We start from the raw sequence: 62,012 nt of genomic DNA, 5'->3' as shown, positions 1-62,012 counted from the left end.
TTGAGACCAGCCTGGTCTACAAGAGCTCGTTCCAGGACAGCCTCCAAAACCACAGAGAAACCCTGTCTTGAAAAAAAAGAATGGATGAAGGAGAAGAATGCTAGGTTGATGAGGTAGACAAGATTGAAGAAGAGAACATCCCCAAACTAAAGAAAAACGTTGAGAGAAGAAACACTCAGAGTACTAATAGATCAGAAAAGAAACTTCACACAGCAAAACACTAAGACACTAAACATGCATGCTGAACAAAAAGAAAACATAAAGGGCTGCAATAGAAAAAAGCACAAATCACATAGAAAGGAAAACCCATCAGGGTGACAGCCAATTTCTCAGTGGAAACACTGAAAGCCACACAAACCCAGAGAAATGCACTCCAAGATTTAAAAAGTCACAATTGCCAACCAAGTCTACTGTACCCACAAAACTTTCTGCCACAATTGAAGGAGAAATAAGAAATAGAAATTGCTAAAAATAATCTCCTCAAAAAGTTACATGTTCCTAGCATTTCAGGGACTATAAATCAACTTTGAGGGAGCTGGAGAGATGACCCAGTGATTAAGAGTAGTGGCTGCTGGTGTACAAGATCCAGGCTCATTTCTCAGGCCACATGACGTCTCACAACCAACCATCTGTAACACCAGTTCCAGGGAATCCAACTCCCTCTCTGGCTGTTGTGGACACTGCATGCACATGGTGTACAGACACACATGCTGGCGCATGAAAATAAAAGTTTCATATACACAGGAAACAAAATTTTAAAAAATACCAAGACAACTTTGAGATGTCATCTTACCCCAGTCAGAATGGCAAAAATCAACAAAATAACTGACACAAATTCTGGATAGAATGTGGGGAAGAGGGAACCCTCATTTATTGTTGATAGAATTGCAAACTGTTCCAGCCACTCTGAAAATCAGTGTGAAATTTTCTCAAAAAGCTAAAAATAAACATATCATATGGCTGAGCTCCACCACTCCTTGGCATGTGCCCAAAGGACTTAAAATCTTACTTGTTTACCCACCTGCATTGTTGCTCTGGCCACAATAGCTAAGAAACGGAAACAACCTAAATATCCTTCAACTGATGAATGGATAATGAAAACATGGCACATGTACACTATGAAATGTTACTCAGCTATAAAGAAAAATGCAATCATGAACGTTGTAATTAAGTGAATGGAACTAGAAAAGATTATATTGAATGAGATATCCCAGTTCCAGAGAGATAAATATTGCATGCTTTCTCTCACATGTGGCTCCTAGCTACAAATCTTCAGATATGAGTATATATCTGTGGTAACTGCAAAAGCCAGGGAAGTGAAAAGGGACCATGGTTATGAGGAAAAGCCATAGAGAGGAGACAGACGAGCAGGGCACAAGTACAAGTGATTTTAATGGAGAAACAGAAAAAGCAGGAGGGTTAGCTGGGGGTGGGGAGGAGAGGTAGTACAGAAGGAACAGGAAGGAGTTGAAAAATAACAGCAAGGATGTCTGAAAAAGTCATAAGGAATGATATTATTGTCTATTACCCTACATTTATAAATAATGCATATAAATCTATACATGTACAGATATAGTTTAAATGGTGTTTTCCCACCTGGGCCAGCAATATTCTGCTTAAGAGCCATCCATAGACCGTCTAACAAAAATCCGAATATTAGGCATGAGAAGCCCCTTCATGAGCTGTGGGTCAGGGGAGTCCAAGAGACCACAAAACATTGCAGGCTATTGATGTTGCCCTTGGTTGGCTCACAGAGGTTGGAGGTAAGTCCCTACAGCTGAAGGTACTATGGACTTTGGATATGGGACTCAGAGGATCTGGGATGGACCTGACCTGAAAGTCTCCTCCAGAAGGTACCATGCAAGCTTCCGAGGGAGGGAAGCGACCAATAGTCCTACCACGCTACAACGCCTATGAGCCACAACAAGGATCAGTGTGGCACTATAACCCTACAGGTGCAATAGTGGCACTCGTACCTTGGCAACCAATAGTTCTCTAATTTGATTTAAAACTCACTCAATAGGAGGGAAATCATGCCTAGTACTGGAAACCTAGCCAACTGCTTGGAGCTAGTGAAGTCGTGGGTCTTGGAGGAGAACCTACAACTGCCACTTTACTAAATGAACAATTTCTAACTGCATTCTAAGTATTTTCCTAATACCACAGATAAGTGTAGCCCTCGCCTCTCACAAAGAAGCTTCTCCACAACAGGTGGAGAACATTAAGGAAAACCACAACTGATCAAAACAGAGAACAAGCTATTGCGTAGTGCCCCAGGTGACTCATCTACAACAGAACTCGTGCACCGCAGGCTCAGGAGACATCACAGAAGAGAGAGTAGAAAGACGGTGGGATCCAGAGAATCAGGCTGTCTGCTGTGAGAGTGTGACTCCTAGAATTGTCAAGGAAAATACACCCAGGAAATCTCAATAACACACCAGCGGAACAAGGCATGAACAGGAACAGCACCAATGGATGTGCTGACAAGGGAGCACAGAGATCTCATAGGGCCCCAACTCTATACAAAGAACTGTAGGCAACTAAGGGATTTTGAGAGTTGGAGAAATAGATTTCCCCAGGGAAGGGACCCCTAATTGGTTACCAAATATCAAGTGACCAGTCCTAAAAACATATACATACAAGTAACAAAATGTAGACTGCACAGGTTGTATATATATATATTTAAGAACACACACACACACACATACACACACACGATAGATTTTTAGTAAGAAGCAATGTAAACAAACCCACAGCAAGAAATGAGATTGAAGTGCAGATTTTTGTGAGACAGGGTCTCATGCAGCCCTGGATGGCCTAGACATCATTTTATAGACTGGGCCATAGAGGACTCACAGAGATCCACCTGCCTCTGCTTCTCAAGTGCTGGGAGCAAAGGCGTGCACCACCACACACACACAGCCACCGAGGTAGTAATTTAAAATCTCTCCACAAAGAAAATCCCAGAACTGAACAATTTCACTGCTGAACCTCCCAAGCTTTTAAGGAAGACCCAACACCAATGCTCGGAGGACGATTTTATAAAGCAAAAAGGGAAAGAGCACTATATATAGTTCATCCCTCAAACCAGTACCATCCTGGTGCCCAGCAAGGGTGAGGACACAACAAAAGGGAGAACTGTAAATACAAAGTTTCTTAGAAAAATAACTTTCAAACTGAATCCAAGAATACATCACAAAAATCACACATCACAAATATGTCAGTGTCAGCCCAAGAACGCAAGCTTGGCTCAGCATATGTGAATCAGAGGTGTAACATGCGATATAAATACCTCAGGAGTAGAAATCACAAGATCTTGTCTGTAGATACAAAAAAAATGGCATTTGACAAAGTTCAACCTGCCTTCATGATAAAGGTCCTGAAGAAACCAGGAATGGAAGGAATATATCTCAATATAATATCACACACCCACAGAAACAGTTGGCCTGAACAAGGAGGAGCTCTTGGACCCCAGATTGATGGCTGTGTGGAAAGCATGGGAATGACCCAGACCCCCCTGAATGTGGGTGTCAGTAAGGAGGCCTAGGTAATCTATGGGGCCTTGGGTAGTATTTATCCCTGGCATACAAATGGACTTTGGCTGCCCATCCCACAATGAGGGATGCTCTCTCAGCCTGGACTCTTGGGGGAGGGCCTAGGCCCTGCCCTGGATGACATGACAGACTCTGGAGATCCACCATGGAGGGCCTCACCCTCCCTGGGGATCAGAGTGGAGATTGGGTGGGGGGCTGGGGGACCTGGTGAGGAGGGCAAAGGAGGAGGGGAGGGAGAGGGAACTGGGATTGACATGTGAAACAAGATTGTTTCTAACCTAAATAAAAAAAATTGTTTAAAAAATATAATATCACACATCTAAGAAACCTGTAGCCAGCATTATACTAAATGAAGAAAAAAAAAATGAAGAAAGCATTTCCTGTAAAATCTAGGGGTCAGAGTACCCACTGTTTATGCTCTGGTTAAAATATTGCATACATTCTTAGCTAGAGAAATTAGACAAGAGAACCAGAAGGAATCTGGTGGTATGAGTGAGAAGGACCCCCATAGGCTCATATATTTGAATGCTCGTTGCCAGGTGGTGGAACTGTTTAGGGGATTAGGAGGTGTGGCCTTGTTAGACCAGGTGTGTCAGTGCCAATGGGCTTAGAGGTTTCAAAAGCCATGCCGGCCCAGCCTCACTTTCTGGCTGGACTGTTGCCTCAATATGTAAGTCCTTACTGGTTGGTCCAGCAACATGTTCCCCACCTTGGAAGTCATGGATTCCCCCTCTGAAACTGTAAGCAAGCCCCCCAATTAAGTGCTGTCTTTTATAAGCTTGTTTTGGTCTTGGTGTCTCTTCACAGCAATGGAAAAGCAACAAAGACAGGATACAAATGGGAAAGAAGACTTCCTACTATCCCTATTCACAGATGACATGGTATTAAAGGACTCTACAGACTGCCTCAGAACAGTCTCCACTGGAGCTGATAAATTCTCTCAGTGCAGAATACAAAATCAACATACAAAATACAAAACTCAACAGCTTTTCTACATAGCAGTGTATAGGCTTTTCTACTGCTGTGATAAAACACCACAAACTAGGCAACTTATAGAAGGAAATGTTTATTTGGGCTTGTGGTTCCAGAGGGTTAGGAATCCATACCATCACTGTGGTAAAGCCCAGCAGCAGGCAGGCATGGCAGCTTGAACAGAAAGTCAAGAATTTACATCTTAAATCACAAACAGTAAAGAGAGAGTGCAAGCCAGGAATGGCGTGTGGCTTTGAGGTTTCAAAGTGATACATTCCCTCTAGCAAGGTCACACTTCCGAAAACTACCCAAGCAGTACCACAAACTGGAAACCAAGTATTCAGATGTCTGAGTCTATGGGGGACACTCTCTTCCAAACCACCACACACAGTAAAAATCTTGTCAAGAAATAAGGAAAAAGGGGGGCTGGAGAGATGGCTCAGAGGTTAAGAGCACTGACTGCTCTTCCAGAGGTCCCGAGTTCAATTCCCAGCAACCACATGGTGGCTGACAACCATCTACAATTCAATCTGGTGTATATGTAATAAATAAATAAATAATTAATTAAAAAAAATAAGGAAAAAGTTCTATTCAAAATTCATTTTGTGCTCACTATATCACACTATAGCTTCCATGACAAGAATTTTTTCTTTCTCCTTTTCTCTTAAATTGTATTTTGTTCTGTTTTGGGGTGTCTTAGATAGGGTTTTTATTGCTGTGAAGAGATAGCATGACCATGGCAACTCATATAATGAAACATTTAATTGGGGTGGCTCGATTACAATTTCAGGCGATCAGTCCATTGTCATCATGATGGGGAGCACGGCAGTGTGCAGGCAGTAGTAGCTCAGAGTCCTACATCTTGTAGGCAACAGGAAGTCATCTGAGATACTGGGTGGTATCCCGAACATAGGAAGCCTCAAAGCCCGCTTCCACAGTGACACACTTCCTCCACCATGGTCACACCCACTCCAACAAAACTACACTTCCTAATGGTGTACACCCTATGAGATTATGAGGGGCCAATCACATTCAAACTACCACGGGCAGGGAGGTTGCAAGGGCAGAGGGTGAACACAGGGAGATAGATGAGTGGGATCAAGATCCATGATGTGAAAGACACAAAGAATAAAAAATTCCTTTTAAGGAGGGTGTGGTTGCTCACGTCTTTAATCTCAGCACTCAGAATGCAGAAGCAAGTGGATCACTGTGAGTTTTAGGCCAGCCTAGTCTGCATAATGAGTTCTAGTACAGTCAGGGATGTGTAGAGAGACCCCGTCTCAAAAAAAAAATTAAACAAAATACTAGAAACAAAGCTAACCAAGAAGGCAAAAGACCCTCACAATAAAAGCTTGAAAACACTGAGGAGGTCTGGGGAGGCAGTTGTGTTGGGTGAGCTGCCTGTCACTCCAGCAGCGAGCACTGAGTCATCTCCCCGCTTTCCACTTTACCTTTCTGAGAAGACCTCTCCGTGACCTGGAACTCATGATTAAGCTAAGCTTCTTGGCCAGTACATTGCACAGATCTTCTTGTTACCACTTTCCCAGGCTAGGATTTGAAGTACATATCATCATGACCAAATTTTTAATGTTTTTAACCTGGGTTCTGGGACTCAAACTCAGGCTGTCAGATGTTGCAGAGGAACCTTGGGTGAGTGTCCAGGGATCCAGCTGTTTCTGTCATTTATCACATTTTTTTGAGGTCGTTTGCTTGCACTTCCTGCTCACTCAAGTAATATTCCTTCTCAGGTCTTTGACGGGGTTGAAGACTGGACAGTTGTAGTTACAGTTCTCCTGAATCTTGGCAAGAGCCATATTAGGTACAAAACTTGGGACTCTTCAGGAGAGGACAGATATTGGAGCAATCTCTATAAATTTGTCATTTATGGACTGAACATTTAGAATGTATGTCTTACTTAATAATTGTTCTTGTTGTGTGTAGTTTCCTTTCTCTGTACCTTTCCTTTCTATCTGAACAATACTTGATAATTCTTATGATATATAGTTTTATCGTGTTAGGTTTAGAACCTTTTCTGTAAACAAAAAGGGGAAAATGTTATGGAATTTCTATTACCAGTGTGCTAGCCAATAATGAGGAACATTTTTTTGGTCCAAGGGGCAGAGTTTTTGGTCCAGATGTGGTGGCTGGTGGCTCGGGTGATATTCCCATTTGTTTTGTGATATTTGTGCATGGATTTTGCCTGGTAATTAACAGTAAAGGAATGTTTTGACCACCCTTTCTCAAGGCTCACACCAATTCTTTTTTTTTGTGGGGGGAGTTTCTGAGATAAGAGTCTCACTAAAAACGTAGAGTTGCCTAGGTAGGGAGGTAAGGAGGATCTGGGATGAGTAGGGAGAGGAGAAAACTGTGATCAGAGTATATTTTATAAAAATAATTTTTTCAATTAAAAAAAATAAAGAAGGTTGTTGAAGGAGGTGTGTCATAGGGGTGGCCTTTGAAATTTCAAAAGCCCATGCCATTCCCACTTAGTCCTATCTCACTGCCTCCACTTTGCAGATCGAGATGTAAACTCTCTTCTGTTCTTGCCACCACCATGCCCTTGCTCCACCAGCATGGGCTCTAATCCTCTGAAACTGCAAGCTCCAAATTAACTAACTTTCTCTTTTCTTATTTTTTTCTTTTGTTTTTTTGAGATAGGGTTTCTCTGTATATCCCTGGCTGTCCTGGAACTCACTTTGTAGACCAGGCTGGCCTTGAACTCTCAGAGATTTGCCTGCCTCTGCTTCCTGAGTGCTGGGATAAAGGCGTGTGCCACCACACCTGGTTTAATACTTTCTTTATAAATTGCCTTGGTCGTAGTAGTTTATCACAGCATTAGAAAAGTAACCAAGAAGAAGTTGGTACCAGGAATGGGGTGTTCCTGTGATAGGCCTGACCATGCCTGCTTTCCAAGGAATCTGGAAGACTTTTGGGAACATCGGATTAGGAAAATGTTTGAATACTATAAACAGGGTTAAGTATAGAACATCCTAATAGAAGCTTGAACAACAGTAATGCCCAACTCAAAAGAGATTTCAGAATCGAACAAGGTTAGTAACTGGGCAGAGGCCATTCTTGTGATATTTTGGCAAAGAATGTGACTGACTTCTGCCCTTGACCCAAGAATCTGCCTCAACCTAAATTTAAAAATAATGCACTAATTTCTTTGGGGAAGGAGATTACAAAACAGTCTAATATTCAAACCCAGGACAAAAGGCTAAGGTGTCTATTAACATATCAAAGCAGACTCTGGCCACCAAGTTCTCCCAACATTCCTCAGTCCCTACCTGTTGCAGGGTCCTCCTGGCTGGCACACCCCACCCTCCCTACCCTGACCACTCCAGCCTAGGTGCTAGACTGCCCTTTCTCCAGCTGCTTTCCCTCATATAATCCAGCTCTTTTGGTTACAACTGTTTTGGCCCTTCTGCTTTTTTGGCCTCTTGGTCCCTGCTGCCCCTCTTGGTTGGTGGCTCCTCTCTTGCTGTCTGTCTCCCTCTCCTCACATGGCCCAGAGCAGTCTGGCTGCGTTCACTCTGGTCTCTCCCAGGCGTCTCCGCATTTGCCTGTTTTCTCCCTCATATCTATAATAAAAGCCTCAACCCCTCAGGAACAGTCATGTGCTTCTATTTCTTTTTTCACTCAGTTATTAGTAATCACTCTTATGCAGGTCTACAAGGAAGAAAAAGTAGGCCAAGAAGAAATACAAAATATACAGTTTGGAGCAAAAAAGAGCACCAAAATATTTAATGTTGGAAGCAAAGCTTTTGTGCTCAGAGATGAGGATGTTAAAGAAAGGTCTGCTTCTAAAGGAAGCAAAGGGAAGTGTGTCCTCAGGGTAAGACCCCATCTAACTAAGCTTTCAAAGGCCTGAGGAATTTTCTACTCCTAAAAAGCAACAACAGTCCGGGCGTTGGTGGCGCATGCCTTTAATCCCAGCACTTGGGAGGCAGAGGCAGGCGGATCTCTGTGAGTTCGAGGCCAGCCTGATCTACAGAGCGAGTTCCAGGACAGCCTCCGAAACAATGCAGAGAAACCCTGTCTCGAAAAACCAAAAAAAAAAAAAAAAAAAGCAACAACAAAGAAAAGCTTGTGCCAGTGTGGTTCAAGGGGGCCATTCCAAGCAGGCTACAGAATTCGGTAGTGTCACCCACATAGTTCTGACTCTACAGTCGAGAAGGGTATATGTGTAAAGGAGTCATGGAACCTTCCTCCACAGTTAAGGAGAGCCACTGAGGTCAGGCGTGTGAAAGGGAGTCTGTTCTAGGAGCCCCTGAGGTGCCATTGTGTGAAGCTGTGAAAGTTAAGCCTGGATTGCACTGGAGATCCCACAAATGTTGGAGATGTCCGAGCTATGGGATGCCTGCCAAGGGGAGCTGCAGACAGGGCATGGCACCAGCTCAAGATGGAAGGAGGTATGTTAGCGTGTTAGCAGCAAAGCTGAAGGGTGGAGCCATCTGAGGCCTCTGACATCAGACATGGAACTACAGCTTTGCTTTGGTCCTACAGTTCTTCCCTCTGCCCCCATTCCTCTTTCAGAATGGTAATGTATGTTCTCTGACAGTGTGTTGGAAATACATACTTTGGTTTTTTATTTTGAGTTTACAGGGTGTTGCACTAAGAGATTGTCTTGAATCTCTGGGAGAGACTTTGAACTTTGGACTTTTACACAGTTATGACTGTAAGAGACTACGGGGACGTTTTAAGTTGGACTACATGAATTTTGTATTATGATATGGCCACAAGCCTATGGGGGCCAAGGAGCAGAATGGAGTGGTTTGAATGAAAACAGCCCATAGGCTTATATGTTTGAATACTTTTTATGAGCTTTGAGGTTTCAAAAGCCCACACCATTCCCAGTTAGCTCTCTGCCTGCCTCCAGCTTGCAGATCAAGATACAAGCTTGTGACTGTTTCTGCCACCATGCCTCTGCTCCACCATCACGGACTCTAGCCCCCTGAAATTATAAGCCTCACATTGAATGCCTTCTTTATATGCCATGGTGTTTTATCCCAGCAATTGAAACACAACTAAGACTACCAATAAAGCTAAGAGCAAACACTGGTGTTGCAGTTGTGAGAAACTGGAACAGGATACTATGGGAAGTTAGAAAGTACCAATATCATAAACATTTCCCCTCTCTCTCCTCTTTTGGCAGTGCTGGAGTTGAGCCCAGAGGCTAACTCATGCTGGCCAGCGGCTTTATCACTGAGCTAGATCCTCAGCTTTGATTTATTTTTTAGATTATATTTATGTATTTTGGAGGGCCATAGTGTAGATGGAGGGTTGTCTCTCTGCCGAGGTGTAGCTTCTGGGATCAGCTTCAGGTGGCAAGGCTTGGCAGAAAGAGCCCTAACTAGCTGAGCCATCTCCCCAAATCCACCTTTTTATTTTTTGTTAAGTCTTGTTATTATTCAGCTCCACATGGCTTCATGTTGGAACGCAAGCCCCTCCTCCGGCCATCACCATCCGAGTGCTGGAATTACAGATGTACACTGTCATACCGATTGATTTACTTAAGTGTCTTGACTAATTCTAGTGTGAACAGACTGGTACAGAGTTGGAGCTTGCTATCAATAGTCAGTCTGGTAAACGTGTCATTTGAAGTCAAAGTTAACTAAAACTCAGTCGACTCTCTTGGATGTAAAATGTTTTCTTTTCAAACAAAAAATTCACCTGGTCATACAAGATTCTAAAAAGCTGCGGTCTGTAAACCAATCGGCTACTTACCTCCTGGGCCCGAAGGACCTGTGCTTGCTCAATCTTTCTGATGACTGATTTTACTGACAATGGGATTTCCAGTTTAGAATCCTCTGAATTATCGTGACCTCTTTTAGACTTTCTTTTCATGATGGCACGATCCTTGAATTCATTATCTGAATCCGTCTCACTGTTCATACCACTTAGCCTTTTGGCAAACATTTTGAAAATTTATATTCCTTCTATTTTCCACAGAATATAGGCAAATGCTAATAAAATATCCACTGGGAAGCTGCAAGCCTACTTCAAGAGGTTGTGGCTTACCCTACTTGAACCAAGTAAAGGCCTTCTAATGTTCAAGTCCTGATGATGCTATTAATAGACCTATTGTGACACTATCATTGACTAGAACATTTAGGAATGCTTGCTCTATGTAAAGAACTAGGCATTCTATGTGCTGTGATACTAGAAGGGGGGAGGGGAATGAAAGCCTAGATAGCAGGAACACTAAAAGGAATAAAAGACATAGTCCTGTCTTGATGAACTGAGAGTCTAGGTGTTAGAACCTAAGATCCAGTGTTCCCAATGAAACCATTGACTCTTCTGTCTTCCTAGGGCTCTGCTACAACATTTTTAAGCCTGTAACAGAATAGCTACAAGCTCCTCATCTGGCTTTTAGCTTTTCTAGCATTTGATAACATAGAAGGTATTTAGAAGAGTATCACAGTTTCCCTTACTGTTGTTTTATTTTTTCAAAAGAGTCTGACAAAGGCTTTGGAGTTTCATATTTGACTCACAGAATTGAAGGGAACATTAGAGGTTTCTACCTGAGAAGAGGTATACCTCTTTGGGCAGCTCCGACTGTAGGGGAGATGCTGGGATTACAGGTGTGCACGACCATACTTGGCCAAATGACTTTAAATAAAGGAAAAAGCATTAGATATAAAGTTGAGTTCCCTTTGTTCTTCCCAGATGTCTGTCTCTTCCTCTGTCCTACTTCAGAGGTAACAGCAATTACGAATGTGGTGTACCCATACCTAGTCTATCTTTTCAGAGTTTTACTGTGTGTTTATCTAGTCATAAACTTCATAGTATCATTTGAGAGGTCCTATATATATATATTTTTTTTTTTTTGGTTTTTCGAGACAGGGTTTCTCTGTGGCTTTGGAGGCTGTCCTGGAACTCGCTCTGTAGACCAGGCTGGCCTCGAACTCACAGAGATCCGCCTGCCTCTGCCTCCCGAGTGCTGGGATTAAGGTCCTATATATTTTTAAAATTTACAGATGCATAATTTAAGCTCTCTCCAAAAATTCCCATGTTGAGTCCTTGTTGGAAACATTGTAAAATTCTCCTCTGTTGAGTCCTTGTAAATTTTGAATTGAAAACAATTTAGGTGTTTTATTCATAGGGAAAGAGAAGCCTGAATCAGGATGTAGTTGCTTTTCTTTTCTCTTTCCTTCCATCCCTTCTGTACAGTGCTGATCAGTGAATGTAGGACCTTGTGCATGCCACACAAGCTCTCCACCACTGAGCTGCACACCCAGTCCACTCTCTTTTCTTTTTTTTATGTTGTTTTTTTGTTTTTTGAGACACAGTTTCTGTGTGGCTTTGGAGGCTGTCCTGGAACTCGCTCTTGTAGACCAGGCTGGTCTCGAACTCACAGAGATCCGCCTGCCTCTGCCTCCGGAGTGCTGGGATTAAAGGCGTGCGCCACCACCTCCACTCTTTCTTATTTTCATTTTTTTAGACAGTTCTTGTTAAATTCCCAGATTGGGCTTGAATTAACTGAGTAGCGTAGGCTAGACTTGAATTTAAATTTTATCAATTATATTTGAGTGTGTGTGTGTGTGTGTGTGTGTGTGTGTGTGTGTGTGTGTGTAGCTTGGGGGTGTCCGTTTTCTCCTATCATGTGGTTCCTGGGGACTCTTATCATGTTGCCATGCCTGGTACTAAGTGCCTTTACCTGCTGAGCCATCTCACTGGCCAAGGTCCTCAACTTTTGACCTTCCTACCTCAGATCCCAGGTAGCTAGAATGACAGGCCTGATCTTCCAGGCCCACAGTCGTTCTCTTGTATTTTATTTTTTACTTTTATTCATTTTTGGTTTTTCGAGACAGGGTTTCTCTGTATTGCTTTGGAGCCTGTCCTGGAACTTGCTCTGTAGACCAGGCTGGTCTCGAACTCAGAGAGATCTGCCTGCCTCTGCCTCCGGAGTGCTGAGATTAAAGGCGTGTGCCACCAATGCCCGGCAGTTGTTCTCTTTTAAAGGTAATAAACATACAGACCAAATGAAATGTTTTCTCTTTAAGATGACATTGTCAACTAGGCATGGTGGCTCATAGCTGTAATTCCAGTACTCAGGTCAGGTGCTGAGGCAGGAGGATTGCTGAGAATTCAGGGTCAATTTACAGAATGAGATCCTATTTTTAAAAAATTGTGGGCTGGGCATTGGTGGTGCACGCCTTTAATCCCAGCACTCCGGAGGCAGAGGCAGGCGGATCTCTTTGAGTTCCAGGCCAGCCTGGTCTACAAGAGCTAGTTCCAGGACAGCCTTCAAAGCCACAGAGAAACCCTGTCTCGAAAAACCAAAAAAAAAAATAAAAAAAATTGTGACTTCCTATTCTGTTTCCAAGCAACTTCCTAACTGGTCTTGTACCACACTGAGTCACTGAAGCACAAGTGTGGCCAGTATGCACTAGCTGCCTATTCTGACTTTTGTTTTCCTCACATTTAGTACAGACTTCATTAGATTGCCCAGAGAAGCCCACTGGAGTGGTCATTTCCTGAGGCCCGGAGGACTGTGACTGTTAAATCAATCTCACCCTGATGCCACCTACAGTCATCATTACTCCTCTCTTTCCCGATTAATCATAACTCAGGGCTATTTAAATTCCTACTTTGTTGTTGTCAAGTTATGAACGCCTCAAAACCCTTTAATTTTGAAAAAAGAAAAGCACAACTTTTCTTTCATTACTTGTTTACCATAGGAGGCACCCACAAAGTGCTCCCCCCATGTCGACTCAACTGATCTAACGCTGTCTCTCTCTCTCACTCTTGCATTTTTTTTTCATGTAGCATGGCATTCATCAGCAACTGGAAATGACGTCTTTCAAAGGTGAGTTTTAAAATCCTTTCCTTCCAATCGAAAAGTGTTTGTTGAGATACGTAAACCAAGAAGACTACATCATAGGTTTTTCTTGTGAAGAAACTAAAAAGAAAAAAAAAAGAAGCTAAGGTAGACTGTACGGTGCTAATAAAAGACATGGAGAAGAGAGTTGCTGAAGCAGTCTGCGGGAAAACCTTAAGGAGAGAGATGGTTGGCTGACAAGTAGGGAAGATACTGAGTCATGGCTTTGGAGGTAAATGCTAAAGTTTCTATCCTAGTGGGAAAGAGTTTAAGGACTGAGATTAAAAAAAAAATGTGTGAAATGTAAATATCACCAATTTACTGGTGAACAGAGTTTGGTGTTGATGTAAGAGAGTGAGGAGCTTCTCGTGAGGCAAACCAAAGGAGATTATATGGATTAAGAATAGAAAGCCAGCTGAGTGTTGGTGGCACATGCCTTTAATCCCAGCACTCGGGAGGCAGAGGCAGGCGGATCTCTGTGAGTTCGAGACCAGCCTGGTCAACAGAGCCAGTTCCAGGACAGGCTCCAAAGCTACAGAGAAACCCTGTCTCCAAAAACAAAACAAAACAAAAATTGCGGGGATGGGGTAAGAGGGTTGTTAGAAAATGAAAACTTTAAGGTGTTTTATTAATTATTAGTATTAATTTTTGTTTTTTGAGAAAAGGTTTCCCTAGTAGCACTGTTGTCCTGAAACTTGCTTTGTAGACCCCAATGACCTTCAGACAAGTGCCATCATTGCCTGGCTTTAAGTTTGTTGTTGTTGTTTTTTCCTTCAATACAGGGTTTCTCTATGGCTTTGGAGGCTGTCCTGGAATTCGCTTTGTAGACCAGGTTGGCCTCAAACTCACAGAGATCTGCCACCCTCTGCCTCCCAAGTGCTGGCCATTAAAGGTGTATGCCACCACTGCCCAGCTTTTTTTTTTTTTAATCACTGAACTGAGAAAAATTGGAAAATATTAAGGCAATTAAGTTTTTCCTCCCTTCAGACGTTTCACTGTACAGTGTGACACTGTATCTAGAAGACATTGTTTCAAAAGATGAATGTAGCTATGCTTGGTGGCACAAGCCTTTAATCTCAGCACTGAGGAGGCAAAGGCAAACCGATCTCTTTGAGTTCGAGGCCAGTTTGGTCACTGGATCTACAAGGAGAGTCCTTGTCTCAAAAACAACAACAACAACAAAAACAAAAAACAAAACAAAAACAAAAGCCAAAGAAGTTTGAGGTGGGTGTGGTGCACATGCCTTTGAATCCAGCAATCCAGAGTCAGAGGCAGAGTCAGGTAGATCTCTGTGGGTGTGATGTGGTCTGCATATCTAGTTCCGGGATAGGCAGGGCTACACAGTGAGACTGTCTCAAAAAAAAAAAAAAAAAAGAAAGAAAGAAAAAGAAAAAGAAAAAAGTTTGAAATTAAAGCAAAGGAGACTAATAAGGAAAAACAACTCTAGCAAAATAACAAAGCAACAACAACTAGCCAGTCGTTGGTGGCGGCACACTCCTTTAATCTCCACACTCGGGAGGCAGAGACAGGAGGATCTCTGTGAGTTCGAGGCCAGCCTGGTCTCTGAGCGAGTGCCAGGACAACCTCCAAAACAATACAGAGAAACCCTGCCTCAAAAAACAAAACAAAAAAGACAAAACAAAAAAACCATACATTTAAAAAGCTTCATAGAATTTTATTCGAATAGAAAAACAATAAAAAAAGAGATCTAAACTAATTAGTAGCACATTAAGCATAGAGCATCATTATGTTAATAAAGCCCTGATTCCAAGGGGCCTGGGGCTAAATTCTATTAAAGTTGTTTCTAAAGGAATCTAATCTGCTACAGGGCTCTTCCAACAAAAATGGTGATAGTAACAATTTTATTCATAGGGTCTCATGTAAAATGCTTAGTACAGTGCAAAAAACACGCAGTGTGCGTATTTTAAAGTAGTTGTACTAGTATCTTTGCTACTACCGCAGCCTCTCCCCCATTTCTACAGTTTTTTTGTTTGTTTGTTTTCTGGGAGTCAGCCGTTGTCAGCAGGGGCAGTCCCACTACCGCCTTTTCATCAAACCTAGATTCTCAACTCCGACAACGGCGCCATCATGAGGCGTGAGGTCCTATGTTTTTGTTAAAAGGTAAACATGGGTCAGTGAGAGTTTTACACAACCCGCTGCACCCAACGGTGCGGCCCGCAGAGTGTCTAGGCTCACGCCGCACGAACGAGACACTTTCGGTTACACGGCTGGAGGAGGTCGAGCTAGAGCCAAGCACGCACGGGCGAGGGAGGGGGGGGCGGCTCCTCGCCCGGAAGCAGTTTTCTCCAGAACCGGAAACAGTTGTTGCTTCAAGGGAGGCGGGACTGGGCGGGTCAGGGCGCAGCGGCTGACGGCGGGGGTGGAGCCGGGTCCACTGCCGGGTGGAGGGACAAGGCGAGTGTCCTTATCCTACCGATTGGGGCCCGGGCCTGTGAGCCAGTTGGGAGTCGCGGCAGCGTGAACGATCGGGCCGAGAGGAAGCAGACATGTTGCTCTTCGTGGAGGTGAGTGGCTGCGGCCGTCCGGTCTGGCTCTGAGAAGAGCTCCAGGGTCGGGGGCGCGGGCCGGTCCCACCGCCATGTGACTTTCCAGGCCGTACACGCCGCGGAACCCGCCGAGAGGCTGACACAGCACCTGGGCCGTGCAGGCCTGCAGCCCCGCCGTGCGCCCCGCACACTTGAGGAGGTCGGCCGCGGGGGTCGCGGCCCGCGGCGGCGGTGGCGGGGAAGGGACGGCGGCGTGGCGGGGGGCTCGGCTGAGGTGGCGTGAGGAGCCGAGGGAGAGCCGAGTGTCCCATATGGAGCTCCTGGAGGAGGCGAACGGGCGGGGGCGGGGGGCGGAGTCTGCGGAGAAAGGGTGATCAGGTGGGCGCGCTCCGGGGTGAAGGAGGCCTCGCGGGGCCGCCTGGGACGGGGCGAGCAACATGTGGGACCGCGGGAGAGCGTGAGACGCGCGTGTCTTGGGTTTCGTTTTGTTAATCTGGGGAGGGGCGCGCTTTTGGAAAGAGAATAGGAAGACTCCGGTCCCCCGACCCTCAAGCTTGACCAAAACTGTGTTCGGTATGGGTCACTGGCTCTGGAACGTTCTGGGGCTGAAGGCGAGTCGGTGGGAACGGCGAAGCCCTCCAGGGGTCGGAAGCCCTCTTGAAAGGCACCGCTCTGACCTTTTGTAAAAGTTACTCGGGCTGCGGCTGCGTGGTGCGGGTTGATTTCGCGAACCTGTTTTTAAAAAGAAAAAAGCTGTTTACTAGCAAAATTACAAGAAGGAGCGAAACTTAAGGGAAAAGCCGGATTTTTGTGGTGGTGTTGGATCAGTGGGAATGTTTTGTTTTCGCTGGGCCGTCTACGGGTCCACCTATCTGAGATTTCAAGGTGGTGATTACCTACCTGCCTGAAATAATGAAGTGTAATTTCTCTCATTTCTGTACGGTTGTGCTCAGTGAGCATCAGCTGACTGCCTGGCAAATGCTTTGAGTAGATTCCAGATCATATTGTTCTTACATTGTGAAAACGTCAATCCAGCAAAGAGCAACTTTGCAACTTGGCATTTGTTAGCTATGCCCATAAAAAGAATCTTTTCATGAGGGAAGGAATCAAGGTTGTTTAATGGACTTGGAAGCTGGGGCCAATTTATAGGAGGGAGGTGTTCTGAGGTGGTGGGTGAATCTCATTCCCAGTAGTCTGGCATAAAAGTAAGTGATTACTTTTATTGTGTATATTCATTTTACTTGGTACTATGTTACATAAGGACATTTTTACCCAGAAGTGTATATTGTACATCAAGCAAATTGCTACATATCCCCTAAATGCTCCCTTCTTTTCTCCTATACTATTCTGCCTTTTACATTCCCTTGAAGTTTATGTAGCCGATAAGTTTGGGGTCCTTAGACATTACAGACAATTAATTAGCATATGCCCAAGGTTATTAATATGTTTTAATTTGGATATTTGAAGCTGACCACTAAAAGTTTTGAAATTAGTGAACTCGCTTTTCTATTTTTTTCTTTGAAATTTAAAAAAAAACTTGTTTTCCTTTAATTGAATAAGAAATCGGGTATTATTGTAAGCAGGGTTGGTTTGTTTTAGGAGTTACTGTGCTGCACACATATTGCAAGAGGTTTTGTGTGTGTGTGTGTGTGTGTGTGTGTGTGTGTGTGTGTGTGTGTGTGTGTGTGTGTGTGTGTGTGTGGTTTTTCGAGACAGGGTTTCTTTGTGTAGCCCTTGGAGCCTATCCTGGCACTCGCTGTTTAGACCAGACTGGCCTGGAACTCACAGAGATCCGCCTGCCTCCGCCTCCCGAGTGCTGGGATTAAAGGCGTGCGCCACCAAAGCCCGGCTGTGTTAAGAGGAGAGAAATCAAGAAACAGAGCAAACTAGACAAAAGATTGTGAAGTTCATTTTGTCTGTATAGTTGTTTGCAATATAAATTTAGTTTCAACTTGATTTGACTTAATTAAAATGTGAACTTTATTAGTAGGTACGTTATTTAGTGTTTTTGCTAGGCCCTGACCTATCTCTAAAACAACATTGCAATGTTTTTACAGTTGAGGGAACAAGTTGAGAGGTTAAAGAACTTAAGTAAAGACTAAGCAATAGAAAGAATTTAGATTCAAGTCACCCTTATGTTAAGCCAGCCATAATTTCCCAGTTTGTAGTACCTGCCTCTGCCTCCCAAAGTGCTGAGACTAAAAGTGTGCACCTTTACACACACTCAGCTAATGAATATTGAGGCTGGGTTATTACTGTTTTTCACCAAACAACTATGTAAAGTTAATACCCCATTAGTCATTTCTTTTACCCAGTTTTTCTTTTTTTTCTCATGCAGTTTATTGAAAATTGATGTCCTGAAATATTCAGGACTTAATGTGGTATTAAAATCAGTCAGAAGCCGGGTGGTGGTGGCGGCGGCGGCGGCGGCGGCGGCGGCGGCGCCAGCGCACGCCTTTAATCCCAGCACTCAGAGGCAGAGGCTGGTGGATCTCTGAGTTCGAGACCAAGCCTAGTCTACTGAGCGAGTTCCAGGACAGGCTCCAAAACAATACAGAGAAACCTTGTCTCAAAAACAAAACAAAATAAAAACCAGTCAGAAACAAGACATTGGTCATTTGGATTTTTTTCCCCGAGACAGGGTTTCTCTATTGCTTTGGAGGTTGTCATGGAACTAGCTCTTGTATACCAGGCTGGCCTGGAACTCACAGAGATCTGCCTGCCTCTGCCTCCCAAGTGCTGGGATTAAAGGTGTGTGCCACCACCGCCCTACTAGTATTGATTCTTACAATCTCGTGATATAGAAATTCTAACTGAACTGCAGATGGAAAAGAATTGAAAATTCTAAGTCTCAAAGGAGGCAAAGGGGTCTCTACTGTCTCAAAGAGAAACCATGTTTCCCTATTTTATTACAATTTTGCAGATAATTTGAAGCATTTTTAATACTCATTACTCCTTGATATGCTAAAAAATTTATTTAGTGTTAATAAAACTTACTTGTTGGCTGAGTGGTGATGGCCCATGACTTTAATCACAACATTTGGGAGACAGAAGCAGGTGGATCTCAGGACAGCCAGGGCTACACGGAGAAACCCTGTCGAAAAACAAACAACTCTTATTTGTCTACTATATTAACGGTTTAAGATGTTTTGATAACTACTATTCAGTATACACATACATACATTGTGTGTGTGTGTGTGTGTGTGTGTGTGTGTGTGTGTGTGTGTGTGTGTGTGTGTGTGTGTGTATTTGGTATTTTTGAGGCAGGGTTTCTCTGTGGATAGCCCTGGCTGTTCTGGAACTGCTCTGAGTGCTGGCATTAAAGTAGTGCCTCACCGCCGCCCAGCTGTTGCTGCTTTTTTTTTTTTTAATAATTTGGATCAACAGTAAATTGGTCAGTGGTGGCACAAGCTTCTAATTCCAGCACTCAGGAGGCAAAAGCAGGCGGAGCTCTGAGCTTGAGGCCAGCCTGGTCTACAGATAGAATTCCTGGACCCTGGACAGCCAGGGCTACACAGGGAAACCTTGTTTCTGAATTGTAGGAAGTTTGCTTTACTCACCTAACTCCCCCACCCTGATACTGATGATCGAGCCCAGAGTCCTGTGAGTGTTAGGTAAGCACTCCACCACTTGCTATCCCAGTCCTTGGCTTTTTTTTTTTTTAAACAGGCAAATGTTTTAAAGGTTTTTCTTCATTATGCAGTTGCTGGACTTGTTCGCCTCTGCCTCCCCAGCGCTGGGATTAAAAGCATGTATCACCACTCCTTGGGACCCTAGGCATTTTAATGGCCACTGAAATTGGATTTCACTCTATTTGAGTTTTTCCCTGATAATATTTACCACTTAAGGGAGCAGTGTGGTTTTTTGTTTTGTTTTGTTTTTTTAATACCTTGGGTTGCTTGAATTCTATGTTTTTAGAAATTACTTTGGTAAATTTAAAATTTGTTTTGTGGCCTGAGCTGGGGACTACCATGTACTAGGATTACAGGCATGAACCTCTGCATTCAACTTAAAGTTTTTTTAAACGTATAGTGCAGGGTTTTCTTGTTTTGAGTGTGTTTTTGGGGATGTTGCTTGAGTACCACAAAGGCCAGCACAAATTTTCCACTTTTTTCAAGACCGGGTTCCTCTGTGTAACAGCCTTGGCTGTCCTGGAACTCTCTGTAGACTAGGCTGACCTTGAACTCACAGAGATGCACCTGCCTCTGCCTCCCAGGTGCTGGTATTAAAGACGTGCACTCCCACCACAGTTGCAAGACCGCTTTTCTGGAGTAGGTTTTCTCCTTCCACTATATGGGCCCCAGAGCTCAAACTCAGCTTGTCAGGCTTTACCCATTAAGCCATTTTACTGGTCCTTCATTGGTGTTTTTTAAGGACATTCACATTATAATGTAGCACCACCACATATACCTTCAAAATTTTTTCATCAGATCTTGTAAAATTGAAACTTGGTGAGTTGGCTCATTGATTAAAAGTACTTGCTGTCCTTCCAGGGGATCCAGGTTTAGTTCCCAGTACCCACGTCTGGCAGCTCACATCTCCAGCTCTGCTGGCCTCTGAGAGTACAGAGACATACATAAATAAAAATAAATCTTCTTAAAAAAAAAACAAAACTCTGGAGCCGGGCGTTGGTGGCACACGCCTTTAATCCCAGCACTCCGGAGGCAGAGGCAGGCGGATCTCTGTGAGTTCGAGGCCAGCCTGGTTTACAGAGCGAGTTCCAGGACAGCCTCCAAAGCCACAGAGAAACCCTGTCTCGAAAAACCAAAACAAAAAACAAAACAAAACAAAAAACTCTGAAGCCATTAAAAAAATTTCTTGCTGGTCAGTGGTGGGGCACACCTTTAATCCCAGTGCTGGGGAGGCAGAAGCAGGGGGATCTCTGTGAGTTTGAGGCCATCCTGGTCTACAGAGTGAGTTCTATGACAGGCTCCAAAGCTACACAGAGAAATCCTGTAAACCCTGTCTTGAAAAACCAAAAAATAAAAACAATAATTCTCATTCCCCTTTTGCCTCAGATTTTACAAAATTTGAAAAGAAAATTTGAACATAACCTTTTTCTAACTAACATTTAATGCTTTTTTAGATTATTAACATTATATATGCTGTGATGGGGAACACCTTTAATCACAGCAGGCAGATCTGTATGGGTTTGAGGCCAGCATGTTCTATAGTGAGTACCAGGACAGCCAGGCCTACACAGAGAGACCCTTTTTCAAAACTAAGGTAAAATAAGGTATGGAAACCAGGTGGGGTGGAGCACGCCTTTAATCCCAGCACTCAGGAGGCAGAGGTAGGCAGATCTCTGTGAATTCGAGGCCAGTCTGGTCTACAGAGCGAGTTCCAGGACAGTCTCCAAAACAAAACAGAGAAACCCTGTCTCGAAAAACAAAACAAAAGGTATGGAATGACTTTTATGCTAATTAAAGGTGATATTATGTGTTTTACCACAAATTCGGTTTTTTCATTAGTTGTTAGATATCATTGAAGAAAATAAGTATGTATTTTTGTTTTATATTTTTTACCTCGCTCCCCTAGTACTCATTTTTATATACTGTGTGTGTGCACGTGTGCATGCTATAAAAGCCAAGATGAATTTTAGATGTTTTCCTTAATTGGTTTTCACTTGTTCTTTTGAGATAGTTTTCTCACTGAACCTGTAGCTCACCAATTTGATTATGCCTGCTCCTGGTATCTGCTCCTGATATCTTCCCCAGAACTGGCCCCTCACCCATAGCATTTATTTGTGTTTGTTTATACATGTATTCACATTTCCTTTTTTGTGTCATGACACACTTGTAGAGGTCAGAGGACAGCTTGCAGGAGTCATTCCTATTCCATCATGTGTTTTGGGGATCCATCAAAGGTCTTTGGGTTCAGTGGCAAGCAGCTTTACCTGCCAAGTCATCTCACCAGCACCCCCCCTTTTTTTTTTTTTTTTTTTCTTTTTTGCCTTTTGAGACAGGGTCTCATTCACTATGCACTTTTGATGGCCTGGAACTTGTTGGTGTAGACTAGGGTGGCTTCGAATTCACAGATCCTTCTGTCTCTGCTTCCAGAGTGTTGGGATTAGTAGCATGAACTACCATGTTGTCCCATTTTGTTTGTTTATTTACTTTTGGAGGCAGGAACTCTATGTAGCCCTGGCTGTCCTAGACCTTGCTCTGTAGACCAGGCTGGTCTTGAACTCAGAAATCCATTTGTCTCAGTCTCCCAAGTGGTCACATTTTGTTTTTTGTTTTTTGTTTTTAAAGTAGGTACTAGAGATAAATCTGAAGTCTTCATATGTGTGTTGAAAAGCACTCCACTGACTGAGCTGTCTTCACGTTTCCCAAATTACTTTTTTTTATTAAAAGAATGATATGGAGGAAGATGATGTATGAACAAATTGTTAATATATTCAGTCTTAATTTTTTGTAGCATAGGCCATTAAACCTGAGCCTCTACATGTTGAGCAGGCATTGAAGCATTAAGCATGACCAGCCTCTTTAAGTTATGAAAAACCAAGAAAAGTTATGTGTAAATGAATAGCTATGGTTTTTCAACAGTTAGTATTTATTAGAGACAGAAAATTTTAAAATCAATACAAATATTGCTGTATAGAATGGCCTGAAAATTGGAATGAGATGGCTCAGTGGTTAACTGTGCTGGTTACTTTTCCAAAGGATTCGGGTATGATTCATAACACTTAGACAGTACAACCATCTGTAACTCTCGTCTCGGGATCCAGGGCCCTTTTCTGGCCTGTGTGCACTACATGCACATAGTGCACAGATTATGTACAGGCAAAGCACTTGTGTGAATAAAATAGGCTAATTGAATTTTTGATTTTTTCAAGACAGTTTTTTTGTTTGCTTGTTTCTGTATAATAATCCTACTGTCCTAGATGTAGCTTTGTAGACCAGGCTGGCCTCAAACTCACAGAGATCCACCTGCTTCTGCCTCCCAAATGCTGGGGTTAAAGGTATCTTCACCACCACCCATCATTAATTGAAATTTTAAAGCATCCCCTGGTGCTTCAGTTTATAGTTTGTAAAAAGCAAGTTACTGAAAATATTGATAAGTCATTTTAGGTTTATTAGGGCTATCTGCTCCCTCCATGTCTTCCCAGATAATGAAAGTAATCTTTGATACTAGATAAATATTGTAAGTCTGTTTTGGTTTTCTGCCATGGAGCTTAACGTTAGGTTTTGCTGCAAATGGAGTCTAAGTCTGTGTTGCAGAGGGATATGAGATTGAGGCTGTTGAGAAACTCATTAATCCAGGTTTTTTTGTTTTGTTTTGTTTTACGAGACAGGGTTTCTCTGTGTAGCTTTGGAGCCTATCCTGGCATTCGCTCTGTACATCAGGCTGACCTCAAACTCACAGAAGTCCACCTGCCTCTGTCTGCCTCCTGTGTGCTGGAAATAAAGGTGTGCACCACCTATGCTGGGCCAATCCAAGTATTGTTATAAAAAGGACTTCTAACTTTAAATATCCTTAGTTGAAAATGGAAAATGACTCTTTGGCTCTGATGTTTATTATCCTTGTAATTTGTGATCTTCTTAATTTTTGTTTTCTGCAAAAATATGAAGCAGGCCGGGTGTTGGTGGCACACGCCTTTAATCCCAGCACTTGGGAGGCAGAGGCAGGTGGATCTCTGTGAGTTTGAGGCCAGCCTGGTCTACAAGAGCTAGTTCCAAGACAGCCTCCAAAGCCACAGAGAAACCCTGTCTTCGAAAAACAAAACAAAACAAAACAAAAATATGAAGCAGATTCCCAGTCTTGAAAACAAGTGTTTTGTGTTGTGCACTATTGCTTTTTATAAAGATTTGGGAATCCTTGCTTCAGATGTTAGAAACAGGTGACAAACAACTTCAATAAAACCTCTGGGTCTCAAGTTCCTACCTGTTCTTTTGAGATGGTTATGTTTATGATGTTTCTGTATTGTCATATAATATATTCTGGTAACATGTTACATATATAGCTGTATTGTGGAGTGAGTTGTTGATATTTAAATACATGAGTAAATTGTTGATACCAAAAACACTGAAATCTATAGGGTTTAAAGTAGTTACCTATAATTATGTATTTGAGGCAGGGTCTCATTGTAGCTCAGGTTGACCTCTAACTTGCTAAAAGCAGAGGTTAGCCTTGAACTCCTGATTGTACTTTCCAATTGCTAGCTTGTACCACTACTCTGTGTGTGTGTGTGTGTGTGTGTGTGTGTGTGTGTGTGTGTGTGTGTGTGTGTGTGTGTGTCTGTCTGTCTGTCTGTCTGTCTGTCTGTCGCCCAGGCCAGCCTTGAACTCATTCTGTAGCCCAGGCTATCAACTATCCTTATGCCTCATGGTATCCTGGGAACAAAAGTGTTTTGTCTATCTCTGTGTGTACCATGTGCCTCCATAGGAAACCAGAAGAGGATGTCACATCCTCTAGAACAGGTTTTACTGATGGTTATAACGCAAAGCCTGACATGTGTAGGGGGTGAATATATGCCATGGTGCATAGATGGAGGCCAGAAGACAATTGTCATAAGTTCTCTTCTTGCACAGTATGAGTCCTAGCATTGAACTCAGGTCCATGGGGTTGGCACCTTTACCTGTTGAGCCATATGTCTTGCCTGGCCCCATGTGTATGGGTCTTGGTAAATATTTTTCTAGTCTTCCCCCCCCCCTTCAGCCTTTTGTTGATGTTTATGTTATTCTGTAATTTGTCTTGTGATGGGGGAGGTGGTTGAGATAGGTTTTTTTTTAAAGATTTACTTATTATTACATATACAATGTTCTGCTTACATGACAGAAGAGGACACCAGATTGAATTGTAGATGGCTGTGAGCCACCATGTGGTTTCTGGGAATTGAACCCAGGACCTCTGGAAGAACAGGCAGTGCTCTTAACCTCTGAGCCATCTCTCCTGCCCTGAGATAGGGTTTCTTAGGGTAACCCTGGCTGTCCTGGAACTCACTCTGTAGACCAGGCTGGCCTCGAACTCAGAGATCTGCCTGTTATCAAAGGAGTACTCCACCAATTAGAAGTTAATTTCCTGTGTAGTTGACAGACTTTAACTTCATCTTGAAGTTATTTTGGTAGAGTAAATAGTGTTTATGTGGTATATGTCTGAAGGTACATTTCCACCTGAAACCAGTGTTCTGGGCTGACAAGATTGCTCAGTGAGTAAAGGCACTTGCTCCCAAGCCTGACAAAGGAAAGAAACAATCCCTGTAGATTGTCCTCTGATTCCCACATGCACATCATGGGACATGCATATTCACACATAAGCATACATACAGTAAATAAGTTGGTTGTTTGAGCAGCCCTGCGTGGCATGGAATTCCCTGTCTAGATCAGACTAATCCCAACTCAGAGATCTGCCTTTGCTTCCCAAATGCTTTGACTAAAGGCATGTTTCATCACACCATGCTAATAGATATTTCCAATATGCTTTATTAAAAAAGGATGTGAAATGTTTATACTGTTAGATACTTTTCAATGATTAGTTAATTACCTGTTTATAAAAAAGAGAGTTTTACTATGTAGCCCTGGATGGTCTGGAACTCACAGAAAAAAAAGTGATACAAGGTGTTTCACTTAGCCCAAGATGGCCTCAAGCTTGCTTTGTAGGGGAAACTTGTCTTGTGCTTTTTTGGTTCCATCTTCTAAGCTGGTATTACAGGTAAACCTCCATGCCCAAACTAAAAAAAAAAAAAAAAAGCGATTCTGCTAGGGGTGGTAGTGCTTATTATAACTCTTTAATCTCATCACTTGGGGCAGAAACAGGTGGATCTCTGTGAGTTCCAACATTGGCTTTGTCTACATACTGAGCTCCAGGTCAGCCACGCTATATAATGAGACCCTGTCTATAAAATTAAAATTCTTACTTCATTTATAATTAAGGTTCACTTAAGAAAATTTTTCCCAGGACTATTCATTATCCTAGATTTGAGTATGAGTTCTGAATTGAGATATAATTCTAGAGAAGCATTAAGTTTGTCTGGCATGTAGGAAGGCCGGCACTATAAACAGGCCATGGTACATGCTCAAAATACCAGCACTTGAGCACAGGAGGATCAAAACTTAAAAAATAAATGTATTAGTATTTGTGTGTGCGGTGTTTAGGTGTGTGTTCCCCGTGTGCAGTGGTGCGTGTGTGGAGGTCAAAGGGCAACTGTGTTAGTTTTTCTCTTTCTACTTTTATGCAGGATCAGGGATCAAACTCAAGTTGTCAGGCATAGCAAGTCATTTACCTCCTAAGAACTTTTGCCTGTTCTCATAACTTTTTTTTTCAATAGTTGAAAGAAAGCAGTTAGGGGTTATAAGCTGGGCAGTAGTGGTACAACACATCCCAGTGCTCAGGAGGCAGGTGGCTCTGTGAGTTTAAGGCCAGCCTGACCTACATAGTGAGTTCCAAGACAGCCAGAGCTACACAGAGAAACCCTATCTCAAAAAACAAATAAACAAAAAAGAAATGACAACCAATGGAGTGTAATGAAATAATATTGTTTTTCATTGAAGATCATTGAAAGGAACTCCAATAAAAGATTTGTTCATTAGAAGAGTATGGGAGAAATTCATGGCATAATTCAGGAAAAACAGCCAGGCCTCCTAGAAACACGCATACATACATACATACATACATACATACATACACACACACACACACAAACACACACAGAGTAAGTAAATAGATAATTTTTAAATTAGAAGGGGGCTGAGATAGTTAAGTAGTTAAGATGCTTAGTTTTTTTTTTTTTTTTTTGAGGTCCTGGTTTTTGTTCCCAGCACCCATATGTGGGACCTCACAGCCTCCTAACTCTAGTTCCAGGGGATCCAATCCTGCACCAAGTAGATCATTGTTTTTTTACTTAGGATAGAATTTCCATTGAGTGAATTATTCAGGCTTAGACATCTGACAGTACTTAGTAATACATTTTAGATATGTGAATACTTTTAATAACTTCATGTTATTCTCAAGCAGGTTGGGAAAAATAGTATTTCTTAATTTATTTAAAAAGTTTTGGAGCGCCGGGCGTTGGTGGCGCACGCCTTTAATCCCAGCACTTGGGAGGCAGAGGCAGGTGGGTCTCTGTGAGTTCGAGGCCAGCCTGGTCTACAAAGTGAGTTCCAGGACAGCCTCCAAAGCTACAGAGAAACCCTGTCTCGAAAAACCAAAAAAATAAATAAATAAATAAATAAAATAAAAGGTTTTGGTTTGTTATTTTGAGAGTGTCTCATGGTAGCCCAGCCTGACCTCAGATTTGTTATGTAGTTGATGACAGCCTTGAACTTCTGACTGTCTTGCCTTTACCTCCCAAGTGCGGGATTATAGGCTTGTGCCTTCACCTGCTAAGGCAGTATTAAGTGTTTAAAAGGGACTGGGCATGGTAATACATGCCTTTAATACCAAACTCAGGTATACATGCAAGCAACTCTTTCAGAGTACCAGGCCAGCCTGGGCTACACATTGAGACTCTATCTCCATAAGAAAAGTATTTTGTAGAGGTGCATAATTTTATTACATGGATATCTATATTTCACATGGAAATCGCTGGTCTCAAACTCACAGAGATCTGCCTGCCTCTGCTTCCCTAGTGCTGAGGTTAAAAGAGTGCGATACCAACATCTAGCAAGATAGAAATCTGAAATTCTTATTTCAGATCAGTTGCTTTTTCTGGGGGGGGGGGTGTTTCGAGACAGGGTTTCTCTGTGGCTTTGGAGGCTGTCCTGGAACTCGCTCTTTAGACCAGGCTGGTCTCGAACTCACAGAGATCCGCCTGCCTCTGCCTCCTGAGTGCTGGGATTAAAGGCGTGCACCACCAACGCCCGGCTCAGATCAGTTGCTTTTAAAGTTGTATATTTTCACATAGATCAGAAACTGTAATACTTGACTGGGTGTGGTAGTACAGACAGACTGATGACAACTTGAGCTGTGTAGTTGAGAGCCTTGGGAGTGGGAAGAACAACATAGGCCTAATACTTATGTACTATTTCTCTGTTGGTATTATTAAAATTTTTTTCAAATCTAAGTAATAGAAAAGCTGTTGATCTAAATTTACAAAAATCTTTTGATTGTTTAGCAGGTAACATCTAAAGGTACTGGTTTAAATCCTAATGCCAAAGTATGGCAAGAAATTCCTTCTGGAAATCCGGATGGCACCCCTGTAACTGAAAGTTCATGGCATGAAACTGCAACCACGTCTGGATCTCATCCTGATGGTAAGACTTACGTATTTATTGGAAAAGTTACATCTTGGTTAAATTTATGGTTAAATCAGCTCAAACACCTTTGAGATAGCCTTTATTTGATGTATTGATTAACATTTTGTTGCTGAACAAAATACATAAGAAAAGTCAACTTTAAGGAAGAAAAATTTACTTTGGCTCATGAGGTTTCAGTTTATAGTAACTTGGTCCCATCACTTTGGGCATTTTTGGGAGGCAGAATATCATGACTGGGAGTCTCCTGGTAGAGCAGAGTTGCTGGTGTCATGGGCCCTGCAAACAGAACCTGAGAGGAAAGAGCCGGGGAGCTACTGCCACAAAACTCTTCCCTTCAGTTAGGTTCCACCTTTTAAGGTGCCATCATTTTCAAAGAGTTTGTAAGGTTTTGAACTCCTCAGCCAATTAGTACATTGATGGAGTGAGTCACAGTTTAGTAGTCATGTGTATCTAAAAGCTCACCTACACAGTGTTACGCTGAGGGCCAAGCCTTTATCTTGAGCACTTGGAGCCATTTTTCAGATTCAAACAAAGATTTGATGAAATGTTTTTGTGAATGCTTAGCATATAGTTTGTATATGATTCTTTTTTTATACATTACATGAGTAGCCACTAATTTCAAGTATGTGTATTTTGGGGGCAGCATCTACCCCACTTACAGTATGGCATTTATAGTTTCTTACAAGGTTTGTTTGGGTCTGTCATCATCTGATGTATTAACTCACTGGCCTTGGGCAGTTAACCTGGTGTGCTTATTTCCTTCATCTGAAGAATAAAAATGATGAAGTGGTAACTGATCACTTCAGTTATCACTGAATAATGTTTCCAAGAAAGTAAGCAAAAGAAATATATGAGCAGTTGAATACATAAAATACTAGCTTATCCATAGCGGTCAAAACTTGTCTCCCTTCAGAAATAGCTCTTAACTCAAGTCATGATGACATTTTCTCAATGCCCTTTCTTAAAAACAGGTAATACAGAACTTGCAGAAGATATGTGCAAGGAATATGAAGTAATGTATTCTTCAGCTTGTGAGACCACAAGGAATACTTCAGACATCGAAGAGTCAGCTGATGGAATGATTTTAGGACCTGAAGATCTAAGTTACCAAATATACGATGTTTCTGGTAATTTCTGTTTTTTAGTTGCTAGAATGAAACTTGAGTATCCTTAGCTCTCCTCCCATTGTTTTGATAAACATGATACTGATCAGCTTGTTTTCTTTTTTGAAAAGAAGCTTATGGCAAAGAACTATTAGGTGATTATTAAAAATACTGTTGGCTGAGCTGGGCATTGGTGGCACACCCCTTTAATCCCAGCTCACTACAGTCTACAACTCCTGTTCTGGAGAATCCAGTGCTTTCTTCTGGCCTCTGCAGGCACCAGGCATGTACATGGTGGCTCACAGGCAAAATTAGCCAATTAATTAATTAATTGTTTGGGATGAATTAAGAAAAAAAATGAAGTGATGACTCCTTTGAACCTATATAGTCACATTATAGATAACAGTTGGCTACTTTGAATATAAACTTGGTAAATGACATGGTGTAACTAGTTTTTTTAAACGTACTTCCTGTAAATGATATTGGAAGTTAAGTAAATTGGTTGTTCATTTAGCTAGTGTTTGGATAGGTGAGTTCTGTATAGAAGAGTGCATATATACAGGGGTATTGGTGCTTTGCCACACTGAGTTCTGTTCCCAGAACCCACATACAGGTAGATAGAAATAACCAACCCTACAAAGATGACCTGTTTGTCACATTCATGCCAACACCTACATACTTCTCTCTCCCTCCCTCCCTGTCTCCCCCTCCCTTTATCGATCAAGCACACATACAATAACAAACTTTTTCTTTAACATTGTGTGTGTGTGTGTGTGTGTGTGTGTGTGTGTGTGTGTGTGTGTGTGTGTGTGTGTATGTTCTAGATATGTGTGCCTGTGGCGGCTATAGGGTTGTATATCCCTGGAGCTTGAGTTATACATGGTTGTGAGGCACCCAACTTGGGAATCTGTGCTAAGAACCAAATATGGTTCTGCAAAAGTAGTTCAGCACTCTTTAAGTGCTGAGTTACCTGCCGCCAACAATAATAATTGTTTTTAAGACAAGATTACACAGGGACTGGAGAGAGATAACTTATTGGTTAATATCACTCTTCCAGGGGACCTGGGTTTGATTCCCAGCACCCACATGCATGCTCACCAACCATCTGTAACTCCAATTCTAGGGGATCTGGTGTCTTCTTCTGACTTCCAGTTACATCAGGCATGAATGTGATACACCATACATGTAGACAAAACATTCAAATACATAAAATAATAATGTTAAAAAATGTTTAAAGATTGCATATACTAACTAGGTGTTGATGGAACAAGCCTTTAATCCCAGGACTGGAAAGCAGAGGCAGGAAGATCTCTGTGAGTTCAAAGCCAGCCTTCTACAGAGAGAGTTTCAGGACAGCAAGAACTGTTACATAGAGAAGGGGGGAGCAGGGAGGAAAAAATACACACACATATAGTATAGTATATAGACTTAGAATGGAAAGCCTTCATTATTGATGAAGTTAATTTGTTACTGTATATTTAAGTTCAACAACTAGTACTAGGGCTGAGTTAGGTGCTCCGTGAATGAAGGAGGACCTTTGTCTTGATTCCCAGAACCCATGTGCAAGCTAGGCATAGAAGTCTGAGTCTATCCCCAGTCCTAGTTAGCAGAGACAGGCAGAGACAGATCCTGGGAACTTCCTAGCCAGCTACCATAGCATGTTCTGTGAGAGATCGTGTTTCAAACTAAGGTGGAGAATGATAGAGGATACCAAACAGCAACCTCTGGCCTCTATGCCCAAAACAAACGGAAAAGTGTGCACATGACACTGTAAGAGGACATACGCTCTTAGTCTTTAGTATTTGTATAAGATTCTAATAAAGTTATTGTTTTCTGTGTTCCTTGCCCCAGGGGTGGGGTGGTGGGGTAGGTGGGGTTTGCTTATGTTCTGTGCTTTAAGGACAACGTGGACTGCATAATAAGACCTACCCTATGCAGTATAATCTCAGCACTTGGCAGTAGAGGCAGAAGAGTCAAGAGTCCAGGGTCAGGGCTGGAAAGATGGCTCAGAGGTTAAGAGCACTGACTGCTCTTCCAGGGGTCCAGAGTTCAATTCCCAGCAACCACATGATGGCTCACAACCATCTACAATTCAATCTGGTGCCCTCTTCCAGCATTTAGGCAGAACACTGCATATGTAATAAATCTTTAAAAAAAAGATTGTTGTTTTAAAAAAAAAAAAGAGTTCAGGGTCATGCTTGCCCATATAGTGAGTTTGAAATTTGTTTAGTCTACTAGCTCAAAAAAATCAAAACCAATCAACAGAACGTATAAAAAACAAGGAATAAAGAAGAAAAAAGGCATAAAAAGAGAATTTAAAGATTGACTCACACTGGATCTATTGCTAGTAAAGCATAGTTGCATAAACACTGTATCCCACTTTGGTTCCTATCTTTAAATTTAGATCACCATTAGTTATATTTGGGGTTTCTTGTTTTCTGTTCGAATTGGGTGGTTTTCACTTTTTTGTTTTTGTTTTTGAAACAGGGTCTCCCTGTATAGCCTGGCTGTCCTGGAACTCACTTTGTAGACCAGGCTGTCCTCAGAGTCAGAGATCAGCCTGCTTCTCTCATTTTTACATTGAGATCAAGACAATGTTTAACAACATAGTAGTCAAATGCTTTCACTATTAATGGTCTTTTGTTACTTTTTGGTGGTGGTGATGCTGGTGGGGGAGGAGGAGGAGGAAGTGTGTATGTGTGTGTATGAGAATTGAACCTGGTGTGCTTGTGTGGCAAGTACTTTACTAACTGAGCATTTCCCAGCCCTCATAAGTATGAACTATGTATGTGACAATGCTTATTGAATCCATTGCCACACTTGATTTAAAAATAGTTCTGGTACATTTTAATTTGTGGCTACTTTGACTTCTGAATATGATGTTTAAGTTTCACCTGTGACAACCTTAACAGTTTCTCCCTCTTGTTTTCTGCCACCAGGAGAAAGCAGTTCAACAATTTCTACAGAAGATTTAAAAGAATGTCTGAAAAAGCAATTAGAGTTCTGTTTCTCACGGTACAGATATTTTTAATTGATATTCTCCTTTTTGCGTTTTTAATGAGTAGATATAAAATGCCTGTGAATAGGTAGTTATTTCCTTCAGTCATAGATTTTGCTATTATTCCTAACTTAAAAGTATAGCCTTTAGTTGGATTTATCTTTTCCTAGCAGATAGTGACAGTATCTGTTAAATACTTTTCCTAGGATCATATTTAGACTGAATTTTCCAAATGCACTAAATGAAATTAATTTTCAAAACTGGTGGAGTAAAGGAAGGGAAAATACCTCAATTTAAGTTTTTAGGAGTTGGTTCTTATAACTTTTAAACAGAGTAATTTTAGCAAGACCCTAAAGAGAATTTTTAATACTGTTTTCTCTTAAACATAGTCTTTCTAGGCAAATGTTTCAAAATGGCTTATTTAAAGGTGAGACTTGTGTAGAAATATTGTTGCTTAGATACCATAAAATTTCATTATATAAACTGTTTACAGCTGGGCATTGTGATGCACACTATTAATCACAGCACTAGAGAGGCAGAGGCTGGTGAGTCTCTTAAGTAGAGACTGGTCTTGTCTGCATAGAGAGACCCAGGCCAGTCTGGGCCACATAATGAGACCCTGTCTCAAACAAAACAAAGCAAAGGCTATTAGAAAATAATTGGAAATTTGGACATACGTGCAAATGTAGTGTTTTACATTTTTCCAGTCTTTGGTGAACCAGTTTTTTAAGCTTCTTCTAGGCCAGAAGTATTAATTGGGCGGGGGTCTGTGTAGTCCTGGCTGTTGTGGAACCCACTCTATAGACCAGGCTGGCCTCAAACTTAGAAACCCACCTGCCTCTGCCTCCCAAGTGCTGGGATTAAAGGTGTGCACCACCATGGGTCAGAAGCATAGATTTCATTACGTACTTTCTTCCTCCTCCTCCTCCTCTTCCTCCTCCTCCTCCTCCTCTTCTTCCTCCTCCTTCCTTTTTAAAATTTTTTAAAATTTAGATTCTGTGAGCCAGGTTCTCATTTTGTAGTCCTGGCTTTCATAGAGATCAGTCCTCTTAGTGCTAGGATTAAAGACATGCACTACCACACCAGGCTAAACACCCCCCCCCCCCAATCTTTAACCTGAAGCCTTTCACATGCTAGACAATTAAGTGCTGTGCCACTGAGCTGTTATCCTCAGACCTGATTCTCATATGAATAATTTGGTTTTTTGATGGCTATAAAATGACTGTTTTGTAGTTTTCTAATTCTCTTGTCCCCACCCCATCTTTTTCCTTAGTGGTGCTGAGGGTTAAACTCAGGCCCTCATGAGTACTAGTCAGGTACTCAGCCTGTCCCAGACTGAGTTCCACCAATTGTTCTGCATCCAGTTATTGACTCTTCATCATACCACAAGGAAACATGCTTTTATTTTTTTTAGTGTCTTTTTAATTTTGTTTTTGAGACAGACTTATACAACCCTCATGATTCTCCTTCCTCAGCTACCCTAGAAATTTTGGAATTATAAGCATGTACTGTCACAACAAGCTGAAGTAATTAAATTTTAACTTATTTACTTTTTTTTTTTTTTTTTTAACGACAACAAGGTCTTATTCTGTAGCAAAGGCTGACCTGGAATTCACTGTGAACTTATCCTGGTCTTGAGTAAGAACCAGTCCTTCTTCCTCCTCATTCCTAGTGCTGGAATTAGATGTGAGCATAATTCCTTTTTCATAAAATAATTTTAATAATTAAAGTTCTTACATATGACTTATTGTGCAAAAGCTTCTATTGTCTTGTCATGTCCCCTGCCAGAGGGGCATCCCCCCACCACCGCCACACCCACATCCCTGCTTTTTGGTTTTTATTTTTAAACAGGGTTTTACTGTATACATCTAGCTGTGGCCTAGAACTCACTGTTTAAATCAGGATGGCTTCACCTTCACAGAGATCCACCTGCCTCTGGCTCCCATGTTCTGAATTTAAAAATGTGTTCAACTCTTCATTCTTCCTTTTTACTTTTATATATACATGACTGTTTGCCTATATATGTATATGTGCATCACTTATGTGCCATGCCCTGAGAGGTAAGAAAAGGCATTGAATCTCTTGAAAGTGGAGGTAAAGATAGTTGTGAGCTGCCGTGTGCTGGGAACTGAACCTAGGTCTTCTACAAGAGTAGCAAGTCCTCTTAACACTGAGCCATCTCTCTAGCCCCTCTATCAGTTTCTTGCTGCTGCTGGTTTTTAAGATAGATAAGAACAACATAGCCCAATTATATCAACTGACCTTGAATTTGTAATTCTCCTGATTCAGCCTCCTGTTGCTAGAATACAAGGGCGTGTCCAGTGCCCGGTTAATTGACTGTTTATTGTACTTTTTATAAATGTTGGTTATATACTGTCTTTAATCTCGCTCATAGTCTCCCATTTTGCTCCTTAAAATCCTAGGAAACATTTAAAAAATGGACTATGTGTTAAGAGATATCTCTGGTTTTTAATTAGTAGTGCTACTCCTTTGCCTAATATGCATACCATTCAAATCTGCTTCTCTGGTTTCTCCATTGCCCAGTAAAGTTACTCTGAACCATTATACACAGATGTATTCTTTTTTTTTTTTTTTTTTTTTCTTAGTGAAATTTTATGTTGGTGATGGTTTTCACAAGCTGACATGTGCCAGCCGCTGTCTTGGTAGTTCTGAGGTATGCCTCACAACAATTAGCTGTGTTACCCAGGATGGAAGCCTTCCTCAGAACTAGCTCTTCGCCTTATTGTACTGCAATCGACTCTTTCCGTGATCCTTTTCTTTCCCCCATCAGAGTGAGAGCTTCTTGAAGGCAAATATGGGCTCACTGATCCCTGGCCCCAGTGCCTGACACCAAGTGTGGTTGCTGTGAACCAAGGTCTGATCCTCTTGACAAGGGCTTTGATTTTCTTACCCATTGAGTCATTTCTCCTTTTGTATTTTCTTCCTTCCTTCCTTCCTTCCTTCCTTCCTTCCTTCCTTCCTTCCTTCCTTCCTTTCTTTCTTTCTTTCTTTCTTTCTTTTTTTGGTTTTTCGAGACAGGGTTTCTCTGTGGCTTTGGAGGCTGTCCTGGAACTAGCTCTTGTAGACCAGACTGGTCTCGAACTCACAGAGATCCGCCTGCCTCTGCTGGGATTAAAGGCGTGTACCACCAACGCCCGGCTCCTTTTGTATTTTCTAATACATGTCACATCTCCTCAGCGTCTCAGATGACAAGAGCACAGATGTATTCTACAAGGAAAAATATTAAGTAATTTTGAAGCTTCCATTAGTTCTCATATCTCCAGAAATATGATTTTTGTCTGGCTAATATCATTTGTGGCTCAGCTACATTGCCAATACTATATATCAGGTTTACTTGTAAGTAGGAATACTATCAATTTGATTTACTTTTGACAATTATAGCTTCTTTGGCTAAATACTTTGATACTGGTTGATAAGGATGGGGCTGCTACAACTCAGGGTTAGGCTACAGCATTTTAATTGTGCAAAAATTATGTTTACAGTTTTCTTCTGATTTTCAAGTTATTAATAATAATATTTATTACACTGATGTTAATTTGTCCTTTTATGGTGAAATGTGAGTTTAATCTTATTGGTATCTTCTCTTACTCTCTCCCCCAACAAATAATTGCCATGATAACCTTCTTAGTTGATTTGTAATTTAAAGGTCTTTGAGCTTACTCTTTGCTCATAAGATTTTTTTTAAGATTTATTATTATTTTATGTATATGGATGTTTGCCTGCCCATATGTCTACACATCATAAATGTGCATTGCTTGCAGAGTCTATAAGAGGGCATCAGATCCCCTGGAACTAAAGTTAACAGATGATTGTGAGTGCTGGGAATCAAACCTGGGTCCCTGGACCATCTCTGTAGCTCTCCATAAGGCTTTAAAGTAAAGCAGTATCCAGTCATAAAGATCTTTCATGAAACCCATAATCTGCCTAGGAGACACAAAACAATAAACATAATAAATATACAGTTAGGTGATGATTGCTATGGGTTAAAAAAAAAAAAAGTAGAGCAGCATGAGAGAAAGGAGAATCCAGAGTATGGGTTTTGGGTGGGGGTTGTTTGGTTTTTTGGTTTTGTTTCTCTGTAGACCAGGATGACCTCAAACTCAGAGAGCCACCTGCCTCTGCCTCCCAAGTACAGGGATTGAAGGCGTGCACCAACCACCCAGCACAGGTGTTCTTATTTACTCTGTTTTAAAGACTATTTGACACAAACAAAAAGACAAGATATTGAACTGACCTTGGTAGTACACATCTCTGATGCCAGCATTGAAAGAGTACCTTCAATCTTTCATTTTAATTTTAAATACTTCCAAGTTACAATATTGTCAAGCATTTTTTTATTTTATTTATTTATTTATTTATTTTTGGTTTTTCGAGACAGGGTTTCTCTGTGGCTTTGGAGGCTGTCCTGGAACTCGCTTGGTAGTCCAGGCTGGTCTCGAACGCACAGAGATCTGCCTGCCTCTGCCTCCCGAGTGCTGGGATTAAAGGTGTGCGCCACCAACGCCTGGCTGTCAAGCATTTTTATGAGAAATTTATAGTAAATATCATCCGTGATTCAATTTATGGTTAAACAACTATTTTCTCCATGTACTCTAGGATTCAAAACCTTTTGAGCTTCTTGCTCTCCCTTCTCTGCCCCTCTTGTCCACTTCTTTCTCTCCCCCTTCTTCCTTTTCCCTTCAGTAAGCTCTACGTGGGTTAAAAAAAACCTTTGAAGTTGTTACTGTTTTGTTGTTGTTTTTGTTACTGGTTTATTATTTTGTTGGCATATTTCAAATTGAACTGATATAACTCTTGAAATTTTGTTCTGGTTTTTAGTTTTTTGAGATAGGGTTTTTTTGTGTTATATAGCCCAGCTGTCCTGGAACTAGCTCCGTAGACCAGGCTGGCCTCAAATTCACAGAGATCTGCCTGCGTCTGCCTCCCAAGTGCTAGGATTAAAGATGTGCACCACCACTGCCCAGCTGAAATTTTCATAATTAATCTTATAGTTTCTACTACTTTGATTTCTTTAGGCATAGTTATAAACATGAATATGGTACATTTGTGCTTTGGGTGCTTTTTTAGAATTGTGTATTATAATTGGTTCTGTTTATTTCTTTCAGAGAAAATTTATCGAAGGATCTTTACTTGATATCTCAAATGGATAGTGATCAGTTCATCCCAATATGGACAGTTGCCAACATGGAAGAAATAAAAAAATTGACCACAGATCTAGATTTAATTCTTGAAGTGTTGAGATGTATGTCAATAACTTTTAGCTCTTTTCATAGCTATAAAAGTTAAAACTTTTATTTCTAATCATAGAGGGAATTGTTTTAAAGTGGGCATTTTTTTTTCCTTCTTCGAGTCAGGGTTTCCTCTGTATTGCTTTGGAGGTTGTCCTGGAACTCGCTGTGTAGACCAGGCTAGCCTCAAACTCACAGAGCTTTGCCTGCCTCTGTCTACCAAGTGCTGGCATTAAAGGCGTGGGCCACCAGTGCCCGGCTTGCTTTTACTCTTGTACACATAGCAAGTATTTGCAAGTAAAGATTGTTAAATGGCCTAATTTGTTTTATAATTTCAAACCTGCTAATGAGTTGTGACCGATGTATAGTTTGACAAATACTTTTGAAGTTAGATAATGAACTTGTACCTCGTTCTATCCCTCCCTGTATATGTTTGGGGGGGGCTTCATGGTGATGTATGATAGAGCAGATATGTTGGGGTGAATCCTGGACTTTATCCTCATCACTAGGAAGAAAGGCAATATACATTGAAGTCATAATAATAAATGCTTGTTGTTCCATGGAGGATTGTTTCGTTTTTTTGAGACAGGGTTTCTCTGTGACTTTGGAGGCTATCCTGGAACTAACTCTTGTAGACCAGGCTGGCCTCAAACTCACAAGTGCTGGGATTAAAGGTGTGTGCCACCAATGCCCGGCCTCCATGGAGGATTCTTTTAAGCACATTTAGTCAGATAATTAGCAAATAACATTTGGGTAATTGTCTTGGCATATAAACATCTTTTTTTTTTTTTAAAGCATGACAATTTTTGGCATTTGACAATATATTTGGTAGAATTGAACTGAATAGTTTTTTAATGGTGCCGTTGATCAATATCACTACTTGTCACTTTTAAGTGGGATACATTGTTTTTTTACATTTCAGCTTCTCCTATGGTACAAGTTGATGAGAAGGGGGAGAAGGTGAGACCAAGTCATAAGCGTTGTATCGTAATTCTCAGAGAAATTCCTGAAACAACGCCAGTAGAGGTAATTATTGATTATTATTAAAATTAAATGTTCTTTAACTGTTTAGATTGGAGGAAGTAGGTAAGCAAAGTAGAAACCAAAACCCTCATCAGTTATTGTAGACTTGTTAGATCTGAAGTATTAGAATAGCATAGAGGAGGGAAAAAAGTATACCTCTATGTTCTTAGGAGGATAAACTTAAGTATTGCAGTAATACTAATTTTGAATGTATTGACTGACAGTTAAGTAGGAGGATTCAACTAATAAGAGTGGATGAAAAAGGAAATTTTGAATAAGGATTGGTTAGCAAAATGTAAAACAAAGCTACAGCAAGGATCAAGTGTGGTTCAGGGTTGGGAATAAAATAATATTTGAATAATACTATTTTAGTATAATCATTATACTGCAGAACCAGAACATTCTAAAAATACACATACATATACACATCTACATAATGATTCTACCAGGAATTACTAACTTTGAAATTGCTAAAGCCATAGTTTTATTATTATTGAATAGGCAAAATGACTGATCCCTAGTATGGATAAAAAAAAATCACCCAAGGGTAAGTGGATTAGATTATTAAATGACAGACTAGATTGAAACTTGGTCTGATTCTAAAGCTTGTGTTTCTTAACTGCTGTGCTGCTGGCCTCATAATGCATGTGGGTGACCTAAAAATTAAAGAAAGGATTGCGGGTCCCTGTGAGTTTGAGACCAGCCTAGTCTACAGAGCAAGTTTCAGGACAACCAGGGCTCCACAGAGAAACCCTTTCTCAAAAAACAAAACAAAACCCTGTTGAGGAAAAACGACTAGAGTACTACAAGGAAAATTTAGCTATTAGAACTGAAGTACTTCTGTTATGTTGTTCATAAAATAATAAACATGTGAAAAATTTTATACTAACTGCACCTGTTTTCATTTTAAAGTTAACTATACTTTTTCTTTTTTAGGAAGTAAAAGCTTTGTTTAAAAATGAAAATTGCCCCAAAGTGATAAGCTGTGAATTTGCACACAACAGCAACTGGTATATCACTTTCCAGTCAGACACAGATGCACAGCAGGTGAGAAGAGAGCCCCCAGTAAAAACCTCGTTAGGAGAAGAAAAGGTTACGTGTTTTGTTGAAGAGGATGTATGTAGGTTAGGGACATGACCCAGTAGCAAAGCACATGTTAGGATATGCAACGTCCTAGATTCAGTGGACAATACCACAAAGAAAAGGCCAGACATGGTAGTTCTGTCCTATAATCACCAAACTTTGGAGGCAGAAACAGGCAAGATTAGGAGTCCAGGACCAATATTGAATACATAAGTGAGATTGGGGCCAAGTTGGGTTACATAGATCTTATATCACAAACTTGAATAAAGGGGGAAAAATTAAATTAGACATGGTAGTAATGGTGCATGCTTGTTATCACAGCACTTGATACTGAAGTAGGAGGACTAAAAATGTGATGAGTTTTTAAGGCCAGCCTACTTTACAAGTAAGACTGTGTCAACAAAATGAAGAAAGAAAATGCTTACAAAGACTGATCATAATAATTTTAACAGATCTTCTTTGTTGTTGTTATTGTTTTGGTTTTTGTGTTTCAAGACAGGGTTTCTCTGTAGTCTTGGCTGTCTTGAAACTCACTGACTTCAAACTCACAGAGATCTGCCTGCCTCTGCCTCCCGAATGCTGGGATTGAAGAGATGTGTCATTACCTCCCTACCGTGTTTTTTGTTGTTGTTGTTGTTGTTGTTGTTTTGTTTGTTTGTTTGTTTGGTTTGGTTTTTGTTTTTTGAGACAGGGTTTCTCTGTATTGCTTTGAAGGTTGTCCTGGAACTTGATCTGTAGACCAGGCTGGCTTCAAACTCACAGAGATCTGCCTGCCTCCATCTCCTGAGTGCTGGGATTAAAGGCGTGCATGACCAGTGCCAGGCCCTCCCTACCGGTTTGATCAGTTTTAATTTTAAAAAATGTTTACTTGTCAATGAAAAAACACAGACTTAAATGTATGTAAAGATTTGGAATTATGTATTCAGTGGTAGTTTTAGTACATAGTAAGTCTGCAGTTTAAAAACAGGTTTTTTTTTTTCTTTTTCTTTTTGTTGTATCTGAGGCTGAGGCTGATGTGGAACTCACTATGGTAGCCTAGGCTCCATGGCAGTCTTCCATCCTCTAGAATGCTGAGATCTTACCCCTTTTTCTCTTTAATGTGTATGAGTGTTTTGTCTGTGTGTACCTGGTGCCCAAGACGGCAAGAGAAGGGTGCTAGATATCCTGGAACTGGAAGATGTGGAAATCAAATTCAGGTTTTTTGTTTTGAGACTGGGTTAGCTAGGGGTTTTTGTTGATGGTGTTTTGGTAGTGGTCGTTGTCCCCCACCCCCTTGTGTATTTGTTTTGAGACAGGTGCTCACTATGTGAGCACGCTGCCTGGAACCTGTGAGGTTGGCCAGACTGGCCTCTTACTCCCAGCAGTCCCGTGTCAAAGCCACTACTCACAGCTAAGTAAAATTAAAGTTGTCACCTGGTGATTCATGAGTTTCTTGTGTCCTGCCTTTTGTCATAATCCCATACCAGCTTCCTGAATTATCTACAAGTATAACTAGGAATGTGTTGTCTTCTTTTTCCTCTTATTACCTCAAGGTTTGTTGTTTCCATTTGTTTTTACCTTGCTGTGTCCAAGGCAAGGAAGCTGCTGTGTAGCTAGCTTCCTGAGTGCTGGGATTACAAGTGTGCTCAGCAAGACCGTTTTGTTTAATTGAGGAGCTGATTATAGCAAACTCATTTGGGAGAGTGAAAAAGGCTTTAATGAAAATATTTAAATACTAATAAAAGTTCATTTTTGTTTTAACAGGCTTTTAAATATTTAAGAGAAGAAGTTAAAACATTTCAGGGCAAGCCAATCATGGTAAGAAACATTAAATGATAGTATGAAATGAGGGGTTTTTGAGGGGCAGGTTTTTGTTTATTATGCTTCTTTTAAAAGAATTAAGAATACATGAAAGATGTTTTATAAAACATTCCTGTGTTTTTTGGAAAGTTAGTTGACAGAAAACATGAAAATACTCTTTAACTACAGAAGTTTTTTACAGGGAATTATCTAGATCTCAAAATTAATAATAAGTATAATTTCTTAATACTGATGAAAACCATTTCCAGTCAGCCCTGTCTCAGTTAACAGTTACATTCATTTGAGAAAGAAGTGTTACTCATAAGTAATACTCCAATATCTTTCTTTTCAAATTCCATAACATTTGCCCTCATACTTCTTTCCATCATTATTACATTGTTTAGACTTGAATAGTTGGTGTAGCCTCATAAACACTGATTTACTAACTCCTTTCTTGTTTTCTTACCGTTTCAGTTTTAAGCACTGTACACATATTAATTCACCCTTACAGAGTGAGAGAAGGAAATTGGTTGTTTCAGACTAGCTTGAGCTATATAGTGAGTTCAAGACAAGCCTTGTACATATGAAAGAACACATTACTGAGATAGGTGCTCTTGATTTTTCCACATTGACTACTGAAGAAGATGGCATAGCCAGTCTAGTGTCAAATGACTGACTAGTAAGGAAATCAAGTGGTGCAAGTAACTTGTACTTTAGAGAAATATCATAAGACACTACTGTAAGAATTGACATCTAAATCTGATTTGCTGATAATACAAAGTTTCCATATTACAAATGAGTTTCCCTTGCTAATCATTCTTTGTCTTTGCTTTGTGTCTCCTAATGACTTAAGTTTTATATTTCTATTTTGATCTTTGATAAAACTTAATTAACATGGTATATATTTTAGAATAAAACCTAATTACCTTTTAATTTTATTATATTTTAATTATGTGTATATATGTTCATATCCCTGGAGCTAGTGTTACAAGCAGTTCTAAGCTGCCTGATATGGGTTTTAGGAATTGAACTTAAGTCTTCTTGGAGAACGATACATGTTTTTAACCACTGAGCTATCTCTCCAGCCCCCCCCCTAATTTTTTCCCCTTAATGTGGACAGTTGTTTACTTTTACTTGTTGATTGAACCTGTCACACATCTTTAGAGATGTGGGGGGGGGCTGTGTTTGATCAGTTTCCTTAGTGTTTACTTTCCTGAGCCACTACTGCTGTCTTCATTATGATAGCTTCAGTGTCCTTTTCTATAAGTGATTTTTTTCATCTATTTATGATTTACTGTGTAGATCCATGTTTATCTGGTGCCAACAAAGAGCCCAAACAAAACAGTATTGAACTTATTTTTATTTTAATTATGTATCCATGTACATTTCTGCACATGAGCATCTACATGTAAGTGCCAGTGCCAGCAGAAGCCAGGGGCACTTTTTGTTCTTAGCTGTTTCTTATAACCTAATGCCCTCAAGGTTCATGTTACAGATGGTAATATTTCCCTTTTCAGGGCTAGAGGATTCTCTGGAAGAGTAGCAGGCACACGCTTACCCTTTGAATCAGCCATGTTGACTTATTTTTACCTTGTTTATTGTGGTTCTTCTCAAACCCATACTTTTCTGTTATTTTTAAAACTATTGTTTTATTTTGCTCAATTGATTTTAAGCAGAAATAAATCATAACATACGTGTAAGATAAGTTGAATATATTTGCTGTAATATACACTTCATCTTTTATTATGTTTTCTTCTTCTAGGCAAGGATAAAAGCCATTAATACATTTTTTGCTAAGAATGGTTATCGATTAATGGATTCTAGTATGTATACTCAACCCATTCAGACTCCAACTCAATATCCCTCACCAGTCTTTATGCAGCCAGTGTATAACCCTCATCAGCAGTACTCAGTGTATAGTATTGTGCCTCAGTCTTGGTCTCCAAGTCCTGCACCTTACTTTGAAACACCACTGGTAAGTGAGACTTTTTAAAAGTACTAAGATATTTAGATCAAGCCAAACAGTAAAGAGATCATCTGAAAACCAGGTGCAGATGCATTTGCCTGTGTTTGGAGCACCCACAAGCAGCAACTTCAAGGCCACATTAATCTGCTTAGCAAGTTACAGACTAGCCATAGTCATTACAAAAATGACCCAAAAAAACCAGTTCATCTCCAGTTAAGCATATTACTAAGGGTTGAGCTGTTAGTTCTGCAATTTGATTGTTTACATTTTTTAAAAATTTTTTATTTATTTATTATGTATACAACACTCTGCTTCCATGTATGCCTGCAGGCCAGAAGGGGGCACCAGATCTCATTACAGATGGTTGTGAGTCACCATGTGGTTACTGGGGATTGAACTCAGGACCTCTGGAAGAGCAGCCAGTGCTCTTAACCTCTGAGCCATCTCTCCAGACCGATTGTTTACATTTTACTAAGTAAATGGAGGAAACTTAAGTCCTTTGTGGTTGGTTCATTGGTTGATTGATTAATGGTTTTACTATGAGCCGGGCGTTGGTGGCGCACGCCTTTAATCCCAGTACTCGCGAGACAGAGGCAGGCGGATCTCTGTGAGTTCGAGACCAGCCTGTACTACCAAGCGAGTTCCAGGACAGCCTCCAAAGCCACAGAGAAACCCTGTCTCGAAAAAACAAAAAACAAACAAAAAAAAGGTTTTACTATGTAGCCCTGGATATCCTGGAATTCTCTGGACCAGGCTAGCCTTGAACTCAGGCTCCTTTGTGATTTTTAAATGATTCTAGTGTTGTAAAGTTTTGTCATGAAAGAACAGTTTCTATGGAATGAATTAGTAATGTGTTATTCATAATAAAATGCTGTGTGGTGGGAGCATTGCAGAAATGAGTAACTACGGAGTTTTCTATTCTTTTTGACTTACTGAAGACCCTGATTTAAAAACCTTCTCTGCAGTAGTATGTTCTTACAACTAAATTTTTATGTTTTATTTTAGGCTCCTTTTCCCAATGGTAGTTTTGTGAATGGTTTTACTTCACCGGGATCTTACAAAACAAATACTGCTGCTATGAATATTGGCCGACCATTCCAAAAAAATCGGTAAGATTAAAGATAATACCTGAAATTTATTTTAAACAATTCCCAATAATTCCTGAGGAATTACCATATTCTTGTTGGGAGACTCAATGTAAGTGCTTTTGTTTATTTTTATAAGAAGTTTGTGAATTGTTCAGTCTAAAATTCTTCAAGCCAGAATGCTTGAGGATTTCACACATCTTAATGTGTTTATCTCCATGTTGTCTTGGCTTACCAGTGATTCCTGGACCTCTTGCTCCCTCAGCAGCTACATGGCATGTGTATGCCACCTCCCTAACACCCAACTCAACTCTGCATTCCTTTTCCCAGCCTTCTCCTAGTTTGGTAGCCCCACCTATACTTCTGCCTGGCTACATCCTGCCTGTCCATTGTTTATTCAACAACCAATAAGAGAAGCATATATTCATTCTCAGCATACAGAAAGACAACCCTCATCATTTGAATTTATTATTAAGTTATCTACATGTATACCACATTCATTTCTGTTGCCCTAGTAACCCAGAGGAAGCCGTTTTGGCCCCTGGAACTATAGTTACAGATGGTTGGGAAACACTGTGTGGACTCTGGGAATTGAACTTTGGTCCTCTAGAATTACAGTTAATTCTCTAAACCACTGAGCCAGCTCCCCATCCCCAGCCTATTTTGTTATGTTTATATATTTGTTTTTCCAGATAGGGTTTCTCTGTATTGTTTTGGAGCCTGTCCTGGAACTCTCTCTGTATACCAGGCTGGCCTCAAACTCTCAGAGGCAGTCTGCTGCTGTCTCCCTAGTGCTGGGATTAAAGGTTATGTCATCACTACTGATTCCCAGTTTATTCGTTAATATGAGTTCTGGGTACTGAATTTTTAAACAGTCCTAGAGGTACTATGATAGGGGATGTCCTTCTGTATATATGTTTCTCTATTGGTTGATGAATAAAACACTGGTCAATAGTCATTAGAGGCAGAAAGATAAGTGGGACTAGGAGATGAGGAGAATTCTGGGAAAGGTGGAAAGGTAGGCAGAAAGGCTCGGGATACAAACGCCATGTAGCAGAAGGAGTAACAGGCCCGGACCATTCTCCAGTAAAATAAGACCACATGGAAATACTTAGATTAATAGAAATGGGTTAATAATTAAGACAAGAGCACCTGCTGCCCTTGCAGAGGACCTGAGTTCAATTCCCAGCACCCATATGGTATCTCACAACTGTTTGTAATTCCAATGCAAAGGATCCAATGCCCACTTCTAGCCTCCACAGGTACCAGGTATGCACACAGTGCAGACATATGTAACAAAACACTTACTTATACATATTAATGAGCAATAGATAAAATTTTAGAGATACCGTGTATTATACTTGGATGAGATTTTTTTAGTGAAGATAATCAAGGTTTTAGTGTTTTGATAATTACCAAATAACACACACTCCTACAATTCCAGCTACTTTTAGGAGGATGTTTTGTGTTTTCCTTCTGGGTTTTTTAGTCCTATGGAAGGGTCAGGCAGATCCCTACACCCAGGCACCTCCCTCAGCAGGCAAGACACCCTTTATGCATTCACATCAGTAACGAGGACTCAGGCATCACCCTAAACCATTCTTTTCCTTACCCATAAGTTCAAGGCATTTCGTTTCTTTGTTTAAGACCAGGCTGGTCCCAAACTCTTGTGTTAGCCTCTGGAGTGCTGGGAAAATCCTAACTATGGCTCTGTTGCTGTTGTTTGAGACGATTTCTCTATTGTAACTCTGGCTGTCGTGAATTTCTTTCCTGTGTAGACTAGGCTGGCCTCACAAATTATGAAGCCCCTCCTACCTCTCTCTTACTGCTGGGATTAAAGGTGGGCACCACCAGGCTTGGTATTTACTGTTTTCAATGTTGAAGGTAAAAGTAGTTTCATCTAAAACTTCAGATTTTTTCCCCAAATTTTGTCAAAGACATCATATGATGTAAAAATTCTTTTGCCTTTACTTAAAAATATCCCATAAGATGTGTAACAATTTCTTGATTTATCCTGTGTGTGTGTATTTATTTGTTTTTGTTTGTTTGTTTCTTTGTTTTTTAGTGTGAAGCCTCATTTTAGGTCATCCAGTGGTTCAGAACACTCAACAGAGGGCTCTGTGTCATTGGGGGATGGACCATTGAGTAGATCTAGTTCAAGGAACTTTCTCTCTGAACGTCATAACCCTACGGTAACAGGGAATCAAGAACAAACTTACCTTCCGAAGGAGGCTCCCATTTTACAGATGGATCAGAATGGGGACTTTGGTAGAGGCAGGTAAGGAAATGTATATGAAAATTATTTAATTGTAACACGCTCATCTTTCATGTTGGAAACATCTGGTGGTTTTTGCTTTAATTATTGGTATATGATTACTTGAAATGAATTCATCATTCTCATAGGTTAATAGAACTTGGGAAGGTTTAGTTTTAGTTTGAGATGGGGGTTTGGCAGTGCTAGGAATTTGAACAGATGTTCTCAGACATCTTAGTTAATCACTGAGCTGCACCTTTACCTTTAAATCAGGGTTTTTTGGGTGGCGGGGGGGGGGGGTTAGCCTATTCCTCGCCTGTAACTTGCCACATAGAAACTAAACTGGCCACAAAACTCTGAGAGAGTGACCTGCCTCTGCTTTCTTTTTTGGTTTTTCGAGACAGGGTTTCTCTGTGGCTTTGGAGGCTGTCCTGGAACTAGCTCTTGTAGACCAGGCTGGCCTCGAACTCACAGAGATCCACCTGCCTCTGCCTCCCAAGTGCTGGGATTAAAGGCATGCGCCACCAACGCCCGGCCTGCCTCTGCTTTCTAAAAGGGTTGAGATTAAAGGTGACTGGCCCTGCCTTCTAGTTTCAATTTCTTCTTACTTCTCAACTCTCAGAGTGGAGTTCTATTTTGTCTTCTATGCTAAATTTGACATTAAAATGCTTCTTTTGAAGGGGGCTGGAGAGATGACTCAGAAGTTAAGAGCACTGACTGCTCTTCCAGAGGTCCTGAGTTATTCCCAGCAACCACATGGGGGCTCACAACCATCTGTAATGAGATTTTTGGTGCCTTCTGACATAATAAATAAATAAAATTTTTAAAATGCTTCTGATGTGGAAAATGTGTTACTTAATTGAATGGGTCCAGCTTTGTGGTAGAGGTAGTTGATGAAATGTTTTGTCGATTAGCTCAAGATCTTTTCAAAAGAAGTTAATTACTTAATAATAATGGAGGATTAGCACCTATTTTGAAATTTTAACTATTTGAGAGGAAATAAATATATGTATTTCAAATTTTTATATGTATTCTTCCTTTTTGTTAAAAGGAGAACTCTTTTCAGAGGTCGAAGACGAAGAGAAGATGACAGGATTGCAGTAAGTATTTTCACCTTTTACCTTTAGAAGTATTTTTTCTTTTGTTCTGTCTTTCCTTTCTGGCTTGTTGATTATTTAAACAAAAAATAATTCAGCCTGATATTGACCTGAAAGCCATTTATATATTCATCCTCTAGTGCCTAGTTAGATATTTGAGGTTATATTGCTAATATTTGATGTAGCATATTCAAGTTGTTTAAAAATAGATTTGGTTTAGGCATGGTGCTTGCCTTTAATTCCAGCTCCCAGTGCAGGTAGTTCATACCAGCCTGGTCTACATAGTAAATTCTAGGCCAGCCAGGGATACAAAGTGAGACTCTGTCTTTGAAAGGAATAAGGAAGGTAATTAAGTTTGAAGGTTTATTAACATTACTGTTATGATCTTTGTCTCACTGTATAGCCCATAATGACTTCAAACTCAATCCCACTGCTTCACCCTCCCAAATACTAGAATTATAGGTATACGATGCCATGCCCAGTTCCTGTCTGTTGTAGAATATTACTTAGGCTATGTAAAGATGTGTTCACATTTGTTTATGATGCTATTTTTTTTAATTTATGGAAAAATGTATTGCTTTGCTTGCCTAAGGCATCTGATTGGTCTAATAAAATGCTGAACTGCCAGTAGCTAGGCAGTAGAGGGATAGTTGGTGTTGGCATGAAGAAAGAATAAGTAGGAGGAGGAGGAATCTTGGCTCAAGGAGGGATAAAAAGAAGGAGACAACCCAGGGCCAGCCAGGCAGGTAGCCGCAATCCAGGCATGGAAGAAGCAGGAAAAGTAGGACATACAGAAAGGTTGAAGCCCTGAGGCAAAATGTAGATGAAGAGAAACAGGTTTGATTGACTTATAAGACCTAAGACAAGCATAAGATAAGGCTGAGCATTCATAATTAATAAGTGTTCGTGTCATGGTGCAGGGACTAGTGATCCAAGAAGACCTGCTACATTAAGAAAGCTTGCTACATCTGTTTGTTACTCATAAACAGCACTCAATAATGCATTGATAACCTCTATTAATTAATTTTGCTTAATTTCGTCATGACCAAATGTCTGACAGAAGCAGTTTACAGATGGAAAGGTTTGTTTTGCTTCCTGGTTTTACAGAGCATACTCCATGATAGGGAAGCTAGGGAAGGTGACATGGCTCCATAGCAGAGGGAGCAGGAGACCATGGCACCTCACATCTTGGCATACCCGGAAGCCGCAGGCATAGGACTAGAAGTAGAGCTGGGAGCTGTCAAGATGGCCCAGCAGTTAAGAGCACTTTCTGCTCTTTGTAGAACTTGATGCCTTCTTCTGACTTCAATGGTCACCAAGCACACATGGTGCACAAACATGTAGCCAAAATACCCATACACAAAATAATATGAAAATTATTTTTAAAAGAAAATAGGGCACACCTTTAATCCCAGGACTCAAAAGGCAGAGGCAGGTGGATCTTTACAATTTCACGGCCAGTCTGAGCTACATAGCAAGTTCCAGGTAGAGCTGGGCTGTAGCCTTCAAAGGTCCACCTTCAATTGATCCACCTCAGGCAGCCAGTCCTCACAGCCACGATGTTACCATCAGTGCAACTAGGTATTAAAGTACATGGTCCAACGGGGACTTTTTAGATCCAAAGCATAACCTTGGTAGTGGTCATTATCTATGTCTGGGCATAGTTAAAGGAAAACTGTACTAGTCAAAGCTCTCTAGAGGGGCAGAATTATTAAAAGAGGAGTCTATTCCATTTGCTTGTGCAATACTGTTTGGGAGACCAAGAATCCAGTAGAGTCTATGAGACTGGATTCCAAATCTATCATTAAGAGCTTGGAGAATTGCTTGAGAGCTGTTGGTCTTCACTTGAAATTTTAAGCTCAGAGAAGCTGGTTCTCATAGCTGAAGATACAGCAGCATCAGCAAGGTAAATGAGCTAATCATTGAGAGTGAAGTCCAAGTGTGGTGATATATTATTTCTGATTCATTAAAGCTTGCCTGAGGATTCGGAAAGCAAAGTAAGCCACAAGCCGTAGAAGCCAGGCAGTGGTGGCACACATGTTTAATCCCAAGACTCAGGATTAAGAGATAGACTATACTCACTACAGGAAATTGATCCAGTGCTAAGAGAAACAGCTTATACAAAGATGATCTCAGCACTTGGTATCACACACCTTTAATCCCAGCACTAGAGAGGTATAAAAGATAGGAACAGGGTCTTCAGTAGGCTTGGTCTCAGTATTCTCTCCAGCCATGCTGAAGAGAAGTAACAATCTAAGGTTTGGGAGAGTTCATGGATCAGTCCTTTCCTGAGGTAGAGGTAAGAGCTACTGGCTGGCCACTTTGCTTTTCTGATCTTCAGCTGGACCCCAATATCTCTGGGTCTTTCATTTATCGTGCTACAGTCCAAGTAATTGAAAAGTTTTACTCCTTTCATGTCCTTTTGTCTTGTCCAATAGTAGAAAATGCTGCCCATGTTTAAGGTAGATCCTTCCACATCACTTAAAGCAACCTGATGTAGTCAAATTCTCATTGAGGCTCTCTTTCAGGCTATGTCAAGGAAAGCACCTTTAATCCCAACACTCAAGAGGCAGAGGCTGGTGGATCTCTTGAGTTCTGGGACAGTTGGAGATGCAAAGTGAGACCCGTCTCAAAAAAGAACCAAAAATGAACAGACTGGGGAGGTGGTTCAGTGGTTAAGAGAGCTTGCTGTTCATCCAGAGAGCTTGGGTTTAGTTCCCAGCACCTATGTGTTAATTCATAACTGTCTATAACCTAGTTCCAAGGGATTGGACACCCTTTTCCTAGTTCCACAGGCATCAGGCATGTGGTTCATAGACATGCATGTAGACAAACATTCACACATAAAACAAATCTTCAGACAGACAAAACTAACCATCACAGATCCCTACCAGTGGAATTTTTAAAAATGTATGTAATTCAGTAAATGTTGCCAAATAGCTTTCTTTAAGGGTTATTCCATTTTCCAGTCCCATGGACAATTTTATCTTTGGGTTTTATATTTACATTGTTTTTGCCAGTCTTTTGGCGTGTTACATTCATTCTCAACAGTTTCAGGGCTTAGTTCATTGTCATCCTGGGGGGACATGGCACATGGCAGACAGACAATGGTGCTGGAGAAGGAGCTGAGAGTTCTACATGTTGATCCACAGTCAATGGAATGAACTGTGTCCCACACAGCATAAAACTTGAGTATATGAGACCCCAAAGCCCACACCCACAGTGACGTACTTCCCCCAACAGAACCACGCCCAGTAATAAATAGTGCCAGTTCAAACACGAGTCTTTGAGGGCCATACCTATTTAAACTACCATATGCTCTGACTACATGTTTAGCATGTCAGTTGTAGCAATCCTTGTGAATCCTCAAGGCGCGTTCAAAGATTGAATAGGAAAAAAACAAGGCAGCTGGTACTTCAGACCACCCTGGACTGCATTAAACAAACAAATAAATAAATAAATGCAAATAGGATGGATTTGGGATATAATGCATTAGAAATGACCGCTAAAAGTTGGCTTGCAGGAAATTGAGAGACTTTGCAGTCCAGCAAGCAGAGTAGAAGAGTCTTTATGCCAGAGTGACATGTGATAAAAGTGAAGAAGCAAGTTTGTGTGTAGAGATTGAAGTGCTAGAATTAGGTGAGAATGTACAGGGTACCCCTGAAGAGAGAAAAGTGAAATGCTACATGTCACAATAGGAGCTTTGGACTGAAAATGCAGTGTATTTCAAGTACCCGAAATGAAGTCTGGATTCCTGGTTATCCACTGAAAGCCTGAAATGAAAATATTTACTGTGTATTTTAGGTGATTGGGGGGAAGGAGGGAGGGTGGGAGTGAGAGAGAGGAAAAAAAGTAAACAGTAGTGTTTAGTACCAGCTTGCATGGAAATTGTAGTTGATGCCTTGAAGAACATACTAATAGGAGAAAGATGGACTGTGAAAAGAGTAGAATGTAATTCATCAAAAGTTAAAGTAAGCCGGGCGTTGGTGGCGCACGCCTTTAATCCCAGCACTCGGGAGGCAGAGACAGGCGGATCACTGTGAGTTCGAGACCAGCCTGGTCTACCGAGTGAGTTCCAGGACAGGCTCCAAAACAACACAGAGAAACCCTGTCTCGAAAAACAAAAAAAAAAAAAAAAAAAGTTAAAGTAGTTAGAGGAAGATTGTTATTGTCAGATTAGATAAGAGCCAAGAGAAAGGTGTGACAGAGAAGAGACCAGGAAAGCATGAGCCCTCCTGGACTACTGATGCAGCTCCAAACTCAGGGCCAGGGGCACTCCTAAAGGAGGTTAACATGTCAAATGCTGTAGTGATATTTGAGGGTAGAGACTATTAATATTTTTGTCATAAAAAAACATTTGGTGTGGCTGGACAGTAGTGGCATAGGCCATTCTTTAATCCCAGCACTTGGGAGGAAGAGGCAAGTAGATCTCCGATTTCAGGGCCAACCTAGTCTACGAAGTAAGTTCAGGACAGCCAAGGCTACAGAGGAAACCCAGGGGAGGGGAGCAATTGGAGTGAGTTCAGTAATGAGGAAATAGTAAGCAAAAGCAACAGAGTGGGCATTCTCTCAGAGGATGTATATAGTATGATAGATTATAAGGAAAGATGAAGTTTTCAAACATGTTATATAGCGGGAGGGATTCTGTCTGGAGAGTATATAGAAGGAGTAATAGTAGGAGCAAGATGATATTTCTTTAGTTTTGTCATAGAAGAGGAGGTTATAACAAACTAGGAAGCAACTAACTGTGGGCACTGGGTAGGAGTTTTAAGAAATAAAGCAAAGTTTTCAAAATAAAACATTAGGACTTTGCAGTTTTGGCACACAACTTTAATTCCAGCACTTGGGAGGCCAAAGCAGGTAGATCTCTGAGTTTGAGGCCAGTCTGGTCTACATAGTTCCAGAACAGCCAGGGCTACACAGAGAAATCCTATCTTGAAAACTTCAAAACACAAAAGGAAAGAAAACAGAAGAGGAACTAAGACTGAGATGGGGAACAGGGAAGTATAAGGAGGTGACTCTGTGTCCTTGTTTTTCTTACAGCCTCTGGAGTAGGGGTAGAAAGCAATAGTCTCATATAACCTGTTTCCTGGTTTGTTTTTTAGAGACCCCAGCCTTCAACAACTGAAACAAAGGCGTCAACGCCCAAGTTTGACTTACTAGCTACAAATTTTCCTCCTTTACCTGGAAGTTCATCAAGAATGCCAGATGAACTTGTGTTGGAGAATAGAATGTCTGATGTCGTTAAAGGTGTCTACAAAGAAAAGGTAAACACTGAAGCGTCCCATCTGCTCTTTCACTTTGTGGGATTATATTTAAGTATATCAGGCTATTATTTAGTTTCTTATTTGCACGCTGGCATTGTACTTATATTAGCCTTGTAGCCTCTCAGATGTTTGGAGATTAGACTCAGCCATTGTGCTCAGCTATTCAGAACTCATCTTTGCAATCATGTTTCCCCCTTTCCCGCTTGTAATCAGCCCTTTGCTTTCTGTCATTATGAGTTGACTCCTCAAATGAAGTCATGCAGTGTTTATTTTTCTATGATATGGTTTATTTATTGAGCAATGTGTCCTCAAGGTATGTTCTTTGAATCATACTTGGTTATGTTTATACATTTGCCACTGGATGGGCATTGGGTTGTTTCCCTTGCTTAGATCATGTAAATAATGCTATGATGATTGTTTGTATGAGATTTCCTGCAGTCTAGTTGTGGGCAGAATGCCTGGATACACTTTATTTGGGCCCATTTTCTGTTAAAAGATTTTATTTATTATTTATTTTATGTGGTGTTATCAGGACCTGTGGAAGAGCAGCCAGTGCTCTTAACCTCTTAACCTCCAGTCCCATTTTTTGTTTTTCTTTTTTGTTTCTTTTTTGAGACAGGGTTTCTCCGTGTAGCTTTGGAGCCTGTCCTGGAACTAGCTTTTATAGACCAGGCTGGTCTTGAACTCACAGAGATCTGCATGCTTCTGCCTCTCAAGGACTGACACTAAAGCTACCACTGCCCCTACCCTACCCTCTTTTTAAAATTACTTTTGGGTGGCACGAGTAAAATTGATTGAAAGGTCATATGATAACTGTTAATATTTAACTGCTAGTTTTTGTTTTGTTTTGTTTTTGAGACAGTTTTTTTTTGTGTGTGTAACAGCCCTGACTGTCCTGGAACTCCATTTGTAGACTGGGCTGGCCTCAAACTCACCAAGATTCTCCTGCCTCTGCCTTCTGAGTGCTGGGATTGAAGGTGTGTGCCATCACCACCTGATTCCTGACTGTGCGTCTTTATTACAGTATGAAGCAGTCTCATTTCTGGTGGAATGATAATTGGGCATACTTTCAGTTGTTTATCTTTTTTTTATTAAAATGTCCAAATGTAATTTCAAGCTCTCTTCCTTCAACTTTCAGGACAATGAAGATGTGAGAGTTAGTTGCCCAGTTCCTGCAGAGGATGAACAGACAGACTGTGCTTCTGCCCAGCAGCTCAGCTTAAGTCCCAGTCCTTCGTGCACAGCTGAGCTTCCTGCATTAAGGTTTGTTTCTTCTTTGTCATAATAAGAGAACTTCAAAATTAAGCAACTTTCTCTTAAAATGGTAGTGTATAATTGTAATCTCAGCCCTTGTGATACTGAGAAAAGAGGACTACAAGTTTAAGTCCAGCCTTGACTACATATGGAGACCCCCATCTCAAGGGGTTGGGGCTGAAGTTAGTGAGATGGCTCAGGAGTTAGAACATTTACTTTTCTTGCAGAAGACCCAAGTTTGGTTTTCAAGCACCTATGTCAAGCAATCCACAGTTGTCTACAACTCCAACTTCAGGAAATTCAATAACCTCTTTTGGATTCTGAGGGCACCTGTACTCTTTGTGTACATATAAACACACACAAACATCCACATAATTTAAAAAAAAAAGTCCTTGCCTAGAGAGCTTGCTCAGCAGTTAAGAACACTTGATCTTTCAGAGGACTGGAGTTCAATTTACAGCACACATTCATCTATAACTCTACTCCAAAGAGGATCTGATGTCCTCTTCTGACCTCTGTGGGCATCAGGCACACATGGTACAAAACATACATGCAGGCAAAACACACACACACATAAAATAAATTTTAAGAATTAAATACATTTGAATAAACTAGATGTGGTAGCACACACCTTTAATCCCAAAATTTGGAAGGTGGACTCAGGTAGGTTTCTGAGTTCAAGGCTAGCCTGTCTACATAGGCGTTCCAAGATCCTACTACATAGTGAAGAGCCTGTCTCAGAAAACCAAATATAAATAATTAAAAATTTATATAAAACAAAAAATGGGTACTTCTTTTTAAATATATTTTATATTCTTTGAGGGTCTCAGGCATTTTGATCATCCCCCTCCCATTTTTCAGCTTCTCAACTCTTTTTTTATAACCTACTGTGTCTAGTACTGCTGCTCATGGGTGTGGAGTAGGACTATTACTGGAGTTTGGATACCCTGCCAGGGCCTATTAAAGAAACTGACTACCCACTGTCAATCTGCTAAACTAACCTTTTTCTGTTTTTCTTTTCTTCTTTTTCTTTTTTTTTTTTTTTTTTTCAGCACAACTCAGCAAGAGAAAGATCAAATGGAGGATTCCTCACTTCCAAAGGATGTTATCAACCAGATGACTGTACCAGTTTCTTCTCCAGCTACTGCAAAGGCATCAAGGGCAGATACTGCTTCACCTTTCAATAATAATGTAAACACACCCACAACTGTGAGTCTACAGGTAATTTGAAGAGTTTTTATGAGGAAAAAAATAGAGTAGATGATAAAACTAATTTCTCAGATCTAGCAAGATAGCTTAGTGAGTAAATGTACCTGATGCCATGTTGTCCTGGACTTAACATCTGGAACTCACTTGGTGTAGAAGAAGATAACCAACCTCCCAGAAGTTGTAATTGTCCTTTGACCATCCTAAACCCACCATGGCACACACGACACAGAGTAAATGTAATTTAAAAGAGTTTCAAACACCTGGCTGGGCAAGCATGGTCTTCAAGATGGCTCTGAGGATGTAATATTACCCTGGGATCCCGTAGATCTGATTTGATCCCAAAACCCACAGTAGAAGAAAGATCCAACTCTCAAAGTCTGTTCTTCTGATCACACACATGCTATGACATGTATATACATATCATAAACATACAGTTATTATAAATAAGTAAATGGGTTAGTGAGATGGTTCAGCTGGTAAAGGCACTTGTCACCAAAGTTTGATGACCTGATTTTGCTTTGCTTTGTTTGCCAAGTTTCTCTATAACATTGGCTGACTTTGAACTCACTCTGTAGACCAGGCTGGCTTCAAATTCTCAGAGATCCGCCTCCAGAGTGCTGGCATCAAAGGCATACACTACCACTGCCTGGCCTGGCAATCTGAATTTGATGAACCTTGGAGTGCAAATGGTGGCAAAGAGAGAACTAACTCATACAAATTGTCCTCTGAACTCCACACACACAATAATAATAAATAAATAATAATAACAATGGCCCAGCAAATAAATAAACAATAGTAATAATGGCCCAGCAGTGGTGGCACATACCTTTAATTCCAGCACTCAGAAGACAAATGTAGTAGGATCTTTGAGTTTGATACCAGCCTGGTCTACAAAGCTGAGTTCCAGAACAGCCAGGACTGTTACACATAGAAACCCTATCTTGAAAAAAACTACTACTACTGATAATAATAATTTTTAACTTAAGTAAACAAATTTAGAGAAATTCCAAAGGTATTAACTATATATTATAGAATACTATGAGAGTACATACTTTCCTTTCCAAACAAAAATTTATTACTGTCTTTCTGGTTAAAGCTAATACTTATTCAGTGAAATATACACAATAATTGTTTTGTTTGTTTTTGTTTTTTTTCTAAAGGAACCTCGAAAGTTAAGTTATGCTGAAGTGTGTCAGAAACCTCCTAAAGAGCCATCTCCAGTTCTTGTACAGCCGCTACGGGAACTGCGATCCAATGTCGTATCTCCCACCAGAAATGAAGAGAATGGAGCGCCTGAGAAGCCTGTTGAAAAAACACATGAGAAACCAGAAACAAGGGCTAGTAAGGATCATTCTGGCTTCCGAGGCAATAACATTCCCCGGGGAGCAGCTGGAAAAATCAGGGAACAGAGACGCCAGTTTAGCCATAGGGCTACACCTCAGGGAGTGACTCGGCGCAATGGGAAAGAGCAGTTTGTGCCACCCAAATCACCAAAGTAAAGCAAAACACAACAAAACTACTCAGAAACTTCTCTCTTCCCACTAAACTTGAGCCTATGTTGAACTGTTTTGGAGGGAGGAAGTAGCCAGGAAAGATGGGAAGTATGTCCTTAAATATTATGGATTTTGGAATTTTAAGAGGAGCCCAAAATTCATCTCTAAGTCATTTTCAAATGCTGGAGGATTCCAATCAGTATAAATATATATAAATATATATATACACATATATATAAATATAATTTTTCTATTTTTGTTTTTGATTTTTAATTTGCAGGAATTTCTGCCTGGAATCAATTTTGAGGGTTCAGATTTAGCTTGGGAGAGAAAACAAAAAACATTATACATCCTTCAGTATAGGAGATGAGGGAGTGAGAGAGAATATTTTTTGAAGAAACATTTCTGTAAAAATTAGAAATTACTTTTTTTAATCTATTTAAAGTTTGGCTTGAAGAATGCCATCTCTGACAAATAGCCTTGTGTTGCAGAGCAGGTCAGTGGCTGGGTGTCTGTTCTGGGTGTGAGTGTGTGCAAAGTGATTGAAGCCAAATCTGTTGTCATGTTAGTAAATGATTTGAAAACTGAATGTAATACTTGAGTAGATCTTTTTGTAGTTTGGAATTTAGTTTGTTTTTTGACATTACTAATATTGTATTATACTGAGCTAGCTAGCTACTAAGCTCTGATTGTGTGAGAAGCTGTGACTACCAATCACTCTGATATTCAAGAAAAGGATAGAGATGATTCAAAAGAAATGAGAAATTCTGTTCTAGACCTGAGTACTGCATAGGTCAAATAGATTTCAGAGGTTCAAACTGCCCTGTGACTTTTTTTTTTTAAATCCTCTTTAAAATAGGAGACAATTTTTTTTACTTGTTTGTTAGTCTCTGTTCTTTGACACTTCACCCCCAGAAGCAAAATAACCAACCATTTCCTGGATTGTGGTTTCTCACTACTTTGACCAATTTAATCAAATCATATATCTAACATAAACATTATAATGGATTATTGAAAAATTTTATTCTATCAAAGAAATTAGAATTTTAGATCCCAGGATGGTACTGGCCTGCCATTAATTTATTTGTATTGGTGTTAAAAATGAAAACTGCTTCTAGATGTGGTGGCACACACATCTTCATCCCAGCTTCAGAGGCAAAGGCAGGTGGATCTATGTTCTAGGCCCGCCTGGTTTACATGAGATACAGTCCATCCAGAACTACCTAATGAGAGACCCTGTCTCAAAAGAAGAAAGATGAAGCAATGTAACTGACTTTTTAAAATGATATAAAAGAAAAAAATTTAAGAATTAAATTGGGGAGGCTTCTTTTTTTTTTTTTTTTACAGTGCTTGTCATCTTTTCCCCTCCCCATCAAGAAATACAGTTTGCGATTCACTGACTAAAAACAGCAAGTCAAGAAATTTTTGAGATAAAGTGAGAAAAATGGTTGAGGAAAATAAATGCATAATTTCTCAGTGAGTAAAATTATAGCTGTCATATATTAAATAGGCAAGTTTACATACTGGTATTTAGAAAACAGCTCAAAAAAGAAAAACCATGTTGCATTAATCTATTTGAAGTCATACCATTTTTATAGTTGTATGTAGGGTGGTGGCTTATTTTTCTGCTTAGGGATAGTTAACAGTAGTAAGAACTGTCCCTTACATTAGTGAGTTACGTATGTACAAATTGAAACTGTAAATTGTGGACACTGGAAAGCACCATTGTGACATAAACATCGTAGTAATATATTTAAAATGAATGTAAATGGAAGTTAAAATTACATTACTGTGAAACTGATATTCCAGCTCTTAAGTGTCAGAGATTTGTGTTAGTGGGTAATTCTTAAGAGCTTTGAAAACACTGCACGATTCGTGTAACCCAGAATTATTATTTCTTTGTAATTTATTCCACTTGGCAAGTGCTTTTGGTTTGGTGGGTTGATAACATGGTATATTTGCTCAGTTGGAAATGATTAGTTCTACATACTATTTTTTTAATCATCTACTAGATGAAACATACAATAAAACTACCTGTACTAAAATTTGGGAGAACTTTATATCCATTAAAAAGTATTAATGATCATTAGCTACATCTATAATAAAGTGTTTATTCTCATTTACTTAGAAATGATAAACATTTAAAGTGTTAACACCCTATGAATGCAGTGGATTAATAGAATAAACATTTTTGCAAAAATCACTTGGTAAAGATGATAAATTTTATTTTTGCACTTAAAATGAAAAAAATTTTGTTTATTTAAATATGTCACAGATGTAGTTTCCAATTTCTTATAAGCTTGTGTGATTTACTGGTAGTCCATTAACTTCTGAAATGCTACAGGTTGATAGTTTTGCCCTTGAACCCAGGACCTTGCATAGGCCCCGTAAGTATTCAGCACTGAGCTGTACCCCCAACTTCTAAAGGTTCATTGAAATTTAACAAAATTTTCCCTTAAAAAAAAAAAGTAGTCTTGGTGTTTTTTTTCTTTTTTTCCTCCAAATACTGAGTGTAGAAATTTTTTAAGGCATAGGATTTTTAATTTTCCTCAGTACTCCTAAACAACTCGCATTTGATGGGGTTGTGTGCGGGGTTGGGGGGTAATGAAAGAATGTGTAATATATATATATTCACAGTGTGTATTTGGCAGTTATTTTCTTGCAGCAGATTGAGGTTTTGTGTGTAAATGATGCCTGTGATTTGTGTGAAACTGGCTTTTGCCCATCATTTCTATTCAAGCCAGTTGGGTTGGTATTCATTGTGTTTCAGATATTTATTGGTTCTTTAGATGAGAAATTTAAATATCAAAGTTTTCTCTTCGCCCTATGGCTTAACATTTCCTTGCATTATTGAAGGCCAAAAGTAGATAAAGTGATACTGAATGTATACTACAATAGTATATCATGGTTCTTCTTGCATGAAAAGAGCAAAAGTCAACGGTTTATCACTTTCTGCTTCATAGAGAAGGTACGCAAAGGCGCATTGCAGAACCTTCTCATCTTCTGTCTTGATGATATCAAATGTTTGTCTCTAATCTGAGCAATCTCAATTTTGCCAAATATAGTCAATGGCATTTAAAAGAGATATCTATCTAAATTTTTACCCAACTATTTTGGAGACAGATGAGACCTTTCAATGATGAGGGGTTTGTTGTTGTTTTACCTGCATATTTTGCATATAATCAAATGATATGCAGATTTTTAATTTATTTTTAGTTCCTAAAGTTAAGATAGCTTCAATATTATTTCACATTCCTTTTTCTTTTTAAGTAACCCGATTTGCTTTGTAAAGACTTAGGGGTGGAATTAAGTTAGTATCTTTCACTTAGGGTAAAGAGAACAAGGAAATATTATTTAAGAGTTAGGAGCACTTTCTCTAGTTTTGTTAGTTATGTATGGCCTTAATATCAGTCTCTTGGCGTAAATGTTAGCTGGTTTTACTTTGACACAGTTGAACAGCACTGGCATTCAGTTCCTGATGTTTGTGTTGGCAATATATATTAACCATATTTTAAGAGTATCAATTCTGGCTTTTATGGAAAAGATTAAAAATCAAACAGTATATTCCTTTTGAGGATTTTTTAAATACGTAAATATATATAAATAATAATATATGATGGATTTTTTCTAATTTTTTATATTTCCTTACAATTTGGTGGGTATTAATCTAACTTTAGACTCTTTGGCATATACTAAGTAGCTAGTCTGGACTTTGAAGAAGATGGCATGGATATTTCATTTTTTTATTAGCTGAATGAGGACATTTTGAATTCTCTTTTAAAAGTGGCCTGATTACTAAATAGCTTAATGTTTATTTTTTAACTAACAATTTGTTATGTTTTACTAGGCAGTCCTAAAGGTACGGCTCAGAAGTCTGTGAGCTATGGGCCAAGTACTCTATTGTCAGTTCTGTAGCACAGAACCCTGATTAGTATATAAAGAAACATCCACATCGATGTTTATTGTTTTTTTTTTTCAGATGATTCAGGTGTCCCTTGAGTGACGTATCTTAAATGTTGGGGGAGTGGGGTGTCAGAACCAGTTACCTGGTTTCTTTTTTGTCCGTAGCCTAGATTTGTCCCTGTTGTCAGAACTACCCCCACAATGGTGTGGCACATACTCATGCATAAACTGTTAAAATGAACATCTTTGTATTTGTATTTGTTTTAAACATTGCCAAGGTGCTATGGGAAATTAAAATTACAAAATTAGAAGAAAATAAAATTATCAAAAAGCAGGACTGGTTTCCTTTTCTCCAGGTGGTGTGTATCTATGCTGTTGTGTTTCTTAATAATTATATTCTGCCCACTCTAGTTTTGCCATTAGAAATAGAGCAGAAACTCTCTTGTGTGTTGGGGGGGCATTTTATTTGTAAAACAATAAAAGAGCCAGTAATTCAGCTTTAGGATTCTGGGATTTTCCATTTACTTCTTGTGTCAGCTACAAAATGACAGGGTGATGTGCAGTTGAAGGATTTAGGCATTGTTTTACTTACTTAATTTTATGTGAGTGGGTGTTTTTGCTTTCTTGTGTGCATGTACACCACGTAGGTGCCGGGTGCCCACTGACTTCAGAGGAGAGTATTGGATCCCCTGGAACTGAAGTTACAGTCAATTAAGAACCATCACATGGATGCTGGGAACCAAACTCCCAGTCATCTCCAAGAGCAACAAGTGCTCTTAACCCCTGAGCCATCTCTCCAGCAATGGGGCTGTTTCAAGGGGGAAGTTCACAGCCAGGCCTGGTGACATGTCTTTCATCCCAATACTTGGGAAAGAGAGACACCAGATCTCTAAACTTGAGGCCAGACAAGGCTGCATAGTCAAACCCTGTACCAAAACAAACAAAGAGCCGGGCGGTGGTGGCGCATGCCTTTAATCCCAGCACTCGGGAGGCAGAGGCAGGTGGATCTCTGTGAGTTCGAGGCTGGGCTGGACCGATAGCCTCCAAAACAATACAGAGAAATGCTGTCTCGAAAAACCAAAAAAAAAAAAAAAACAAAAAACAAAGGAGGACCTCTGGCCAATGTAGAGAAATTAAACGAGTCATTTGTTTACTTCTTCCTTTCCCATCTGGGATTGGCAGTTGTTTTTGAGAA

The 62,012-nt window shown here is 40.4% G+C and overlaps 1 protein-coding gene across 5 annotated transcripts; it reads left to right on the top strand.

Annotated features, from left to right (window-relative positions):
- Window positions 1-15,735: 15,735 nt before the first annotated feature.
- Larp4 (La ribonucleoprotein 4) lies at window positions 15,736-61,151 on the top strand. 5 transcript variants are annotated; one of them, XM_040753819.1, is made up of 16 exons: window positions 15,736-15,875; window positions 27,913-28,051; window positions 29,026-29,181; window positions 32,097-32,172; window positions 37,282-37,418; window positions 38,327-38,430; window positions 39,364-39,474; window positions 41,254-41,307; window positions 43,052-43,264; window positions 44,261-44,364; window positions 46,406-46,618; window positions 47,646-47,694; window positions 52,797-52,958; window positions 54,097-54,221; window positions 55,265-55,433; window positions 56,582-61,151. In XM_040753819.1, the coding sequence occupies exons 1-16, from the start codon at window positions 15,858-15,860 to the stop codon at window positions 56,918-56,920; spliced, it is 2,169 nt and encodes a 722-aa protein (XP_040609753.1). In that variant the 5' UTR covers window positions 15,736-15,857; the 3' UTR covers window positions 56,921-61,151. The 5 variants fall into 5 exon arrangements, with proteins under 5 accessions (XP_040609753.1, XP_040609757.1, XP_040609754.1 ...); XM_040753820.1 differs by having other exon boundaries at window positions 15,742-15,875; window positions 27,916-28,051; XM_040753822.1 differs by lacking the exon at window positions 15,736-15,875 and adding an exon at window positions 16,296-16,430.
- The last annotated feature ends 861 nt before the right edge of the window (window positions 61,152-62,012 follow it).

Source organism: Mesocricetus auratus, unplaced genomic scaffold (assembly GCF_017639785.1).
Source record: "Mesocricetus auratus isolate SY011 unplaced genomic scaffold, BCM_Maur_2.0 Super-Scaffold_100010, whole genome shotgun sequence".
Lineage (NCBI taxonomy): Eukaryota > Metazoa > Chordata > Mammalia > Rodentia > Cricetidae > Mesocricetus > Mesocricetus auratus.
This window is presented reverse-complemented; position numbering and strand designations above follow the sequence as displayed.

Bases quoted from the DNA above. Each gene is read 5' to 3' on its own strand.
- Larp4 (XM_040753819.1), top strand. The intron at 41,308-43,051 runs GTAAGAAACATT...TTCTTCTTCTAG, and splicing joins TTCAGGGCAAGCCAATCATG to GCAAGGATAAAAGCCATTAA. The intron at 46,619-47,645 runs GTAAGGAAATGT...TTTTGTTAAAAG, and splicing joins GGGGACTTTGGTAGAGGCAG to GAGAACTCTTTTCAGAGGTC.